The sequence below is a fragment of the Nicotiana attenuata genome, chromosome 5, assembly GCF_001879085.1.
Source record: "Nicotiana attenuata strain UT chromosome 5, NIATTr2, whole genome shotgun sequence".
Taxonomy (NCBI): Eukaryota; Viridiplantae; Streptophyta; class Magnoliopsida; order Solanales; family Solanaceae; genus Nicotiana; species Nicotiana attenuata.
The window spans coordinates 31,815,263-31,887,351 of NC_031993.1; the positions used below are offsets into that span (position 1 = coordinate 31,815,263).

A 72,089-nucleotide genomic window follows, 5' to 3' on the forward strand; every position below is an offset into this window, starting at 1 on the left:
GTGTTTTCTTCTTCTTTCTTTCCTATTTGCCGAGGAACTTCGATGCAGGATTTAAATTTTATGAGTTTAATATTTAAAAATTTTAGTATTGAACCCATTATATTTTTAAATTTACAGGTTCATATCTACTAAGTATTTCTTATAATTTTAATAAATTTAACATAAATTTATGATCCGCTGATCAAAAGGTATTGGTTCATTTGAACTCGAAGGTATAATGCTACATTCGCTTATGACTAGAAGACCTCATTGTGATGTGAACTGCTATATCTAGTCATACTAAAATAATTGTATACGAATTTCTGTGCATACACATTGTTGTCCCCACTTCTGATTATATTTTGTATGATAAAATGCACAATTAATATTGATTTTGAACTTCCATAATGATCTCCTTTTCTTGGTAATTAACGACAGAAACTTGGAAGAAAATCATTGTATGTTGACATTTTTATAGGTTAGTGGTAGCCCCTGCTGTTGAGAAAGTTCTGTGGAATTTCTTTGGAAATTTGATAAAACAGAGATAGAACTCTATTTAAAAACTCTTTTCCTGTTCACAATATAAAAATAAAAAAGATATATACTGTACATTGTGTGCGCACCCCTTTCCACTGATGTTTCATACTATATTCCATTGCATAGCACTAAGGGCTAGTTAGGTTCGTGAGCTAGTTTTGCAGGAATTATAATGTAGAGATTTTTAAATATGTTGTGAATAATAATTATGTGTTGAGAGATTATTATGCGATGAATAATAGTACTAGAATCATAATGCGCGGTTGAGGGCCTTTCTGTCTTTAGTTACTCTTAACAATATACTATTACTACTATGTATTCTTCCTCCATATTAATTTTATCTCGCATGAAACAATATGCAGATTTCTTCATAACTTTACAAGTATTAGTAATGGGGAATTTAAAAAAGAGCAATCCTCAGAAATCACGCGGCAATTATTTTTCCTTGTACAACCAACCAAAAATACATTATATTAGAACTTGTGGAAAACTTTATATATGCTGGAATTCTTTGTGTTAATGCAGTAAAACACTAAGTAAAAAGCTGTCAAAAGAGTGAAGTTTCTTACCTTCTTCGTTGCCTTTGAGAAGAAGAAGAAGAAGAACCACCTCCTCTAGTCGAATCAGATACACCCATTTGATCGCTTTCCTGTGCCGGCGGCAGCCCATGCACGGCAAATGCCGCCGTCGCCTGCCTCTGATCACCCAACATCTCTGCTGCATGGAAAAATTCTAGCGCCTGCTGCTGCTGCTGATGATGATGATGGCTCAATCTTTCCTTTACGTTATTAAAAACCGCAACGATCTCCTCTGTTTTATTTAAAGTGATCTGGGGTTGATTTGCCCAGTTTGGTAAGTTGGCTTCGAGCTCTTTAGCCAATTTACACCCATAAAGGATTGTAGCAGTTGTCTCGTCCATATAAGTATATCCCTTTATCAATAACTTGGCTGGTTTTTATTTTTCCATATGCTATTTTAGGGTGTTTGGTTCAAGATTATGTTTAAAAAAATGGGAATTAATTTGAGGAGAATTTGAGTTGCTATATATACTTATGTTGGTGCTGGTTAATTTGAGGAAACGAACAGTGTGTTTTCAAAGTATTTGTATGTGTTAAACACGGTAAGCATACTAAGATTTCAATAGAAAATGAAAAGAAGCTTAGGGAAAAATTTAATATATGACCAGGTCATGGTCTACAAAACATAAACTGAGGTTTTTTTCTAAGGTCTACGAGAAGACCGGTCCTCATTGAAAACCAACTTTTTGGACCATGGTGTCATGAAGAAATTTTCCCAGCTTTGAATATGCGACTTCCTTTTCTTACTAGTACTAGTATGTTTTATAAAATTAATCTAATTTGATCGGTAACTAATCTCTCTATATATGACATTCTTTCTAATTTTAATTAATGTCCTAAAATTAATGTTTGACGCCAATCTAATACGAAATGATGTTATACAATTTTTACAAGTTTCTACAATAACTAAATTCATTTAATAATTCAACTGTTTACGTATGGTATGGAACTTTTTCCTATCAAATTACGTAGTGTTTCATTCACCAATATTATTATAGATACATATAGTGTCCTTTAGCATTTTAAGTTCTAATCCAAACAAATGATATTAAGTAATTAAAATGAATTTCTCGTTAAAAAAATGTATAATGATGAGTTTAGTGGAGCGATTAAATTGCTTTAAGTTTTTCAAGGAGGACCTTTGACCCCTATATCACGACCATCTTCTCCATCTGGAATGTTTTTGATCCTTTGCGGCAAGCGGTTGAGTCATGGGTCCCATCATCTTTTTTTCCTTAAAAAGAAAAAAAGATAATCACTTAAGTCTTCTGTTGTTACTTTAGGTAAGATATACTATTACGTGTAGTGGTGGCAAATGAGCGGACGGGTTGGATTTGGGCGGGTTAAAATGGGTCGAATAAAAATTGGTTGGGTCTCAATCCGCCTATGTTTCATGCAGGTTCTGGGTGTCAAATGAACGGGTTGAATATGGGTTATCCCATATTAAATAAATGTAATATATTTTCAAGTGCAATTTATAATTTTTCTTTTGCTCAGATTATTTAGTGACATAATCTTAACTGGAATAATATATACTCTTCTTTATTAAATTTATTTAAATTGGACTATCATATTGTAAACTTAAGTTAATCTTCTACAAAATATGACAGTTTTCGTTTTAGGAAGAAAGTATGCTTAATGCACTTCAAGCAATAATCACTAATAATAAATGACTCTGTGCATTTTTCACCTTGTTTATATATTGTCTGCAATCCAATATAAAACTAAACAAATACCTTTTTGTTGAAATGAAAGAAAACTAGATCATGAAAAGAAAGTACGTTTTTGTTGAAATGAAAGAAAATACTATTTTCACATCATGACAAGAAAATACTCATTTTGCTGAAATAAAAAAGAAAGTAAAGGGTACGAGGTACCCAGTTAGTGAAGAATATCATTATTTACCATTCAGGAAGAGAGATATAAGCACTACCTTCAACAGTAACAGAGCTGGTATGTACAATTGGCCACACCGATCTAAGTTACGCCCTATGTGAGCTAACAAATATGGTTAAAGAGAAGGGCGGATATCAGGATCCGGCTGGGGTTAGAGTGACCAAAATGGTGGATGGATTGTTTGCGTTAGTTGACATTTCCGAAGGATATTGCAAATATGCTAATAGATCTCCTTGTGAGACACCCAGATGGTGCACTCTAAAATAGTACAACTAGATATGAGGACTATAAAGATAGGTACTAGAAGCCTGGAAGGGATAAATATTACCTTAGTGTGGCTCATGTCCCTAGTAGAGAAAGAATGTTACGCAATCCGAAGAGCTAGTGAGATTAAGCAAGGGGAGCTAAAAGTGAAGGAACATTTTTCTAAAGTCTTCAAAATAAAGTGATAGACAAAAATATTAGCTGGAGAATAAGAAGAGAGTCAATGAAGCATTATGAGTTAGATGTGATAAAAGGATGATAACGGTAAATCAAAACATGACACGGTGACAGAGTCTATAGTCAAATAAGGGAAAAGACAAGAGGTGACAAGACTTGAGGCAATAAAAGAGTATAAGCAATAAGTCATATCCCTGTTTCGAAAAATGAGTTGGTGACTCCAACATGAATACCAGAAGAAAAAGTTAGACCCCTAGAGTAATAGAAATCAGTATGGGCTGGTGAACAAGATAAACTAAACATGAATTAGGGACTGGGTGATTTGATAATATTCGGCATCATGAGAATTTCAGAGATTGCGTTCTGGCGATAATAGAATGGACGACAGAAGAATACCCTTTAAAGGTCATTCAGGAATACACTTTCCTAAAGCAAGAAATGTGGGCAAAGTTAAGCTTGAGGGACTGTGTGTGGTAGTTACACTAGGTGTCTCCCTCATGAGTAAGGAATTTTGTTATCCTTGGTACAGAAGGATTACCGCAAGGCGAGTAAGGGTCATCGCCAAAGATGAAGAGGTAAAATATCTATAGGTAGATCGTCGTAGCTCGAAATCTTAGCTCTCCCCAAAAGGAGGAATAAGGAGTTATCTGGCATTAAGTCAGAATTAAATGGTTTAGTAACTATGGAATGGTCAAGGAAGAATGCGACAAAAATGAGAAAGGGATGAGATTGCACTTATCCAAATCCTACATATATGCTACAATTCCAGAACATTATGCAAGCACGACCTCAAGGAAGAGAAGTAAGGGATGTTATGGATAAATAAGGAGTCAGTGCGAGAGGTGAATTAAGAAAAATGAAATAACCCAAGAAAAATCTCGTGGAATATTGGTATGAGAATGGGTCAGCGAGTAGTTGGTAGTTGATTCAGGAAGAGCCTAGTTACGGCTAGCCAAGAGGATACAGACAAAACAGTAGGTCGTGCAAATATAGTAAAACCTAGTATAGTGAATTCAGCCCCGCAGTTATGACATTGTAATACTTGAGAAATATTCAGATAGGAATCGGGATAATTAAAGGTACCATATGAGTGTTACAGAAATAAAAGAGAGTGCTAATGGGAAGATGGTCAAAATATCAACTTCAGAAGTAACCCTACGAGCGCATGAGTGTGGAGGTAAGTAACTAAGAATAATTATAGGTGAGTACGAACATCAAAGATTCTATTGAGAATTAGATGTAATAAGCTCGCCGCTTTACAAGAATCAGAGGGTCTTCCCTAAGTACTACAATGAAAGACGAGCTGAGGAAATAAGGAAGAATGCTTCAATCTAAGCACAGTGACCGAAAGAGGAAATAGTCTTGTAACAACAGCCTCACAACAACATCGTATGCACTCCATAAGAAAGTGGCAACTATCGTGGCTAATGAACGGGAAGGAAAAAAAATCAAAAGGTGATATTCGAGATCATATGGGTTGTATAAAATTTCAATGTGTGTGGGCACTAAGATAAACCAAGTATTCATGCAACAAGTGGCAGAACGACCAGGAAAAGTAATTACTTACATTTAGAGAAAGCTGAGAAGGAACGAAAAGAATTATTCGATTAAAGACCCAGAGTACGTTATCAATGCTATTAACAATTCGGAGTTTTATACATGCAGCATATATATTGACAATCATACAGACATAGAAGATTCCGGTATAAGTTAAAAAAAAAGAATTGAGCCCAGGGCATAGACAAAAGATTGAGTTGTTAGAAGATTGTATCATGAATATTCCATAACGCCCATGAAAGGCTAAAGTAATAACTGATACCAGGAGCCGCAGATCGGAAGATAGCTTAAGCCTACATAAAGGTTGATCAGAAGGAAGAGCAAACTAAAGAATTACATCAACCAAGTAAATCAGGAGTCTGATTATTGGACCCAGAAAAATATGGAAATCGTGATTGAGAATATTGCAGGATCAATCTGAATATCAAAGGTACAAGAGAGAAAGTAAAACAACCATATTCTATAACGGCCCTACGATAAAGTCAATTAGAAAAGTACCGGCCTCATAAGAAGTCAGTACGAAGCTCCCATTGGATTGTGTATGCACCAGAGGTGCAAGTATTATAATAGAGCTTCAAGTTATGTACGTGAATTATACCCATGTGGAAGGGAGGTTATGAAAGAGATAGAAGAATGTGAGGCGATATTTTAAGGTAAGTAAGTAAAGGTGAACAACGTACAAGATATCCAAATCCAAAAGGTTGTGAATAGTCCATACTTCAGATAGAATCCAGAAGCTGAGACTCAGTATCCAGGAATGATAACGGCGTTGCCAGTGGCATATCTTCCAGCCTATGGTTTCTAGGTATCAAGAGGCCTAGTCAAGAGAGTAAAGAAGAGTTAGAGACGATGTGATCTCTCGCTTGATGTTCCAGAATAACATAATGAAATCCATGGTGTAAGCAAGTTGAAGGGAGGTTGCGAGTACTATAAATGGATATGTATAGGTCACAAGCTAAAGTATGGTAGAGCGACAAGGTTTTAGAAAGACAGGAGTAAGGATAAGAAAAGGCAAGTAAGAAGGTGATGAAAATGGATAAGTCCTCGGGATTAAGCCCATGAAAACAAGAGAGCTGATGGTTTGTCTAAGTTATAGAAGGTTCCGTATAGCCTGAATGAACTCAAAGGAGTCTAAGACTAGTAGCATTTAGAAGAGATGGAATGCTGCCCTGGTAGTAGAATAAGGGTATAATTGTGACAGATAAAGGATGACGTTTGGACATTCGTTTGAGTAATGATTTGAAGAAGAAAAGAAAGGGGTTTCATGAATTGTACATGATTAAAATACCCATGTAAGATGAATTACATGTGAAATACAGTTATGAAAGTGGTATTGTGGCAGTAAAATCATGCGGATAGATAACCGGGTCTATGAAATAAGATATAGCAACATTCATAGGTCCGACAAAGTTCCGAGCAAAGAACTTCAATATACCTATAGACGCCCAAAGGGAAAACTTGTCATAATTCTGTATATGTTCATGAAGTGAGGCCTAGAGATTGGCTAAAAGCTAGAGGAAAGAGAAGAGAAGAGTCGCATAGGCGCACATACAAGATCAGAGTCGTACATGCTGCATGATAGAATGTAGCAATAACACGAAATTGGAAGGATTCCGACCATAAGTCGTGGTGTGAGAAAGAGGCCTAAAGGGGGGAATGTCGTGGCCTTTGGGATGGAAAGGAGAGTACTAAAGTATGCGCAAGAGCCATAGGTTATGAAAATGATAAGTGCATCAAACAACATTCGAGGACGAATGTTCCAAAGAGGGGAATGATGTTACAACCCATGTTTTCGTACGTGGAAGTATGCCATAAGCAAATTGATATAAGCTCAGAAATGAGATGTTACATCTCGCATTTTTTGTACGCTGAAGTTTCGTCATAAGTTAAAACGTAAGCTCGGGAATGAGATTATTTTTAGTATTATAAGTATTATGTTATTTCAAACAAGTTCGTAAAGGTGAGAGGGTAAGCAAATCGAAGAAAATGAGTTTCGTCGAAATTTGTCATCTTGAGATAAAATACGGTCCAAGCTATAATACCCCGCATTTATGGAATAATGCGATAGACCACATGACCATGATAGTAAGGTGTATAAGGTATACTAAAAGTGAGTAGCATTTTAAGTAATTTGAGGTAATTCTTAATTATGTGACTAATTGGTTAATTATTGGATTTGTGGGGAATTACCAAGTTAATTAAGGAATTGGTAATTAAATAAGATGTTGTGGACAAGCCTAAAAGGCTCTCCAACGTGGCAGCAAGATTTGGGCCAAATTTTGACTCTTAAGTTCATTCAATAAGGTGGCAAGATTGGAGGAGTCTTTGTGGCCAAGTCATCCACAAGAGTGGGGCCCACAACCCCAAATTTTAAGAGACTTTCTTATATAATTAGTGAGATTTTACATACCATCAAGTTTGCTTCATGTTTCTGCAAGGTGAATTCATTTATGCCTTACAAATCCAATTGAATCTCTTATATAAAGAGAGTGGGTTCAGCAAGCAAAATAATTTCAAACCAAATGGAGATAATGTTGGAGCAAAACCATTCCAAACCAAATAGAGATAAAGTTGGTGTAAAACAATTCCAAACCAAATAGAGATAACGTTGGTTGTTGATTCGGTAAAGCGTGAATTGCAAATTCTAGGAGAATTGGTTCAGATATGCTAAGGCTATCCCTTCTTTCTTTTTGGCATGATCCATAAGATACAAACGAAATAAGTAAATGCACAACTTCTATAAATGACTCTATACATTGAAGTATTAGAGGTGCCTATGTTCTTGATTCCCCATATATCTTATTATGCTATCGTCTATTCATGGGTCTCAGAAAATACGTAAGTTGAAAAAGTTTACTTTAGGATATTAATCAAAGGCATAATGATCTTATGACACTCCGAGAGATTTTATTAATGTACTTCTCATGCACTGCATTCATTTACATTTACATTGACCCATGACCAGATGGCGTTATATACGCGTATATATGTATGTGTATATATATATATATATATATATATATATATATATATATGTATGTATGTATATGTATATATATATATATATATATGGGATATGGGAAAAGGTACGGTGTTAAATACGCACCACCACCTGATCAGCTAGTATACGTTGATGATTTTGCCCACAGTGACCGAGATGATATGATGGGATGCTCTCAGAGGCTTGATGATGTTATGAACGCTACCCATGCATGGTATGACATTCATATGCATATGTATGACATTATAATATTAAATGATTCACAGAGCTATTCAGATATACATGTTGAGTCTCTTACTCCATGTTTCTCTCATGTCTATTGTTTACTGATTTTCATTCCTTACATACTCGGTACATTATCTGTACTGACGTCCCTTTTGCCTGGGGACGCTGTGTTTCATGCCCGCAAGTCCCGATAGACAGGTTGAGAGTCCTTCAAATACGCTATCAGTTCAGCGGAAGATGTTGGCGCTCCATTTGCTCCGGAGTTGTTTATTTGGTCAGTATGATTTAGACATGTATTGATTGGTATGTCGGGGCCCTGTCCCGGCCTTATGACGTTTATGTACTCTTAGAGGCTTGTAGACATATGTCATGTATATGAAAGATTGTATGGCCTTATCGGCCTATGTTCAGTATACGAGTGATTATATGGCCTATAGGCCTGTACGTCATATGTATAAGTCGGTATATCAAGTTGAGTATTTCCTCGTGTTTTGTTCAAATTATCTCACGACAGCCTTTCCATCTCATTTGCCTATAGTAGTATGATACGAAAAGATACGTTAAGTTGGTGCCCGATTGAGTAAGGTACTAGGTTCCCGTCGCGGCCCATCGGTTTGGATCGTGACAGTAAGTTTGGGAATGAGATTACTTTTGCGATTATAAGTATTATGCTATTTCAAACAAGTGATGAGTAAATTCGTAAAGGTGAGAGGGTAAGTGAATCGAAGAAAATGAGTACCGTCAAAGTTTGACAATTTGGGGATAAATACTGTTCAAGCTATAATACCTGGCATTTATGGACTAGTTCCATACAAGGTACCACATGACCATGATAGTAAGGTGTATAAAGTGTGTTAAAAGTGAGTAGTATTATAAGTAATTTGAGATAATTTTTAATTATCTGAATAATTGGGTAATTATTAATTTTAAGTGGGAGATTACCATGTAATTAAGGTATTTGGTGGATAAGATTAAGGGTAACACCATCCCAACGTGGCAGCCACATGAAAATCCATTAAGTGACTCTTGAATCACCTAGCAAGGTGGCAACATTTCAAGAGATGAGCACCTTATCTCTTTGGGTAAATAATGTCATCAAAAGACTTCTTTAATTCACAAAAATGAAGAGATTTTACATACTCAAAGTGATGGAGAGCTTCAGCAAGAAAAGTTACACAATATTGTGACCAAATTCATTAAGAAAGATGGATTAAAAATTCATCAAGGTAACGATATTAAGCAAAAATTTCATATGAAATTATACTGCATAATAGCAATGAGATTTTGCAGTTCTAAGGGAGTACGGTGCAATCTTTCTCAAGAATATCATATGAATTTTCCCCTACTTCGATCCGCCGTTACGTGTTGTCGCAAATGACGTGTGTTGGAGGGATTGTTAAGAGAATCGGTTCAGGTATGTTAAGGCTATCCCTTCTTTCATTTTGGCATGATCCATACGATACAAGCGAAACTAGCAAATGCACAACTTCCATAATATGACTCTATTCATAGAAATGCTAGAAATGCTTATGTTCTTGATTCCCCATGTGTCCTATCATTTTATCATCTGTTCATGGGCCTCAAAAATACGTAAGTTGATAAGTTTTATTTCATGATATTAATCAGAGGCATAATGGTCTTATGACGTTCCGAAAGATTTTATTAACGTACTTCTCATGCATTGCATTCATTTGTACATGTATATTGACCAAGGATAAGATAGCGTTATATATGCATATATATGTATATTGGATATGGGAAAAGGTTACGACGTTATATACGCACCACCACCTGATCAGCTGGTATACGTTGATAATTTGCCCACAGTGACCGAGATGATATGATAGGATGCCCTCAGAGGCTTGATGATGCTATGAACACATGTACCTATGCACAACATGACAAGCATATGCATGACACTATAAGTATTTCATGATTTGCAGAGCTATCCAGACTTACATATCTAGTTTTTTACTCCATGTTTCTCTCGTGTCTATTATTTACTGATTTTCATTCCTTACATAATCGGTACATTATTTGTACTGACGTCCCTTTTGCCTGGGGACACTGCGTTTCATACCCGCAGGTCTCGATAGACAGGTTGAGAGTCCTCCAAGTAGGCTATCAGCTCGGCGAAAGATGTTGGTGCGTCCCATTTGCTCCGGAGTTGCTTGTTTGGTCAGTATGATTTAAACATGTGTAGATTGGTATGTCGGGGATCCTAGCCTTATGAAGTATATGTACTCTTAGAGGCTTGAAGACATATGTCATGCATATGAAAAATTGTATGGCCTTGTCGGCCTATGTTCAGTGTTCGAGTGATTATTTTGGCCTTATAGCCCGTACGTCATATGTATAAGTCAGTATATCAGGTTGGGTTATTTTATGTCGAGTGTTCCCTCATGTTTTATTCTTGTCACTTCATACGGCCCTTCTGGTCCATTTACTCATGTTGATGTAATAAGAAAGATACGATACGTTGGTACTCTGTTGAATAAGGCACCGGGTGCCCGTTGCGGCCCATAGGTTTGAGTCGTGACAAAAACAAGGTTGCCCACTTCTGTCTGGGGTCATGCCATTTTGCATGCAGTAATGCTAGTTCATCTCAGACTGATAAATTATCATAAATATTTCCGCTGCAATTAGTTTTGGGTCATGAACCTAATATATCCCATTTAAGAATTTTTGGATGCGCAGTATATATGCCTGTAGCACAGCCACATCGCACCAAGATGGGTCCCCAAAGAAGGTTAGACACATATGTTGGGTTTGAATCGCCCTCCATTATGCGCTACCTTGAAATATTAACGGGAGATTTGTTCACTACTCCATTTGTAGATTGTCAATTCGATGAGATTTTCTTCCCAAATTTAGGGGGAGAAAATGGTGAGACCAAATGGAAAATTGTGTGAAAAAATCAATCATTGTCTCATATTGATCCCCGTGCCTCTATTTGTGAAAAAAGATGCAAAAGATTATCTATTTGCAGAAAATAGCAAATCAAGTACCCGACGCATTTACAAATCTGAAAAGAATAAAAACATTACATATCCCTGCAGAGAATGTTCCAATCCATGTTTATGTCCCTATTGGACAATATTCTAGTGTCATAGCTAATGAGTCAAACTAACGCCTAAAGCGTGGCAGACCATTGGGTTCTAAGGATCGAAATCCTAGAAAAAGAAAAATAAATGATCAAGATGACACTATGAAAGAGTCTCATAAAAAATCCATGATTTAACCAACTCTGAGATTCATGTGGAAATCGTTGAGCCTGAGATTCAAGAAAATAAGGAATTATCAATAAATCCAATCGATATTGAGACGAACTTGAATTGATTGGATATAGTGGTGGATTATGTCTTTGCATATAATATTGCATCCAACATTATGTAAGATAATGGGGATCTTGAACCTTAATCTGTTGGAGAATATCAACAAAGATGTGATTGGCCAAAATGACAAGAAACAATCCAATTCGAGTTGGATTCACTTGCAAAACGTGAAGTTTCTAGGCCTGTAGTCCAAACACCAAGTGGTGTTAAACATGTTGGATATAAATGTGTCTTTATACGTAAGAGGAATGAGAAAAATGAGGTACAAAGATATAAGGCACACCTTGTTGCACAAGGATTTTCACAAAGGCCTAGTGTCCATTATGAAGAGACATATTCTCCTGTTATGGATGCAATAACATTTTGTTATCTCATTAGTTTTGCTTTCCATGAAAAGCTTGACATGCATTCAGTGGATGTGGTTACAACCTACCTTTATGGCTCAATTGATAATGAGATATACATAAAAATTTCCAAAGGATTTAGAATGCCTGACGCACATAATTCAAATTCCCGAAAAGTATTTTCGATCAAATTGCAAAGATCTTTGTGTGGCCTAAAGCAATCAGGACAAATGTGGTATAACCGTGTTAGTGAGTATTTATTAAAAAAGGTTATATAAATGATTCCATTTGTCAATGTGTTTTTATAAAGAAACAACATCGGAATTTGTTGTACTTGCCGTATAGTTGATGACACAAACCTTATTGGAACTCCTACAGAACTCCAAAAGACAATTGATTATTCAAAAAAGGAATTCGAGGGGAAAGATCTCGGAAAGACAAAATTAAGTCTCGGTTTGAAAATTAAACATTTGGCAAATGAGATTTTTGTTCATCAATCTGCCTACACAGAAAAGGTATTAAAATAGTTTTACATGGAAGGAGCACATCCGTTAAGTACTCCGATGGTTGATGGATCACTTGATGTGAATAAGGATTCATTCTGACCTCAAGAAAAGAATGAAGAGTTTCTTGGTCTTGGAGTACCATATCGTAGTGCAATTGGTGCACTATGTATCTTGCTAATACTACAAGGCCTGACATAACTTTTTCAGATTAATGTCTTAGCAAGATATGGCTCTGCTCCTACAAGGAGACATTGGAATAGAATCAAACACATATTGCGGTATCTAAAAGGGACTACTGATATGGGATTATATTATGGCAGTAAAGGTAGTCCCGATCTTGTTGGTTATACCGATGCTGGGTATTTATCTGACCTACACAAGACTCGATCTCAAACAGGCTATGTGTTTACATGCGGAGGCACTGCCATATTGAAACGACCCGACCCGTCGTCTTATGTATTACAGCCCCGTTTCCCCTATTTACTGCTTCTTCATGTTTCATTATCAGCAATGAGTGAGTTATAGTTGAATTGAATTGGTTTGGATAGGAAATGAGACACTTAGTCTCTTTAAGGAAGGCTTAAGTTGGAAAGGTCAACCGGACGTTGACTTATGAGTTAGAAGGCTCGGATGTGATTTTCGGTGATTCGGTTAGCTTCGGGGGATGATTTGTGACTTGGGAGTGCGATCGGAATTGATTTTGGAGGCCCGGTGTAGAATTAGGCTTGAATTGGCGAGGTTAGTATTTTGGCGAATTCCGGTGGATGGGTGAGAATTTGATTCGGGGGTCGGAATGGAATTCCGAGAGTTGCTGCAGCTTCGTTAAGTGATTTTGGATATGTGTGCAAATTTTCAGGTCATTCGGACATCGTTTGGTCGGGTTTTTGATCGAAAGTGCATTTCGGAAGTTCTTGAAGAACTTAGGCTTGAATCCGATGTGAATTGATGATTTTAGTGTTGTTAGGTGTGTTTTGATGATTGGAGCAAGTTCGTATGATGTATTGGGATATGTTGGTGCCTTTGGCTGAGGTCCCGGGGGCCTCGGGGTGGTTTCGGATGGTTAACGGGATGAAATTTGGAGTTTAAAGGCCGCTGAAGGATCTGGTACCTGGTATTTCCGCTTCTGCGGAAATGGACCGCAGAAGCGGTCACGCAGAAGCGAGAAGGGGCCCGCAGAAGCGAAAATGGGCCTGGGAGATTTTTCCGCAAAAGCGGACCAGCGGACCGTAGAAGCGGACCCGCTTACGCGATTGGTTGACCGCAGAAGCGGTCTTGGGGAAACGTTGAGGAACCGCAGAAGCGGATAAGTAACCGCAAAAGCGGTGTCACAGAAGCAACAAAAGGACCGCAAAAGCGGAAAGAACTGTTCAGAAGGGGGTTTTTATTATAATATTTCATCCGCGAGGGTTATGTATTTTCCACCATTGTGTGCGAGCTTTGAGGCGATTTTGAAGAGGGATTCAAGGAGGAATGATTAGAGGTAAGTTCCTTGGCCTAAATACTCGAGATTTTGTTAAATTTAACATGGAAATTGGTTGGAATTCATTAAAAGGGGTAAAGCTAGGGCTTGAGTTTTTGATATTTCAAATTGGGATTTGATAGGTCATTTGAGCTCGGATTTGGGAGTTCTTGGTATGTTGGACTCGTAGCGAGACGAGGAATCCGGTAATGTGAATTTTGTAATTTTTCGAGAAGTGGGCTCGGGGCTCGGATTTTGCCAACTTAGTGAATTTTGGTGTTTTTCGAGTCTTTTCGATTGGGTTATGTTTCTTTAGCCTATTGTAATGTATTCCTTGTGGTTTTAATTAGATTCGGCGTGCGAAGAGGTTGATTCGATAGGCAAAGACATAGCGAGCTAGACTTGTGGCCGGCTTGAGGTGAGTAATAGATGTAGATGATGACCTGAGGGTTTGAAACCCCGGTATATCACATTGTGACGCTATATTGAGGCGAGACACGTACTCTATGACGAGTGCGGGGTCGATTGTGACTGGGGATTGTGACCTAGTCCGTTCCGATTGATGTTCGTACTGTGTTCTTGACTAGAAATTGTTTGGTAATCATCCTACTTGGATTTTATGAATGTGTTTGGGGCTTTGTGCCTATCATTTGCATCCTTCAGGGATCCTTATCACTGCTTCCATGATGNCTACCCTAAGTTTACTGAAACCTGCACTATAGTCCATCCTAGAAGGTTCTATACTTATTACAATTCCTATTCTATCCTTACCTCACTTCAAAAATTACCAAATCTAATTAAATTACCCTTTTCAATGCCCATAATATCCTTTAACTATACTGTAATTACTGACCTAGATCATCCTAAACTTGGTCCTATTATCTTAGTCAAAACCCAACTAGGGTAAACCGAATCCCTGATAAAACAGCTATATCCAAGCCATCCTACAATTGAACTAAGGGTCTAATTATTCTTCTCAAATCTCATCAACCAAAACCACCTAAATCAAGCTAAACAACGAATTTATCAGTAAATGAACAGAGTTGGAACCAAATTAACAACAGTATTTATGGAACAATTAATTGACACCCAACACTGAATCAAACCTAAAAGTTTTGAACGAAGTTATTATGCAAAGAATAAACGAAAATCAGTCAAAGAAAAGAACCTTACTGATTTTAGGACTTCTGGCCAGCCACTGACGTCCGAATCTTTCAAGATTTCTGACACGCAACATCCCTAATCATGTGTTTTCGCAAGAATACACCTGGTTAAGGATGGTGCGGTCCAAAATCACAAAGATTTTGAATTAGGGTTCTGCCGGGATCGAGATTTAAGACTCGCGACATTCTGGACAGATTCGAGGGTCGGGGCTTGGGGGTTTGAAAGAGGAGGTGAAGGCGGTTAGGTGGTGTAAATTTGGGGTGGTTTGGACGGGGTTGCATCGTGGCCGGAAAATTTGGATTCGATATTTGAGACGTTTGGCCGGGATTCGAGACAAGTGGCTATGGGGGTTGGGTAGAGGAGGTCAAGGCGGTCCCATGGTGTTAATTTGGTTGATTTTTGATGACTTCGCGTCTTGGCCGGAAAATTTCGATCCGATATTCGACGGATTCTGGGTGTGTTTGAGAGAAACGGATGGTGGATTTGGATAGAGGAGGAAAAGGGGAACTTATGGTGAAACTTTGGGCGGATTTGGAGCATCGCCGCCGGCGACGACGATTTCCGGCCGGCGGCGGACGGCGGAGAGACGTTGGGGCTAGGGCGGAGGAGGGTGGTGATGTGGAGGTGTTATACCGGCGTTACAGGGGAAAATGGGAGACGGTTGAGGGGTAGGGGGGGCCTTATCCGACATTTATATATTAAATTTACCTTAGTTCCTGGCCGTAGGATCAAAGATCCTCGACGGTCAGGATCACACGCCATTGAAACGGTGTCGTTTCAGGAAGGGGTGGGGTGGACCGGGTAACGGGAATGGGTATGGGCTGGTTCAAACGGGTTTCAGGGGTTTATTTTGGGCTTGGGTGGGTTGATTCAAGGCTTAGCCCAATTTAAATCCCTCTTCTTTTAATTGTTTCTTTTATTTTATTTATTTTGCTTTTCTCTTTTTTTTTTATTTAATTTATTTTCTGATTTTATAAAAATGCTAAAAATAAAACTAAAACAAATTGACTCTAACAATTATATTTCCTAATTAATTCCTAAAGGGAAATGCAAACTAATACCAAAATGCAAAATGGACCCCTTTTTTGTTATTTTCTTAACTTTTGTTCTAAAATCAATTAATGCTAAAATATGAAATTAAATCCTAAATGCAAAAATGCATATTTTTTGTATTTTCATATGGATTAAAATGCACAAACAAAATGCGACATTACCAAACATGCCACAAAACTCACAAAACTTTAATAAAATAACTAGTAGAAAATTGTTTTAGTTTTGAAAATTTTTGGGTAAAGTTAATTTGCTTAGGGTCAAAAATCACGAGAGGCGCCATCACGACCGGGTATGGGAATTGGGTCGTGACAAGTTGGTATGAGAGCCTAGGTTACTAGGTCTCACGAGTCATGAGCAGGTTTAGTAGAGTCTCGCGGATCGGTACAGAGACGTCTGTATTTATCCTCGAGAGGCTGCAGAACCTTTAGGAAAACTTCCCATTCTTGGAATTCTTATCGTGCGTACTTGATTCAGCTTGAGATATAACTATTGAAATTCCTTCCACACGTCTGTATGCGCACGTGAGCGCTCAGTATTATATGTGCCTTCATGGTTTGTGATTCCCCGATCGAGGGGCGAGATGTAATCTTCGTGAGTATGTTGGGCCAGTCTGGAGGACTTGAGGCCGGAATTTGCCTATGGCTTGAGCACTGAAGTGCAGATCGTGTGAGCAAGTGTTTTGAACTTATATGTTCAGTATTGCCCCTATTAGCCGGAATGGCAGTTTGGTATTCATGTGATGAGTATGTTAGTACTATGAGATGTAATTATATGACTTGGTAGTGACGAAGAAGTCTGCAGGATAATAGATGAACTGTTAAGTGATTCGACTCCTATTGTGGATTGATGTGTAGCCCGAGTTATGGGCGCGTGAAGAATATTTTCGTGTCTCCTAGTTGGAAAGTAAAGTGCAATACATGTGGCAGTATGAGTTCAAACTCAGGTAGACTAGATGACTGTGTAACGTATATGATGGTGGAAGGTATGCTGAAGTACTAAATTGAGGCGAAGCAGGTGGGGTATCTCCTGCGGAGTGTTATTAAGTGGTATGATCCTTATTCATATGCTAGAAGATCTCATGTGTAATTGAAGGGTACGTGTTGAAATTTGAAAATTCGGGTCGCTTAAGAGAGTGGACTCAACTGAGGTGGGAATAAATGCGAGGTTTGCAGAGGATTACAGTACTAGATGATCTGTGTTTTCACGAACTGATAGATGATTTGAGTTTAATCTCACTATGATATTGTGTTAGAGTAAAAGTATTATAGGTTATCGAGTGTGTCTTGATATATGGCTTCGAGCCAAGTTGGGGAGGTTGCTGTTGATTAGCTGATCGCACGGTTATGTGCTATGTTAGTTCTATTTTGAGGTATGCTGGCGGATCAGTCCTGGTTGCAGAAATTGAGCCGAGGATGGCACGAGTGAAGCAAAATTTTGACAAAGGTTATATGGAGCGTCGTAGATGTGAGAAAAGTAATAGGATGTCTTGAGCTGTTGTTGATAAAGAATGCTCAGTGTATAGGGAAGGAAGATGTTTGATTGTATTGGAATGAGATCATAACCTGCGGTGTCAGAGTGCTAATAAGGCACGAGTGGTTCTGTTCGTTAAGTCAGGTAATTTTCAGTTGAATACGAGTGAATGACTCTCGAGAATGGTTTTATTGTGTTCAAGATTCTACATGTAACCATCCGGTGTTTTAAGGTTGTGTATGTGGTCAGAGACTGTGTTTTCATCGGAAAGGTCAAGACTTGTGGTATTCTATGTTAATTATGGGATTCTATGTATCGGAATCTGGAAAGTAAAGGTAACGAGCTTAGATTCGCAGGAAGTTCTTCAGAGTAAAGTATTCTAGAATGTGGTATTTCTGGAACATTTGAGAGAGTATTCAGTGGCCTATGGGTCTTAGACAGTGTGGTCTCATGTTCAAGTCTCGTGTGGTAAGCCTGGATTGAGGCATTGTGATGCTACAGCGAGGGAGAAATATCAAGTGGATGATGAACCAAAAAGGGAAATTAGATAGATGGAATAGCTCGATAGTAGACCGAATCGGTATGGTAAGGATATGATTAATTCTTCGTATGTGTTCGAGGTAATGAACTTTTACAGGTATTGTGCAGCAAGGCTCTTGAGTTCTGACAGCTTGCTTAGCTTGGTTTGGGTAGAAGGATTCAGTCCTGGCAGTTTAGCTTGTGCAAATGGAATTGGGAGGAAGTCCTGGTTGAGTTCTACCGTGGTTTGGTGACGTAGATATTGTCTATGGGCATGCGAAGCATGGAATGTGTAATGATTTCTCTTCTTGATGGGATTGATGGAGAGTTCTTGACTAGTGGAGTACATAGATGTTTGTGGTTAGGAAGGGAGATGGAGTTCTCATGTTATACTAGTGTGGTATGGTATATGCGATATGTGGTGGAGGATTGGGATTTGTGTGTGTAAGGTTACGGTTCTGTTCATAATGGAAAGTCATTAAATTCTTAAGCAGCACGGGCAGCTGCAGGTGATTAAAGAATCGATCTTCAGATGATTAAGGAAAATGGTATTGCTATCCTAGTGATTTGACGGGGGGTATATGTTCAGTAAAAGGGCAAGGTGATGTAAACTGATAATACTTCGGTAGTATTGCGGCATTTTCTTGTTGGATCGACTGCGGATATTTGAGTTTGTTGATGGCACATGGAAATTTTAGAATGTCTCTCGTGGAATGATTGGGTATTTGAGGGTGATATGTATTCATACGACGGAACTTGGGATCAGGTATAGTGATTCGTGTGCTATATGGAGTTGGAGACTGGGAGTTCTCGTGTTCAGGCTATGTAGTGGTTGTAGATCGTGTGTATCGGCACCGTTTAGCGACCATTGGGATTTTGAGGCCCGAGTGGATCTTTCTTTGCTTGGTATATTAGATTTTGGATATGAGATTGGGGTATAGACTGGTTGTCTCAGTACTGGGTTATTCTAGACTATTGTGTTATGGGCTTGTCAGAAAATGAAACAGGTTGCGTGGCGAGGTGCATCGGATTATGTTCTAGCAGAGTGGTTTGTATTCCAAAGACCAGCGGACGGCTGGGAAGGATTGCTTTTCTTAATTGGGTCTTCATGATGGATGTCGGTGCAGAGGTTTCTACCATTGGTTCTGTTCCGGTGTTAAAGGACTTTTCGGATGCGTCTCTTGTGGCCGGGCATGTTACCGGGCGAGGTTGTGGATTTCGATATTGATTTGGTGTCGTGCACCGTATCGTACGGCTCCGGCAGGAGTTATAGTAGTGGAAGGAGCAGCTTCAGGCTTTCGTGGTAATGAGTTCGTTGGTAGGCCGATGTGGATACATGTTTAGCTTGAGTTAGCTTGGTTGGCCCTGAGTTGTATTGTTGAGGGATAGGTTGAGTCGATCGCTAGTGGACTTGCTGGTGATCTGGGGAGATCTATGAGCTGCTTTTTCGGTGTTGTGAGACGTTATGATTTGTTGGTTATGGGCACACGTGGTGCAGATCTATTGGGGATTCATAGTGGAAGTCGAGCGGGAAGAGTAATCGGATGTTGCTCGGTAAATGGAGTGTGGGTTATGACCTATCAGGTGGCGTGTCGTATGTTGTTTATTTCACCGTGGGTGCAATGAATTGCCTTGGTTTCAGACATCAAATTGTGTGTGGCTGTCGAATTTTGATCACAGTGTCTTGAGGTGCTCCATGTGTAACAGTGTTTGGATAGGATCGCGCATTGTAGCGAGGCTGCGTTGAGTTATGACCTTTCGGGGTAGATTCAGGTGTTCTATTTCTATGATGTGAGACGGGGTCTCAGCCTTGTGTTGTGATGATACTGATGAGCTTGAAGTACAGCTCTTTTGTTTGAGTTATTTTCATGATTTGAGTATATTCAGGTCGTTTCTTGTTGGTACGCGTATTATGCAAGTTGCGGCTTAGGCCTGTATTGAGGTATCATATCACCAGAGTGGTGTGTTGGATTCGAGGTGATCCTTAGAGTCATTAATGAATACGAACAGAATTGATTGCAGCTTGTTAGAGAGATAATATCAAGGTATGGCCCGAAAATCTGTTGTGATATTAGTCAAAGGGAAGTGGCTTCATGAATGGTTGATCTGAGGAATGGTTACGGTTTATCGCGTGTTTCATTTGTTTTTGGCAGTATATGGAAGTGTTGGAATAAGACTTTAGCTAATAAAAGGTTTTCTATCGGTATTTGGTTATCATGGGCAACTGCTGTAAATAGAGGCTATCGTTTCGAGTGTTTGGATTATGTGGTATTGAATATGATTTCACCTGAGGTTGCAAGTATGGGTTATTACAGCTGGTTCGGGTTTATTCTGGGTATAGATGTGAGGTTCTGATATTGTGTATGATTTCGGAAAGTGCAATGTGGTTCTATGGTTTATGGTTTAAATGGACTGTGAGATTTCGGCTATATTGTGTTGTCGGACCTATATGAGATAGGGTGACGTGAGATCACCCCGTGTATATGCTTGGTAAAGTTATTCAGCTGTTGGTTAGCTTCTAGGACAACTCTGGGTACGCTCGAGGACGAGCGTTTGTTTAAGTTGGGGAGGATGTGACGACACGACCCGTCGTCTCATGTGTTATTGCTCCGTTTCCCACATTTCATGCTTTTTCGTGTTTCGTTATCGGTATGTGGTGTGTTAGAGTTGATTTGGATTGGTTTTGATAAGAAATGAGACACTTAGTCTCTTTAAGGAAAGCTTAAGTTGGAAAAGTCAACCGAATGTTGACTATTGAGTTAGAGGGCTCGGATGTAATTTCCGGTGATTCGGTTAGCTTCGGGGGGTGATTTGTGACTTAGGAGTGCGATCGGAATTGATTTTGGAGGTCCGGTGTAGAATTTGGCTTGAATTGGCGAAGTTAGTATTTTGGCGAATTCCGGTTGATAGGCGAGATTTTGATCCGAGGGTCGGAATGGAATTCCGAGAGTTGCTGTAGCTTCGATATGTGATTTGTGATGTGTGTGCAAAATTTCAGGTCATTCGGACGTCGTTTGGTTGGGTTTTTGATCGAAAGTGCATTTCGGAAGTTTTTGAAGAACTTAGGCTTGAATCCGATGTGATTTGATGGTTTTAGCGTTGTTTGATGTGTTTTGATGATTGGAACAAGTTTGAATGATGTTATGGGATATGTCCGTGCTTTTGGTTGAGGTCCCGGGGGCCTCGGGTGAGTTTCGGGGTTGTTTCGGATCATTTTGGAGAAATTTGATATTGCTGGTTCTGGTGTAACACTGTAGCATCGCAAATGCGAAGGTTATTCTGGGAATTGCGAAAACACTGTAGCTTCGCAAATGCGAAGGTTTTGCTGGGAATTGCGAAAACACTGTAGCTTCGCAAATGCGAAGGTTTTGCTGGGAATTGCGAAAACACTGTAGCTGGGCAGAAGGGTTTTATAATATTTCATCCGCGAGGGTTATGTATTTTCCACCATTTTGAGCGAGCTTTGAGAGCTTTGAGGCGATTTTGAAGAGGGATTCAAGGAGGAATGATTAGAGGTAAGTTCCTTGGCCTAAATACTCGAGATTTTGTTAAATTTAACATGGAAATTGGTTGGAATTCATTAAAAGGGGTAAAGCTAGGGCTCGAGTTTTTGATATTTCAAATTGGGATTTGATAGGTCATTTGAGCTCGGATTTGGGAGTTCTTGGTATGTATGGACTCGTGGCGAGATGAGGAATCCGGTAATGTGAATTTTGTAATTTTTCGAGAAGTGGGCCCGGGGCTCGGGTTTTGCCAACTTAGTGAATTTTGGTGTTTTTCGAGTCTTTTCGATTGGGTTATGTTTCTTTAGCCTATTGTAATGTGTTCGTTGTGGTTTTAATCAGATTCGGCGTGCGAAGAGGTTGATTCGAAAGGCAAAGGCATAGCGAGCTAGACTTGTGGCCGGCTTGAGGTGAGTAATAGTGTAGATGATGACCTGAGGGTTTGAAACCCCGGTATATCACACTCTGACGCTATATTGAGGCAAGACACGTACTCTATGACGAGTGCGGGGTCGATTGTGACTGGGGATTGTGACCTAGTCCGTTCCAATTGATGTTCGTACTGTGTTCTTGACTAGAAATTGTTTGGTAATCATCCTACTTGGATTTTATGAATATGTTTGGGGCTTTGTGCCTATCATGTGCATCCTTCAGGGATCCTTATCACTGGTTCCATGATGCTTAGCATATTTCATGATATCAGTCATGAGTTAGACACTGCCTCGAAATGTTTAGTAAATAAATAAAGGTTTAAACACTTAGCTCTATAATTCCTAGTAATTGAAACTAACAATGAACAATTTGACTGTGCCCGAGTGGCTTGCATGCATATATATATCTGGACTGAGTGTGGATCGGGCTGCACGCCGCAGCGAATGCTACGATGATATTGCGCTTGGGCTGTAGGAGCCCCTCCGGAGTCTGAACCCCCACAGTGAGCGCGGGTACCCAAATGGATCGGGCTGCGCGCCGCAGCGGTCATGTGCATTGCATTGCATTCATGCATTTATACCTATTTGTCTTACTTGTCCTGGTATTGTTGTTGTTCCATCGTTTTATGTGCTGAATCGCTGATTATAGCTTTATATTGTAATATTTCGGAATTTCTTACTTTCAGCCATTATATATGTTTATTACTCACTGAGTTGGAAGTACTCACTTTACTCCCTGCACCTCGCGTGCAGTTGCAGGTATTGTTCACCCGGTAGCAGGTTATTAGCTAAACGAAGGTATTACCATTGTAGCTGAGCAAGGTGACCTCCAGCCAGAGGCGGATCCAGGATTTAAAGTATATGGGTTCCTGTTATATTCTCAGATTAATATACAATAATAACTGGGTTCACAGTTAGATATTCATAAATATTTGGTGGATTTTTAATAGAAATATAGGGTCTACGCAAAAGCTACTGGGTTCCCGGGAATCCGGTAGCTGCACTCTAGATCCGCCACTGCCGCCAGCGTTCGCGGCACAGGACTTCGTCTTTTGATTCCAGATTTTATTTTGTATATTATTGACCCTGTAGTCGTGTTCAGACTTCTTTAGATGCTCGTGACTTGTGACACCCCGGTCGGGTTGTGTTGGGTTGTAAATACTGGTTATTATTGTCGTTAAGCTGTATTTATCTATTCATTTATGTTTAATAATAGTTAAAGAGACGATTTGGGTTAGTTGGCTGGCCTTGTCTTCACGAGAGGCGCCATCACGACCGGGATGGAAATTGGGTCGTGACATTACTAGGCTTCAGATCACAGTGAATAATAGGTACGGGGTAACCATGATGGAGATATTCCAGAGCAGATGCAACATCAACCATGATATTCAATCTTTGCTTTATGTTTAAAGGATAATCTCGAGAATATAGTAACTTGTCTAAGCTCTCATTGGGCATGTACTCAAGTACCAATGCTTTAAAATCCAACTTACAACAGCTGCTAATGATCTTGGTGAGATTTCTATGACAGAAGATTCCGCAAAATTTCACATTCTCTATCAAAGGTTTGAAATGTACCTTCAATCTGCACATTGAAAACTTTAACAGCTACTATCGTCCCATCTGTTAATGCTCCTTTGTAAACAAAACCAAAACTTCCACTACCTAGCAAGTTATTTCCATTAAAGTCCTGAGTTGCTCTTTGAAGATCATAATAGGAAAATCTTTGTGGTGCTACATCTGGCAACCACTCATCATCAGCTTTGATTGTTTTACCGTGACGTCTCATCAACACGAAAACTATCACTAAAGCAAGGCCTACTAAAGCAATAACAGAAGAGACAACGACGATAAATATCACGATTCTTTCTTTGATTTACCATGACAGGCCTGGACATGCATTTTAGGGTTACCACATAATCCTTCGTTTGACACGAAAGACTGGTAAGGGAGATCAGCAAAAGGTCCTCCATTCGGAATTTCCCCGTGTAACCTATTGAATGAGACATTAAAGGAGTCTAGTTGCTTAAGTGCTTCTAATGACTTTGGAGTAACACCAGACATATTATTATATGAAAGATCCAACGCTTCCAAATTTATCAGTTCTCCAAATGTCTCAGGAGTAGATCCTTCAATCCTGTTATGAGCCAAGACAGTTGAGTCAATTTCTGTAGACTTCCTATTGTTTTAGGAATGTTGCCTGAGATTTGGTTCCAGGAAAGATCCAGAATTATTGCAGCCTTGAGGTTTCCAACTTCAAGTGGTAAAGAGCCATTGAAGATATTAGAAGACAAGTTCAGCTTCAAGATGTCTTTGAGGTTCCACAGACTTGAAGGTATGCCATCGGTGAAGTTGTTGGAATCAAGATAAATCTCCCTTAGGGAAGTCACATTCCCCAAGCAACTAGGAATATTTCCCTGCATTTGATTTTGTGAAAGATTTAACAAACCCAAGTTGGATAGCTCACACAAACCATTTGGGAAAGGACCACTTATTCTGTTTGCTCCAAGTGAAAACTGTTGAAGTTTTTTCAAAGAACGTAATGTCCTTGGGACAATGCCAGTCAAGTCATTGTCTTCCAGCTACAAATAAGATAAAATTCTCAAATTTCCGATTTCAATGGGAACATGGCCCCTGAGGTTACATCCATCTGCCTCAAATGTTTGAAGAGAAGAAAGATTGTCAATGGACTTAGGAAGCATTGCATTTAGGGGATTGAGAGACAATATCAATTCTCTTAAGTGTTTACAATTGGCCAAAGGAGTAATAAAGCTCAGTGGTGAAGATTCACTAATAAAGGAGTTGCCTTGCAACTTGAGAATTTCAATAAGTCTTAAGTTGCCTTGCAGCAGCTGTAATTTCCCAAGTTGTCTTGGAATTGCTCCAATCAAGTTATTTTGCAACAACAATAGGACTTGAAGTTCCGAAATAATGGTATGAACTTATTTTATGGCCAGAAATAAAATAAAAAATTCTATGGTATGAACTTATTTTATAGTTCTATTTCTTTTTTTTTTTTTTTTTTGGTGCTATGTGTTAGTAGGGGAATGAAGTCTTGGCTCCAAGCAAAGAAAAATTTATCTCTTCTATCTAAACTTATGTTATTAAAAAATAATTTTTAAATTCACTTATATACCGCTCACTTTTTGAACTAATATTGAAGAAAAATGAAAACTTTATCTCCACTAAGTTCAGAAGGTAAAGTATCACCATTCACTAGAGTGAGCACCTGTAAAAATTTGTTGTTGCAATATCTTACACAGTAACCCACCGACCAGTGTGCTATTCTTGATCAAGCTTGATTACTCCCTCCGGTTCACAATAAGTGTCCAATTTGCTTTTTCATTTTGGTTCAAAATAAGTGTCCAGTTATGTAATCAACAAAGAATTCAATTTATTTTTACAAAATAACCCCTATGTGCATATCCCTAAAAAGTTTTCTTACTCCTCACATTAAATGTTTAATTAGGGGTAGTTTAGTCATAGTAGGTATTTTTATATGGAATTTTGTATTTTCTTAATGGGCGTGCTAAAAGCAAATTGGACACTTATTGTGAACTGGAGGGAGTATTAATTTTTCATCTTGATTATTTAAGTCACTGTGTGTTTTTTCTGTTAATAAATATAATAATGGAAGTGATATTTTGTGGACGAAGATGAGTATGCTATTGGATAACATGAGGGGCCGAGCTTCAAGATTATGTCAAAGACTCTCGTAAAGATAGGCAGTGAAGTCGCATCATACAACATTCAAAAAGATCGTCTTTATTAAGTCTTCAGAAAGTTTGCCCCATCATACCCTCGTTACAAGTTAAATACTCCCTTCGGTCCAAAATAAGTGATTTTTTAGCTGTTTTCACACAGATTAACAAAATTCACTTTTTAATATTAATAAGCAATGAAATTGACCATATTAACCTTTACTATCTCTTCACATAAAAACTTCTAACACAACTCCAACATTATTTACTCCAAGGACAGTGTAGGAAAAAAATAACTAATTCATTCTTGAAATCAGGAAAAATACAATCACTAATTTTGGACCGAAGGGAATACTAGCTTGATAGAAGCAGTACTTTTCTCAATTTGCATTTAGCATGCTCTTTTAGCATTCATAAATACGTTATTTATAGTAAATTGTGACGTTAATAGGAGTAACATAATAACATTGCATTTTTATTCAACAAGTCATGTTGCTCTGCCCTCATAATAATAGCCCCAGCCGTGCTCTATTTACAATCCTAGGTAGGTGATAGGACGTACATGATGTTTGGTTGGATGAACCTTCAACCTTTAAAAATAACTTCGGCGAAAGATAAAATTATTTTCAAGATAACCACTATGGGAACACCTTTTTCAATACAACAATTAAATATCAGTCCCAAAATAGTTGGGTCGGATATATGTAGGGGGTGTCAAAAATAACCCAAACCCATTTGACCCGCCCATTCCGCCCAATTTTTTATGGGTTCGGGCTAGAACAGTTTTGAAGATAGGCTGGTTTGGGTTATTCCAAGTTAACCCATCTTAAATCATCAGCAGATGGACCCATGATGATGCCCAACCTTGACTTATGGAAATGGAGTTATACCTAGCCACATGTTATAGCTCCGATCTCTTGTTCACTATATAGATATAGAGATACGTACTTGGTTGTACTAAAAGAAAAGAAAAATCTGCAGATCTTGAATACCAGTTGTCCGGCCATATTATTACCCAAAAAAAAAAAGTTGTTTAGATATATGGTTCGTAGCCGTAGGTAAGATTCTATATAGAAACTTCATCTTAGTGCAATTATTCAGTTTCTGTGAAAATTAAAAATCACTTCTACAATAATTTTTCAATTTTGCCAAAATTTCTCTGAATGAAATTCGGTTTTTTTTTTTTTCCAACTTTTCCACCTATCTTTTGAAACAAACGTCAATCATAATCCAACAGTTAAAACAAATGCTAATAAGTAATGATACAATTGATCAACCTAGACCGATAGATTAAGTTATGAAATTCACCCTTCTCTATCAGATTTTCATCATTAATTATTTTCGATAATACCTGTTAATGATAATGTTTTGACATTGTAATTCTTTTTGCTTATTACTAATTACTCTGAGATTCTTCGACATCATTATTTACAGTGGCATTTGTAGGCTTTCATCACCCTATGGCCTATGGTGAGAATATTGTATAGATTTGTTTAAAAATTGAGAATATTGTTTGGATTTGGGTCAAGTTGGGTGGGTTGGGTTAGACCCAATATTTAGCTCATCTTGACCAAACTCATCTAGAACCAAATGAGGGGAAAGTGCACGGTTAGCCACTAATAACACATGTATTTACTTTTAAGCCACTGTTTAAAATGTCTTTAGTCTTTAGCCATTGCTTTAAGAAACTTTAACTGCCCGGACGAAAATACCCTTCTGCTCATGTCCTTAACTCTTGAACTTAACTTCAGGACTACATGTCCTTAACTTTTGAACTTGAAACTTTAAGTTCAAGACTTCAGGACTACATGTCCTTAACTTTTAAACTTAATTTCAGGACTTCAGGACTACATGTCCTTAACTTTTGAACTTGGAACTTTAAGTTCAGGACTTCAGGACTACATGTCCTTAACTTTTAAACTTAATTTCAGGACTTCAGGACTACATGTCCTTAACTTTTGAACTTAACTTCAGGACTACATGTCCTTAACTTTTGAACTTGGAACTCTAAGTTCAGGACTTCAGGACTACATGTCCTTAACTTTTGAACTAACTCCAGGACTTCAGGACTACATGTCCTTAACTTTTGAACTTAACTTTAGGATTTCAGGACTACATGTCCTTAACTTCAATTTTATTAGCTATGATATGTATATTATATACAACATGTAGATGCATCATCCATAAAATTGTTAAAATATAATGGTCATACTACATTTATGTCCTATGACGCCTATCCGTTCATCGATCCAGTTAAGAAATACATGGTTTACAAAGGACTGACATGAGATTTTTAGCAGAATGTGTACATGAATTTTGAGTATCACTGCTCTTAGATGTCTTCCAGTTCTCTTGTAAACAAACAGTAAGTACAACGACATATAAATCCACCAATTACTCTTCGACTTTGAGGTAATTAATGAAATGAATGCATCGGCGTATTTCCGTTTGGGAAGGAAAGGGTAACACTGTCTTTTCATATTAATTTTAATAGACTAATGACTACTTTTACTCAACATTAAAAATGCTGGATAAAAAGTAAATACCACTTTAAAAAGTGGCTACCCCACACAATTTATCTTTGGGCATGATTGGGCATTAGCCATTTATTTACGTAATTTTTACCTCTTATAGCAAAGGTTAACACCTTATTTATTTTAAATAAATACCATTTAAAAAAATTATATTATATAGATACCTTTTAATGTTTATAGCAATATCTAATTTTGGTTACCTCCTACCCCAAAGCCACTAAATACGCTATTCAGTTACACTATTTTCTTTCTCTCTCTACTTTGATACATGCCATTCTCTCCTCCCATTCCCTAAAAACACGATGCTCAATCTCAAAATTCCTCTCACCCACATCACCTACGATATAACATAAATGATGTCTTAAACATCAATACCACACAAGAGGGGGGGTGATTTGTGTGGTACCCAGTTTTCGCTTAACTGAACTATAGAAGAACCTGGTTTTTCTAGGTGTTCCAACTACTACTGTTTGCGGAATAATAGATACTGAAAATAAAGAACACATAGATTTTTACGTGGAAAACACCTGGCTCAAAAGGTAAAAAAACCACGACCTACTACTCAGTAGGATTTTTCCAAACTTCCACTAAAATCACTGAGCCAAAACAGCATTTACAAAACTCTTGTAAACCTAAGGATTAACTCTAATCCCGTTGTAGCACACAGCCTCAACTGTTGCGACAACTTCAAGTTAGCTATAACTTGAACACTCTAGGTACCTAATACAATTGCTTCTATGAAAGCTGAAAGGTACAATCTTAAACCACCTACTACAATTGAACTAGAATAAAAGATAAACACAATGTAACTGGTTCTTCTATCTCGTTCAAGAGGCTTCAGGAGTGCACACTTAAATCACACATAAATTGCTTGCAAAATCGCCTTGCTCTTTTGCTCTCAATTTAGTTTAACTTCTGCGTATGTGCAATGCCTGTAAAAGAGAACAATAACTGTCGTTTAATAGGTTAGTGATCAGAGTTTGATTAGGACTCAATTGCTGCTCTTCTATCGTAGAAGAGTTCATGATGTTCTCAAACTCTAACACTATCTTCATCCCGGATTGTGTTCTCTTCATCTAAGGAGACTTTCTCCCCTTATCTAATATGCAACCTTTTCGATCAGATCAGGAGATATTGCTGCTTGATCAGTAGTCCTTATCTCTTCACGTGCATCTCACATGTATAGATTGATCATGACTGTGCTTCACAAGATGGACCTGGTCCATGACTGAGTTCTTTTGTCAATCTTCAAAACTTTACCTATTCTTGGGCCAACAAATTTTCCCTTTTGATGATGACAAACTCTGTGCTTTTTACTGATGTGGAACCTGTAAGAACTCAGCTTAACCATCAATACTAATTTTTAGAAAATTCACTTATCATCAAGGACCAAGTTAATTAGGTTATAAATATCACTTATTTCAGAATGTGTAAAGCACAATGTCTCTTCCCCCTTTTGGCATCATCGAAAAGTTGCATACAAAGTGTGAATTTTAATAAGTACTCATGGCCACTGGGGCAACTGCAAGTGCAATCATGATGCAATCATCAGTAATCAAACAAACATATTTAAACTATCAAGGACAAATTAATCATTGAACAAGAGAAAAAACAGTAGTTATCATTGATAGAGATATGTTGCCACCTACAATCCACAAAAAAAAGAAAAACATTCAAACCATGAGCAAAAACAAAAAGATAGAAAAATCCTTAATCTGGGTCACCGAGGTACTAGGCAAGTTCAGGGGACAGGAGCTAGGAGTCCTAAGGCTTGGAGGAACTGGAGGGTGGGGTTGGGTTTGGAGAAGATTCAGCATGTTCTGAAGAATTCCATCATTCTTCTCCTTTTCTTTGGCAAGCTCAGATCTGAGACCATCCCTCTCAGTTTCCACTTTAACCACGCGAGCCTTGAGCCTAGCTATTTCAGCATCCTTGGCTGCACATTCCCGAACCAGAGCCCTAACTTTGCTGTTGATGGGTGTCTTCTGGGATGAACCAGGTTCATTTGGGATGGCATTGACTGGATAGTCACAAGCAAGAAGAGTGTTGATGCCAAAATGTTCCTTGCTCGAGGCCATTTCCCATTTCTTCAGAGGCACGTTGAGCATGTCCAGAACTGTGGTTAGAATAAAGCCATATGGAGTAGCATGAGCCTTGGAGCCATTAATGACCCTGTCTAGCAGCTTGATAATGAAGGCAGGCCAGTTGATTTGCTTTCCTCTTTCCAGACACTCCATAAGAACCAGATCCATGTAGTTTGCAGTGTGCCTTCTCTCCTGTCTGGTCAATAAGCACTTGTTGACAAATTCAAACACAACCTTGTGCTCAGGCCTCATTTCACTTTTCTGCACAGCCCTGGCTTCATTCACATCTTCTGAATCACAAAACCTCCTGGTGATCTCAAGAGCAGTAGGGAGGGAGTCCAGGCATGGCCACCTTTGCCTTGTATAGTCATCAAACCCTTCAGAGGGTATGTCCAGAATTTCTCCCAATTTTTGTGCATCAAACTGCACTTGAACTCCTTTCACCAGGCTGCTAACAATGCCTTCCTTGACCACAACATTTGCCATAAATTCAATCAGTTCATTCTTGGCTAGCCTACCATCCATCTGAAGGACCATGTCCTTCCATCCCTGAGCAGCTAAAACATCCACCAATCTTATCATTCATGGTTCCACCAGGTCCTTCAACAGTCTACCCTTTAAAAATTTTCTTCTGCCAAACATGGCAACCTTATCCTGTTCCTTCTCAGAATCATTTTGTTTTTCTTCTCCACTCCAATCATCATCATCAGAAATCTTTGATTGTTTTGTTTTCACTGCGATCTTGTCTTTCTGGCTAGTGTAGGTTCAACAGCCTCAGACACAGTAGAAGACTTCTTGGAGGAAGTCTTAGCTTTTTGGGCTTGGGGGTAGGAACCTCTACTGAAGTACCCCTTTCTTGATGGACCAGTTCCATCTCCTCTTCCTCAACAGCCTCTGAGGATTCTGCAATATTTCCCTTTCCTTTATCCATTTTCTTTTTCTTACTTGCATCTAAAGCTCTTTGTAACTCAGCTTCACTCTACTGCTCTACCGTTAGGCAATGAAGAGGCAGTAGGTGTTGGGGATGAAACTTTTCTTTTCTTGGAAGGCTTGGCAACATTGGGGCTTTTGTTGTGGAAGTTTTTCATTTCTTTGGGTCATAGTTTGCCTCAACCTTTTTCAGCAAGTCTGCTAGGGTTTCTTCAGTAGATGAAACAGGTTCATCTCTTTGTGTGCTCAGATGAACCAACCCCTCAGCAGCTTCCCCAGAACCACTTCCCCCTGACTTCATACCACTCTCTTCTACCCTTTCCTGTTCAACCCCACAGATAGCAGGTACTACTCCTTTCTCAATTCCCCTCTCTTCACCACATGCACCCTCTCTCTCTTTTTATTTTTCAAATTTTTTTTTACCTCCACTCCTTCGTTTCTCAGGCAATTCTACATCCCTAATGGGTCCAACCAAAACAAACCTAGTCTCTAAGTTTTCAGTCACAGATGAACCTACCTTAGAAAGGGATTCTTGGGTCTTTTCAGAGTCAGAAGACCCATGTCCTTCCCCCTCAGTAGCGGATTGATAGGATTCAGAATCAGAACTGGAATCTGAGTTATGAGCTTGGCTTGCTTTCAACCTTTCATTTAATGCCTTCCTCAGAGGCCCATATGTTACAATCTTTCGAGCCAGCATTTTCACCCTATGCAGTCTAGGTTTTGGAGATTCACTGTGTGGAGTGGTTGAGGATGAATTTGAGGGAGATGGTGGTGGAGGAGTTCCAGGATTGTTTTGCGGGTTAGACATGATGGTTGGTTTCTTGAGAGAATTTGGGAATTTTTGGAGAAGAGGGTAAGTGAAGGTGAAGAAGAGTTTTTGACGGGTTGAACTTATGATGAAGGCAGGAGAAGTGATGTGTATTTAAAGAGAATTACACATTTAATAAGTAACGACAACCTTTTGCAGTGGTCAATTAGAGGTCTAATCAACCTGAAATTCCAGATTTTGAATGATCGATTTGGCTCCCCTAGATATTAGGCAAAATTTACGGTTTAGAGTTCTAGGCGGATGCTAACGGATAGATTTTTCTAGGAATTGAACATTTATAGGACTTCTGCTCATGATTGAAATATTAATCTTTCTAATTGTGCAGAGTATAGAAAACATACCTTAGCTTTCATATGAACCCATACTGATGAACCAGGTTCTTCATTTAGAACTCTCTTGAACATGCCTCAAATGCCATAATAGAAAAATTTTGTAAGAGATCAGTGAGTCATATAAACACATGTCACAGGAGTATACTAATTAAAGTATGAAGCTGAGTAAGAATTAATCTAGATATTTACACAAGTTCAAAGTTCCTAGCCAAAAGTTTTTTTTTCATTTTTTCTTTTGTGCATTCTGAGCTGGACCTATTAGGTGATCTTAATTATCCCTAACTCCAACCTGTTCCTCTCAAAATTTTCTCTACTCAGTGCTTTAGTAAAGATGTCAGCAATTTGTTTATCAGTAGCACAAAATTCTATGGAGATCAATCCTTTCTCATAGTTATCTCTTAAGAAGTGGTGTCTAACATCTATGTGCTTAGTCCTCTTATGATGAACAGGGTTCTTTGTCATACTTATAGCACTAGTGTTATCACACAATATAGGAATGCAACCAATTTCAATACCAAAATCTACCAGCTGCTGTTTGACCCATAGCAATTGAGCACAACAAGATGCAGCAGCAACATACTCAGCCTCAGCAGTGGATAAGCCCACTGAATTTTGCTTTTTAGTGGCCCATGATACAAGACATGAACCAAGAAAGTGAGCCATACCTGAGGTGCTTTTCCTATCCACAAGGAAACCTGCATAATCAGCATCACCATATCCTACTAGATTGAAATTACTCCCTTTGGGATACCAAAGACACAGATCAGTGGTGCTTTTCAAATATCTTAGTATCCTCTTGACAGCAGTCAAGTGAGACTCTTTTGGATTAGCCTGAAAGCGAGCACAAAGCCCTACACTGAAAACAATATCAGGTCTGCTAGCAGTAAGATACAAGAGTGAACCAATCATACCCCTATACAACTTCTGATCAACTGATGAACCAGGTTCATCAATGTCTAATTTAGTGGCAGTTGCAATGGGGTGTCTATTTCCTTTGATTCATCCATTATAAACTTTTTAATCAGCATTTTTGCATACTTCTGCTAATGGATCATGGTTCCATTTGGGCTTTGTTTGATCTGTAAGCCTAAGAAAAAATTAAGCTCACCCATCATACTCATTTCAAACTCACTCCCTATTAATTTTGCAAAATCCTTGCTTAGTTTATCAGTGGTGGCCCCAAAGATTATGTCATCAACATATATTTGTACCACAAGGAGATCCTTACATTTTTCCCTTAAGAATAGGGTACTGTCAATTTTACCTCTTTTATAGCCATGTTCAAGCAGGAATTTGGACAATCGTTCATACCATGCTCTAGGAGCCTGCTTGAGTCCATAGAGAGCCTTGTCTAATTTGTACACATGCTCAGGACATTCCCTGCTCTCAAACCCTGGAGGTTGTTTCACAAACACTTCTTCTTTTAGGTAGCCATTCAGGAAGGCACTTTTGACATCCATCTGAAGGAGAGTGAATTTCATGTGTGCTGCAAAGGCTATGGGGAGTCTTATTGCCTCTAGTCTTGCAACTGGAGCAAAAGTCTCATCATAATCTATACCCTCTTCTTGGCTGTAACCTTGGACCACCAGTCTTGCCTTGTTTCTTGTAACTGTTCCATCTTCATCAAGCTTGTTTCTGAAGACCCATTTTGTGCCAATGACTGTTCTGTCCTTGGGTCTTGGAACTAGATGCCAAACTTGACTTCTTTCGAACTGATTGAGTTCATCTTGCATTGCATTCACCCAATCTGCATCCTGCAAAGCCTCAACAATATTTTAGGTTCAATAATAGATAGGAAGGCATCAAAAGCACACAGATTCTTTAATTGTGATCTAGTTTTGACTCCAGATGTTGGATCAGTGATTATGTTCTCAATAGGATGAGAACTTTGATACTTATGAGGTTTCACAACCAACTGATTTCTGCTAGATGTTTCTCCCATGTTCTGCTGCTGAGGAACAGGGTCATGAACAGGTTCTTTGAGGGAATTAGTTTCACTTCCTCTTTGATTCTTTTGGTGCCACTTTAACTTGTGCTGAGACTTCAGTCAAGTCCTTTACCAGTCCAATGGCTTCATCTTCATGTTCCTGTCTCTCAGAAAGAATGTTAGTTTCATCAAACACTACATACACACTTTCTTCTACACACAAAGTTCTTTTATTGAACACTTTATATGCTTTGCTATGTGAAGAATATCCCAAGAATACTCCCTCATCACTTCTGGGATCAAACTTACCTAGGGAGTCTTTCCATTATTGTGCACAAAGCACTTGCAACCAAATGCCCTAAGATAGGATATATTTGGTTTTCTCCCTTTAAGTAACTCATAGGGAGTCTTCTCTACAAGAGGTCTAGTCATGCATCTATTGATAATGTAACATGCAGTATTTACAGCCTCTGCCCAGAAGCTGTGGGGCAGTTTACTAGAAAGAAGCATAGTTCCTAGCCATGTCTTCAAGAGTCCTGTTCTTTCTTTCAACTACTCCATTTTGTTGGGGAGTCCTAGGGGCAGAGAAGTTATGATCTATACCATGCTCATCACAGAATTCAGCAAACTTAACATTTTCAAATTCAGTTCCATGATCAGACCTAATGGATGCAAGTTGATTACCTAGTTGTTTCTGAATTTTTCTAACAAAAACAGTAAATATTTCAAATGATTCATCTTTAGATGTTAGAAATAGTACCCAGGTAAATTTAGAATAATCATCAACAAGTACCATCACATATTTCTTTCCACCTCTGCTCAAGGTTCTCATTAGACCACAGAGATCCATATGAACCAGTTCCAACGACTTGGTTGTGCTTACCATTTTCTTGCTTTTGAAGGATGATCTTACCTGCTTCCCCCTTGCACAGGCCTCACAAACTTTGTCTTCCTTGAACTTGATGTTAGGTAGCCCTATCACCAAGTCCTTAGAGACTAATTTGTTTAGCTGATTCAGACTAGCATGACCAAGTCTTTTGTGCCACAAGAGTGGATCATTATCCAACACACTTAGGCAGGTGAGTTCATTTTCTGAAAGAGTAGACAAATCTACAATGTAAATATTGTTAACTCTTTTTCCCTGCAAAACAATCTTGTCAGTGGTAAGGTTAATCACAAAGCATTTGGTAGAGGTGAATGCTACAAGGTTACCTCTATCACACAGTTGTGACACACTGATCAGGCTGTATTTCAAGCCATCTATTAAGTAGACATTCTCAATGGAGTGTGAGTCTGTCTTACCTACCTTTCCAACCCCAATAATCTCACCTTTCTTCCCATTACCAAAGGAGACATTACCTCCCTTTAAGTCCTCAAGTGAAAGGAACTGGTTCTTGCTTCCAGTCATATGTTTTGAGCAGCCACTATCCATGTACCATATTTGGCTATTTCCCTTCACTTGGACCTGCAAAAAGAAATCAAGGGTTAATCTTAGGAACCCAAACTAGTTTGGGTCCTTTCTATAGGCAAAGGGGTAAATCAAATTTCTTTTAGCCCACCCAGGCAGCCTATTTTTCTTTTGAACAAAAGCTTTGTTCTTTTGATTGGCCTTTTCTTTTGCATTACATTCATTTTTGTAATGGCCAGTCTTCCCACAGTGTGTGCAGATTTTGTTCTCAGGAAGAGTGAGGTACTTGCTTTTAGGATCCCACTTAGGTGCTTGAGTTCCATAGCCAAGTCCTCTTTTGTTGCTACTGTGATGTTCTTGTAGCCAGGAAAGTGCATCAGAAGCCTTGTTCCATTTGCAAGTTCTGTCTAGTTCATTTTTTACCTTCCCTAGATCTTCTTTTAAGAATTTTATCTGTTCATCCTTCCTGTACAACTCATCCTTCATTTTTCCTGAGTTTTCTTCTAGGGTGAGTTGAGTGTGATCAGCTTTCTTTTTACCTGTTCCTAGTTTCAGTTTTAAGTTCTCAGACCTAAGTTCTAGGACACTGGTGTCAAGTTCAAGAACCTGGTTCTTCAACTCAACATTTTTACTATCACTCTCATTAGCCCTAGATTCTAGATTTTTGCACTTGGCTTTTAGGATCACACATTCCCTAGACAGATCTTCCTTCTCATTGTTAATTATCTCAGACTCATCAATAAACTCTAGCAATAATTCAGACAACCTTTCTTTAGACAGGAATTTAATCTTGTCTTTGAGATGAAGGACACTTATCTCTTGTTTATCATCTGATTCTCCGATAGCCATAAGTGCTTGTTCATCTCCAGCTTCATCTTCTGAGTCCTCATCTGATGTTTTTCCCCAAGCAGCAACCATAGCCTTTGTTGATCCTTTGTTCCTTTTGGGTTGGACCTGTTCCTTCGTTCAGCCCTTTCCTTCTTCCACTCAATTTCCCATTAAGGACAGTTCTTGATCATGTGATCAGTCTTACCACATTTGTAGCATCCCTCGTTGGTCTGTTTCTCAGGAACCGTTGGTTTGTTGAAGGCTGTACCTCTTGAAGAACCCTTCGTCTCATCAGGTACTTTTTGAAATCTCTTGTGATCATGGCCATTTCATCATCCTCCAGATCTGAACCTTCAACTATTCTAAGAGCCAGACTTCTTTCCTTCTTGGGTGTATCTATTTTCATGGTTTGCCTTCTCAGTTCATTCATAGGCAGTGAGGTTTCCAATCAGTTCATCCAGCTTGAGAGTAGCAATGTTCTTTGATTCCTGAATAGCAGTGATTTTGCTTTCCCAAGTCACAGATAAGACTCTTGTCAAGATTTTTTCAACCTTATCTTCTTCAAGGATAATTCTCCCAAGAGATTTAAGTTCATTTGTTAGTGTTATGAACCTTGTGCACATCTCCTTGATAGATTCTCCTTCCTTCATACTAAAATTCTCATATTGAGAATAAAGTAGTGTTCCTCTTGATCTCTTTACTTGAGGAGTTCCTTCATGAGCCACTTGTAAAGTGTCCCATATTTCCTTTGCAGTAGTACAACTTTGAATCCTATTGTACTCGTCTGGACCCAGTCCACACACAAGCCATTTCTTGGCCTTGGCATTCTTCTCCCATTTCTTCAAATCTTCAGCAGTGCAGTCAGCTCTTGTCTTTGGCACATCCATTCCTTCAGCATTCTTCTTTGTAGTTGCTAGAGGACCATCGGTGAATATGTCCCAGAGTTCATAGTCTTCTCCTATGATGTGATCTCGCATCCTGTTCTTCCACCAAGAATAGTACTGACCATTAAAGAGCGGAGGCCTAGTAGTGGATTGCCCTTCCTAGTTTCCAGGTGGTGCACTCATTTTGATCTTTCCCTAGCCTCTTCAAGGATAACCTGCTCTGATACCAATTGATGTTTTAAACATCAATACCACACAAGAGGGGGGGGGGGGTGATTGTGGTACCCAATTTTCGCTTAACTGAACTATAGAAGAACCTGGTTCTTCTAGGTGTTCCAACTACTACTATTTGCGGAATAATAGATACTGAAAATAAAGAACACAGAGATTTTTACGTGGAAAACACCTGTCTCAAAAGGTGAAAAAACCACGGCCTACTACTCAGTAGGATTTTCCCAAACTTCCACTAAAATCACTGAGCCAAAACAGCATTTACAAAACTCTTGTAAACCTAAGGATTAACTCTAATCCCGTTGTGGCACACAACCCCAACTGTTGCGACAACTTCAAGTTAGCTATAACTTGAACACTCTAGGTACCTAATACAATTGCTTCTATGAAAGCTGAAAGGTACAATTTTGAACCACCTACTACAATTGAACTAGAATAAAAGATAAACACAATGTAACTGGTTCTTCTATCTCGTTCAAGTAGCTTCAGGAGTGCTCACTTAAATCACACATAAATTGCTTGCAAAATCGCCTTGCTCTTTTGCTCTCAATTTAGCTTAACTTCTCCGTATGTGCAATACCTGTAAAACAGAACAATAACTTTCATTTAATAGGTTAGTGATCAGAGTTTGATTAGGACTCAATTGCTGCTCTTTTATCGTAGAAGAGTTCATGATGTTCTCAAACTCTAACACTATCTTCATCCTGGATTGTCTTCTCTTCATATAAGGAGACTTTCTCCCCTTATCTAATATGCAACCTTTTCGATCAGATCACGAGATATTGCTGCTTGATCAGTAGTCCTTATCTCCTTCACATGCATCTCACATGTATAAATTGATCATGACTGTGCTTCACAAGATGGACCTGGTCCATGACTGAGTTCTTTTGTCAATCTTCAAAACTTCACCTATTCTTGGGCCAACAGTCGCTTTAGCTTAGATTTCATTGACTAGATTAGTTTCTTATAGCTATATTTATGGTATGTAATTGATTTTGGCTAGATTTGGGCTATTCAGAGCCGGATACCATGGGAAAAACATTGTTACCGATTGATTTGAGCTTGGTTCGAGGTAAGTGGCTTGCCTAACCTTGTGTGGGGGGAGGGGGGAGGGGGAGGGGGGAGGGTGCTCCCGTTAGGATTTGGTACTGTTTTTGATATGTGAGCGTCGTGTACGTGAGGTGACGAGTGCGTACACAGGATAATTGAGTTATATCAGCATGTGTTTTATCTTGTTAGCTTAGAATTGCATGTCTACTTGCCTTAATTGCCTATCTTAACTCTGTGCAGCATGTTTAGTGAATTTCCTATTTTCCCTTGATTTGAACTTAGTCTAAACTGCAGGCTTTTCTTGCTGTAACTGCTATTTCCATTGTTTAAGGTGCACATTTACTTTGGGACTACTGAACGATATTCCGATAGATCCCCCTGCATATTTACTTTGGGACTGTGGAACGGTATTCCGGTAGATTCCCCCTGTCTTGCATATTTACTTTGGGACTACAGAACAGTATCCCGGGAGATCCCCCCTGCACAATTACGCTTAAGACTACGAGACGGTATCTCGGGAGATCCCCTGTTGTTATCTCTGTGTACTGAGCTGTTACCTCCTATGATTTTATTCTTGTTAAATTTCAGTCTTTATTTTACTGCGATATTTCATTATGTCTTGTTTTTATTATATATATACCAGTAGGGCCTGACCTGACCTCGTCACTATCTGACCGAAGTTAGGCTTGGCACTTGTTGCGTACCGTTGTGGTGTACTCATGCCCTTCCCTGCACATGTTTTTTCGTGTGCAGATCCAGGTACCTCCTACCAGTCGCATTCCTAGTTGTTCAGTTACTGCCATTCCGAAGACTTCAAGGTACATCTGCCGCGTCCGCAGACCTCGGAGTCTCCTTCTATCCTTTCTGATGTTTCTTCCCTTTTATTTATTCTAGTACAAATGTATAAACAGTTAGAGATTCGTAGAAGCTTGTGACTTACAGTGTTTCGGGTCTTGGGAGAGTTGTGTGCATTTCGAGAGTGATTATTGTATATGCCGAGCGGCATCTCAAATGTTTTATTTAAATTATATGTTTCTGATAGTTGTTAATTCTTAAGTTTTTCATTTCTTTTCTGCAAATGTTAGGTTTACCTAGTCGTAGAGACTAGGTGTCGTCACGACAATTCACGGAGGGAGACTTTGGGTCGTGACAATACCAAAGACTTCTCATGATTTCATTACAATTGAAGTGCTCAAACACTATGTAAATCACAGTAGCAATCAAGTCATGACACTAAAGCTTCAAAATTTGCCTCTTTATCACAATTAATTTCCCTTGTTCATTCCTCCCAATTGAAAATGGGATTAAATTCACAACTCAAATCTCAAGTGCCTTCACAATTAATAGGCTTTTCCGGATCTATCCAGTTGTCTCCCGGAGCCTCCTGAACCCCTGCTAGTGGCCCAGCTCTGTCATCAAAGATGGGAACATCAGTGATTGACCATTCTGAATCCGATATTGAGATCTGACTGCATATGATGGCTAGCCATATCTTTGCTTCAGCAGTGAATTCTTTGGACGTGATCCCTCTCTTTTCTGCTGCCCATGGAACATCCACACCCGGGCACAATTTGGAGACCAACCACTCACCTGAGGCACAATCTTTCGCATGGAATGGGGCCACGTCATGGTCATGAAGGTGATAGATTTGGTTCATAGCTTCAGCTCCGAAATTCACAATTTTGCCGTGAATCCTCATCTCGACTTTTTAACCTGATGGTTGGAATATTAGAATAGAATTCCCTCACCCATTTCTCATTGGCTCTGCAAGGTTGAGGGCCGAAACATGTCCATCCCATGTCTACAAGCCTCTGATGGAACTCGGGAAGATGTTCGGGGACTTATTCAGCAATATATCCCTTTCCGGTGGCACTTTCTTCGAAATCAACTCAGCATAGTTCCGTTCCTGGCATTCCAATGAAAAGAACCTGTCACGACCCAAATTCCATATTAGGCCGTGATGGCGCCCAACACCGTCGTTAGTCAAGCCGACACTAATCCACTAGTAAATCATCGTTTAAATAATTAGCATGTGATAACTTTTCCTTATTGATAAAGAAATTATGAGTTTAAAATTTAAGCATAATTAAATGGAAGTAATAAATACGAATTGAAATCATGAAAGTAAACCAAAAATCATAAGTCTACTAACGTGTGTGCCAAGACCTGGTGTCACAACTTTGTGGGCAATCTAGTAGAATATACAAAACCATACTATCCTACTGTCTAGAAAAGAAATAGACAGGAAAAATAAAATCATAAGAGAGACTCCAGCTGCTGCAGAACGGCTCAAAAGGGCAGCTCACCGGGAAGTCTCAAGCTGAGGAGTCAAATCTACGCGCCAGATTGATGGCCAGATGCACCTGTCTCAAAGCCTGTACAATCAAGTACAGAAGTGTAGCGTGAGTACATAAAAAATATGTACCCAGTAAGTATCTCGCCTAACCTCGAAGAAGTAGTGACGAGGGGTCGACTCCGACACTTACTAGGGCCAGCAATATAATAATATGAAGTTCAATATTTTAAATCACAATGTATGTAGATAATAACAAGCTCGAACAAGATTCTATTATTACACATAAATACCACCGAGGACGTTTGGCCCGATCCAACATAAAAGTAAACTGTGCACTGTCGAGGGTCGAACGGCCCGAACCATAGATTCATCTATTAACTTGCTAAGGCGAACGACCCTCTCCCATGAGAGTAGTGGAAATAATCACCCCACTCGCAAAATATACTTGCGATGCGATTAAATATAAATATAATGTAATGTTTCCTCAATTCTTTTAAATATAATAATTTACTTGAAACCTTTGAAATCATGAAATCCTCAACTTAGTTCCATTCAATGCCAATCAACAACCCACAAAGCATGGTGTAAGCCTAGAACTACCCGGACATAACAAGAATAGTAGCTACATACTGACTCTCGTCACTTCGTGCGTGCGTAGCCCCCACAATTTGTCATATATTAATTAAGTTCACCTATGGAGAAATTTCCCTCTTACAAGGTTAGAAAAGAGACTTACCTCATTTCGAGCCTACTTCCAACTCAAGAATGCGCTCAAACCCTCAAACCAGAGCCGAACAATTATAAACTATTCAAATAGTGTAAAAACCAATCATTATAGGTTCACAAGTTCATATTCTAGCTATTAAAGTGATTATCCAACCCCAAAGGTAAGATCCTAATATTCACCCCCCGGCCCACGTGCCCGGATTCCCGAAATTTTCGAAGAAAGTTGTTACCCATAACCTAAGGAACATAAATATATGATTATCACTAAGTTTCATGGTCAATTTCGTGGTAAAAATCTCATTCTTGCCAAACCCTAGGTTTTCCTTTAATCGCATGATTTTCACTAATCTTTACATGTTAATCTACCCAAAATCTAAGTATTTAACTCACAAATAGTAGGAATTACGTACCTCCAAAAGCTTGGTGAAAAACCCCTCTCAAGAAGCTCTAAAATCGCCCAACAATGGAGTGAAATGAGCCAAAAACGTCTTAGGCCCGTATTAAATGAAGGCCACTGCCTTCAGTGATTTTTGCACCTGCGGTCATGGGCCGCACCTGCGCCCCCGCATCTGTGGACAATGGTCCGCTTCTACGGAAATTCACTGGGCCGGCTGGGGCCGCTTCTATGGAAGACCCACCGCTTCTGCAGTTGCGCTTCTGCGGAGGAAGGGCCGCATCTGCGGTTCTGGGCTGCCCACCCTTGGCCGCATCTGCGTGTCAAGGCCCGCACCTACAAGCTCGCATCTGCGGCTGACCAACCGTAGGTGCGGTTATGACAGAAGCTGGGGCATTCAACTCTTGCTCAAATTTTCCATTTTAGTCTGAGCCTCGTCCGATTGACGCTCGGGGCTCCCGGGGCCCCGCCCGAACATACCCACAAGTTTGGAATGGTAAAACGAACTCGCTCGAACCCTCGGAACGCCAGAAACAACATTAAAACTAGGAATCACACCCTAAAACCAATTGATTCAAACTTATAAACTTCAAGTTCTTCAATTTACTTCAAATGCGCCGAAACATACTTATACTACTCAGAATGACACCAAATTTTGCGTGCAAGTCTTAAATGGCATTTAGGAACTATTCCCGGTCTTGGATTCCCATTGTACCTCGATAACATCAAAACCCGCTCGAAACCAAATTTAAAGAACTTCTAAAAACTTTCAAGAACCAACTTTCACTATTATGCGCCAACACGCTCCCGGGTCATCCAAAACCCAATCCGAACATACACCCAAGTCCTAAATCATCATACAAACCTATTGGAACCGTCAAATCCAGATTCCGAGGTTGTTTACTCAAAATGTTGACCGAAGTCAAACTTGGCCTTTTAGGCCAACCTTAAGGAACCAAGTGTTCCGATTTCAACCCGAACTCTTCCAAATCCCGATCCAACCATCCCTGCAAGTGATAAATCAGTAAAATCAAGTACGGGAAGTCTTATTTAGGGGAACGGGGTTCTAGAAAGCAAAACGACCAGCCGGGTCGTTGCATTCTCCACCTCTTAAACAAATGTTCATCCTCGAACGGGTTTAGATTCATACCTGAAGTGATAAATAAGTGTGGATATCTGCTCTACATGTCCTCCTCGGACTCCCAGGTCGCCACTTCAACTGGTTGGCCCCTCCACTGAACCTTTACCGCAGAAATCCTCTTGGATCTCAACTGGCGATCCTGTATATCAACAATAGCAACTGGCTCCTCCTCATAGCCCAAGCTCTCATCTAGCTGAATAGTACTGAAGTCTAACACATGAGACAAGTCGGCGTGGTACCTTCGGAGCATAGACACGTGAAAAACTGGATGAACTCCTGATAGGCTGGGAGGTAAAGCAAGTTCATAAGCAACCTCCCCAACTCGCCTCAACACCTCAAATGGGCCTATAAACCTTGGGCTCAACTTGCCCTTCTTCCCGAATCTCATAATACCTTTCATCGGCTACACTTTCAAGAGAACCTTCTCGCCAACCATAAATGATACATCACGCGCCTTCTGATCCGCATAACTCTTCTTTCTGGACTGTGCTGCGCGAAGTCTCTCCTAAATTAACCTTACATTTTCCAAGGCATCCTTTACCAAATCAGTACCGTATAACTTAGCCTCGCAAGGCTCAAACCACACGATGGGAGAACGACATCGCCGACCATATAAAGACTCAAATAGAGCCATCTTAATGCTGGACTGATAGCTGTTGTTGTAAGCAAACTCGGCCAAAGGCAAGAACTGACCCCACTGTCCTCCAAAGTCAATCACACATGCTCTCAGCATGTCCTCTAATATCTAAACTATCCGCTCCGACTGCCCGTCGGTCTGAGGATGAAATGTTGTGCTGAGCTCTACACGGGTTCCCAACTCACTCTGTACGGCTCTCCAGAAATGGGAAGTGAACCGAGGGCCTCTATCTGATATGATGGAAACAGGCACACTGTGCAACTGGACTATCTCCCGAATATAAATCTGGGCCAACCTCTCTGAAGTATATGTAGTCGCAACCAGAATGAAGTATGCCGACTTGGTCATCCTGTCGACAATGACCCAAACTGTGTCAAACTTCTGCAAGGTCCGCGACAATCCAACTACAAAGTCCATAGTGATGCGCTCCCATTTCCACTCAGGTGTAGTCATCTGCTGAAGTAGGCCACCTGGCCTCTGGTGCTCATACTTTGACCCGCTGGCAATTTAGGCATCTAGCTACATACTCCACTATGTCTTTCTTCATTCGCCGCCACCAATAATGCTGCCTCAGGTCACGATACATCTACGTAGCACTTGGATGAATAGAATACCTTGAATTGCGGGCCTCGACTAGAATCCTCTCCCTCAAGCCATCGACATTAGGAACACATATACGACCTTGGAGTCGTAGAACGCCATCCTCGCCAATAGAAACCTCCTTGGCACTTCCCTATAGTACCGTCTCTCTAAGAACATCCAAATGCGGATCATCAAATTGCCGAGCCTTAACCTGCCCCAATAGTGAGGACTGGGCAACAACACATGCAAGAACTCGGCTGGGCTCAGAAATATCCAACCTCACAGGTCTGTTAGCCAAGGACTGAATGTCCGAAGCTAGTGGCCTCTCCTCTGCTGAAATGAATACCAAGCTACCCATACTCTCTGCCTTCCTACTTAAGGCATCCACGCCCACATTTGCCTTTCCCGGATGATAAAGAACGGTGATGTCATAGTCCTTCAATAATTCAAGCCACCTACGCTGCCTCAAATTGAGATCCCTCTTCTTGAACAAATACTGTAAGCTGCGATGATCAGTGTAAACCTCACATGATACCCCGTACAGATAATGCCTCCATATCTTAAGAGCATGAATAATCGCTGCTAACTCTAGATCGTGCACAGGGTAATTCTTCTCATGAATCTTCAACTGACCTGAAGCATATGCAATAACTCGCCCCTCCTGCATCAATACACAACCCAAACCAATGCGTGAAGCGTCACAATACACAGATACATCCCCGAACCGCAAGGCAACACTTGAACCGGTACTGTAGTCAAAGCTGTCTTGAGCTTCTGAAAGCTCGCCTCACAATCATCGGACCAACAAAAAGGAACATCCTTCTGGGTCAATCTAGTAATGTGCTGCAATGGATGAAAAACCCTGCACAAATTGGCGATAATAACCTGCTAGCCCAGGAAACTCCTAATCTTAGTCACCGGAGTGGGACGTGGCCAACTCTGAACTGCCTCAATCTTCTTGGGATCCACCTTAATACCCTCTCCTGATACAACTTGCCCTAAGAATGCCATGGACTCTAGCCAAAACTCACACTTGGAGAACTTAGCATATAACTTCTATTCTCTCAATGCCTGAAGCACCACTCTAAAATGTTGCTCGTGCTTCCCCAAGCTGCGTGAGTAAATCAAGATGTCATCAATGAAGACGATAACAAAAGAACTAATATAAGGCCTGAACACCCGGTTCATCAAATCCATAAACGCCACTGGGGCATTAGTCAAGCCGAAGGACTTCACTAGAAACTCATAATGGCCATATCTAGTATGGAAGGCAGTCTTCGGAACATCTGAGTCCCGAATATTCAACTGATGGTACCCCGATCTCAAGTCGATCTTAGAAAACACCCTAGCACTCTGCAACTGGTCAAACAAATCATCGATACACGGCAACAGGTACTTGTTCTTGATGGTAACTTTGTTCAATTGGCGGTAATCAATGCACATCCGCATAGTCCCATCTTTTTTCTTCACAAATAGCAGTGGTGCACCCTAAGGTGATACACTTGGTCTGACAAACCCCTTTGCTAGCAACTCCTCAAGCTGCTTCTTCAACTCCTTCAATTCTTCTGAAGCCATACGGTACGGTGGGATAGATATAAGCTAGGTACCTGGAGCCAAATCAATATAGAATTCAATATCACGATCTGGCGGCATGCCTGGAAGGTCAGAAGGAAACACATCGACAACTCCCGGACTACTGGCACCGAATCAATCGTCGGAGACTCTGTGGTGGTGTCTCGAACATATGCTAGGTACGCCAACCTTTCTCGATCAGATGTAGAGCCTTCAGAAAAGAGATAACCTGACTAGATGTACTAACGGAGGAATCCTTCCACTCCAGTCTCGGCAACTCTGGCATTGCTAAAGTAACAATCTTAGCATGACAATCAAGGATGGCATGATATGGAGATAACCAATCCATGCCCAGGATGACCTCAAAGTCGATCATATCAAGTAACAAAAGGTCCGCTCTAGTCTCGTAACCACAAAATATAACCATACAGGACCGGTAAATCCAATCCACAACCACAGAATCACCCACAGGAGTGGACAAATAAACAGGAGTACCCACAGACTCACAAGGGATATCCAGGGAATGAGCAAACAGAGATGACACATATGAATAGGTAGACCTTGGATTAAATAATACCAAAGCGTCCCTACCGTAGACAGAAATAATACCTGTGATCACACTATCTAAGGCCACTGCATTTGGTCTGGCCGAAAAAGCATAGAATCTAGCTGGAGCGCTGGCTGGCTGGCCTTCGCCTGACTGACCTCCCTCTGCTTGGCTGACCTCCCCCTACCTGGCCTCCACCTTTAGGACGACCCCTATCTGCCTACCCTTCGCCTCTGGGCGGCCAGATGGCTAGTGCTGTAATCATGGGCTGATTACCCTTCTATACTGCCTTGACCTAAAGTCTGGGACAAAATCTCTTCATGTAACCCGGATCCCCATGCTCGTAACAACCCCGCAGTGCCATAGACTGCTGTCCCGAAGTCTGACCCTGATGGCCCGAATGCTCACTAGAAGAACCCTGAATGGTTGATGGGCAGTATGAACTCTCTGGCATTGCACTGAAGTAAGCATTGGAAGAACCCTGATGACCAGAATACCTGAATAGCTGGCGGGCTGTAAGAACTCTCCGGCATCGCACTGAAATAAGGCCTCACTGGAGCACCTCGAGGAGGTGGTGGTGGTGCTGAATATGGGGGCATACTGGGCTGACCCCTCCCAAACTGACCCATGCGTCTAGATGGGGCACCTCTAAACTCTCCCAAGAATCGGGCCTTCTTGTCCTGCTGCTTCTGCTCTCTACCCCTCCGGCGGTAGCCCTTAATCCTCCGAGCAATATCCACCACTAGCTGATAATCAGTACCCATCTCAACCTCTTTGGCCATGCTAGCTCGAATACTAGGGTGTAACCCCGCAACAAATCTCTGCACTCTCTCTGCGTCCGTAGGAAGTATCATAAGTGCATGGCGATACAACTTAGAGAATCTCACCTCATAGTCGTTCACAGACATCTGATCCTGCTTGAGATGCTCAAACTGATATCGCAACTCTTCCCTCTGAGAGGGTGGAATATACCTGTCAAATAGAAGCCGTGTAAACTAATCCCAAGTCATGGGAGGAGAACTTGCTGGTCTGCTAAGAAGGTAAGACTGCCACCATCTACGGGCCCTGCCCTCTAACTGGATAGCGGTGAAATCTACTCCATAGGACTCCAATATCCCCATGTTGTGCAGTCTGTCCCTGCACCGATCAATAAAGTCCTAGGGTCCTCATGACGCTCACCCCCGAAGATATGAGGGTGTAGCCTAGTCCATCTGTCCAGTAGCTTATGCGGATCGCCATTCGCAGCTGGTCTAGGATCAGGTCTGCTGCGGAAACTGGCTGGGCACCGCCCACGGGTAGTGTACCCGAAGTCTGATATACGGCAGCTGCATGCCCAGGAGCCTGAACAGTAGGGGTCTGTGCTCCCCCTCCTGCCTAAGATATGGCTGGGTCTGCTGGAAATAAACCAGCTTGACTCATAGAGTCCACGAACTGTATCATATGGCCCATGACCTCCTGAAAGCCCGGTGCTGTCATGAAATCTACCGTGGCAGGCTCTGATGTGGGCACCTCGCCCTGCTCCTCAATAATGGGATCCTCTGCTGGATCCGCCGGTGGTGCTACTGGGGTAGCTTTGGGACGCCCTCGTCCCCTACCTCGGGCCGGTGCCCTCCCCTGGCCTCTCCCTCAGCCTCTAGCAATGGGGGGAGCAGCTCCTCTCGGGTTTGGAACGTCCGCCGTACGCGTCCTCACCATTTGTGAGAGAATAGAAGAAGGAAATTTAGTATACCATCAACTGCACGATTTGAGATGAATAAAGAGTAGTTTCCTAACACCCTATAGCCTTTCCAAGATAAGTACATACGTCTCCGTACCGATCCGCAAGACTCTACCAGGTTTTCCCATAACTTTTGAGACCTACGTGAACCTAGTGCTCTGATACCATGTTGTCACGACCCAAATTCCATATTAGGCCGTGATGGCGCCCAACATCGTCGTTAGGCAAGCCAACACTAATCCACCAGTAAATCCTCGTTTAAATAATTAGCACGTGATAACTTTTCCTTATTGATAAAGAAATTAGGAGTTTAAAATTTAAGCATAATTAAATGGAAGTAACAAGATATGAATTGAAATCATGAAAGTAAACCAAAAATCATAAGTCTACTAATGTGGGTGCCAAGACCTGGTGTCACAAGTGTGTGGGCAATCTAGTAGAATATGCAAAACCATACTATCCTACCGTCTGGAAAAGAAATAAATAGAAAAATAAAATCATAAGAGAGACTCCAGCTACTACAAAACGGCTCAAAAGGGCAGCTCACCGGGAAGTCTCAAGCTGAGGAGTCAAACCTACACGCTGGACTGATGGCCAGATGCACCTGCCTCAAAGCCTGTACAATCAAGTACAGAAGTGTAGCGTGAGTACATAAAAAATATGTACCCAGTAGGTATCTCACCTAACCTCGAAGAAGTAGTGACGATGGGTCGACTCCGGCACTTACTAGGGCCAGCAATATAATAATATGAAGTTCAATATTTTAAATCACAATGTATGTAGATAACAACAAGTTTAAACAAGAATGATACTAAAGATCCATTCATCAAGTTTAAGAAATCAAGGCACTTTTTTTTATTTAAAACAAGTGACCTTTCAAGCAACAAATCATACGAATTATAAAGAGTTCCGGTTCTATTATCACACACAAATAACACCGAGGACGTTCGGCCCGATCCAACATAAAAGTAAACTGTGCGCTGCCGAGGGTCGAACGGCCCGAACCATAGATACATCTATTAACCTTCCGAGCGAACGACCCGCTCCCATGAGAGTAGTGGAAATAATCACCCCGCTCGCGGAATATACTTGTGACGCGGTTAAATATAAATATAGCGTAATGCTTCCTCAATTCTTTTCAAAATAATGATTTACTTGAAACTTTTGAAATCATGAAATCATCAACTTAGTTCCATTCAATTCCAATCAACAAATATAATCATATAGCGGTACCCACAAAGCATGGTGTAATCCTAGAACTACTCGGACATAACAAGAATAGTAGCTACGTACGGACTCTCGTCACTTCGTGCGTAAGTAGCCCCCACAATTAATCATTATATTAATTAAGTTCATCTATGGGGAAATTTCCATCTTACAAGGTTAGAAAAGAGACTTACCTCGTTTCGAGCCTACTCCAACTCAAGAATGCGCTCAAAACCCTCAAACCGGAGCCGAATAATTCGAAACTATTCAAATAGTGTAAAAACCAATCATTATAGGTTCACAAGTTCATATTCTAGCTATTAAAGTGATTATCCAACCCCAAAGGTAAGATCCTAAAATTCACCCCCGGGCCCACGTGCCCGGATTTCGGAAATTTTCGAAGGAAGTTGTTACCCATAACCTAAGGAACATAAATATATGATTATCACTAAGTTTCATAGTCAATTTCGTGGTAAAGATCTCATTCTTTCCAAACCCTAGGTTTTCCTCTAATCTCATTCTTGCCAAACCCTAGGCCCACCGCTTCTGCGGTTCCGCTTCTGCGGAGGAAGGGCATCATCTGCGGTTCTGGGCTGCCCACCCTTGGCCGCATCTGCAGGTCAAGGCCCGCACCTGCGAGCTCGCATCCGCGGCTGACCAACCGCAAATGCAGTTATGATAGAAGCTGGGGCATTCAGCTCTTGCTCAAATTTTCCCACTTAGTCCGAGCCTCGACCGATTGACGCTCGGGGCCCCGCTCGAACCCTCGGAATGCCCGAAACAACATTAAAACTAGGAACCACACCCTAAAACCAATTGATTCAAACTTATGAACTTCAAGTTCTTCAATTTACTTCCAATGCGCCGAAATGTACTTATACTACTCGGAATGACACCAAATTTGCGTGCAAGTCTTAAATGGAATTTCAGAACTATTCCCGGTCTCAAAATCTCGTTCGAACCTCGATATCATCAAAACCCGCTCTAAACCAAATTTAAAGAACTTTTAAAAACTTTCAAGAACCAACTTTCACTATTATGCACCAACATGCTCCCGGGTCATCCAAAATCCAATCCGAGCATACGCCCAAGTCCTAAATCATCATACGAACCTATTGGAACCGTCAAATCCCGATTCCGAGGTCCTTTACTCAAAATGTTGACCGAAGTCAAACTTGGCCTTTTAGGACAACCTTAAGGAACCAAGCATTCCGATTTCAATCCAAACTCTTCCAAATCCCGAACCAACCATCCCCGCAAGTCATAAATCAGTAAAAGCAAGTACGGGAAGTCTTATTTAGGGAAACGGGGTTCTAGAAAGCAAAACGAACAGTCGGGTCATTATAGAACTGGTGTTGGTCATAGTTCTCCTCCACTTCCAAAGAATTAGAGCTCATTTTCCGCTTATGGTACCTGTAAACAAAGTGTTGAAGTGAATACATGGTATGGCTATGAAAAACATTGCAAAATGATTCAAATATGATCAAGAAATGATTGGACAGTCGAAACCCAGCCTTAGAAAAAATTTCAGATTTTCAAATCTGTAAAGCACAGCTCTCTGATGTCGCAATTGCGAAGGCAACAGGAATTGTCACTATTCGCAATTGCGAGCTCATCTTCGCAAATGCGAAGGTTGCCAGGCCTGACTATTTTCGCAATTGCGACCACCTCTTCGCAAATGCGAAGATTGCAAATGCGAAGATGTCATCGCAATTGCGATCTCATCGTCTCCAGCCAAGCTTCTCTCAGAGAACAGTCTCAAGCCCAAAATTTCTGAATAAAAGCATACTTTTAGATAACCCCATTAGTTTTTAAGCACAAAAGCATGCATTAGATTTCACACACGACCATGAATTGGAATTTTTTTTTCCAATGATTCGATCAAGAATCTCAATCGGGCCTTTCATTGAACACATAGTAAGCACACAAATTCACTCTTATTTTAACAAGGCCATGGGTACTCAGACTTCCCCATTTTTACAGTAAATAAATAATCTCACACTCTCAACCAACCTCACCCAAAAATGACAACACAATTTCTGTTATTTTTATTTTTGCATAGAAAAGAAGAATTAATTTAAGTCCTAGTATTTGAGAGAACAAGGAGAGAAGAAGAAGAATATGAAGCAATAGAACATAAAGAGCCCAAATATTAAGCCTTCATACCTTGATTCTTGCACTTAGGAGTGAAAATGAGGGAGTTTCAAATTTGGAAGAGTGAGGAAGATACCAGTCGTTCATTTTTTGGGCCTCATAAGATTTTTTCATACTGGCAAGTGTTAAGCAAGACCCAGTTTAAGTCCCTCGGAGGTTGCAAATGCGGCCTATTCTTCAGTTTTGCGATGAGTCAAAGTTCGCAAATGCAGACATATGTTCGCAAATGCGAACACTGAGCTTCTGCAATTTCCATTTACTAGTTTTTGGCAACTTCCGTCACCCCGACCTGCTCAAATCAACTCCAAAAATTCTAAAACTTGGCAGATTAGTCAAAAATAATATTCTAAGCTATTCTGAAAAAGAAAACTTCAAAATCGACTAAAACTTTTGAAAACTATGGGTTGCCTTCCACCAAGCGCCGCATTTAACGTCGTAGCACGACGCGAATCAACTTTACCACTTTTCTCGCCACTTCGACGATATGAATTGGACACCTAACTTGGAATCAAGCTTGTAACCACGAGCGATGGGGGTGGTAAGTAGATGATCAATCCAAGCATTAATTTCTTCATTTTGCATTTCTTGGCTTTCATGTGAGGAATGTCATTTTGCCTCCTTGTACCTTTAAACGGTAAAATGTATGGCCTTTATCTTTCCTCCTCGCAGTCCCTCATTGACTCGTGTAGTTCAATTCTCATATCACCACACAATTACAATGTTGAGAAATTCTTGGAATGTGACATCAAGCTTCCAAATTGCAATTCTTTCCGGATTTTGACATCCTCTTGGTCCCCCGAACTAGAGTCATTTTTAACCACATTTTCAAATTTTTTTAGCTGACTCTAATTTCATATTTTTCTTGGCATCACTAACAAGTATGAAGTCGGTTGGCGGATGTTCAATTCTTGATTCCTCAAAATACAGCTCACTTTCTTCCTCGAAGTTGGACTCTTCTTGACCTCTTTCCATGCTTTCAAATTGATAGGCATAATAAGCCTCAATCATTGATTTCATTTGATCTTCTAAAGTGCAGATAGTTTCATCATTTTTATGTAGTGCTTGTTTTAAATCCTCGAGTGCGAGGTTTTTCTTCTCCTCATTTTCTCGAATGGCCTCCAACATGAGCATCATACTCTCATTGAGCATTTGAGAGTTCTTCTTGATTTTGATCAAGTGCCAAAGAAAGATTTTCAGCTTCGACCTCCATGGAAAGTTCTTGGCTATCATTCACTTCCGAGGCTTTTTGACCTCTAAAGCTTCAAGCATTTCTCCCATTTGTAAGTTTAGTCTTTCAAGCGCCAAATTATTTTGGAGACTATTTTTCAAAAGCTCCTCCAAGGCATTTTGCTCTTTGTTTCCTCCTTCAATTAGGCATTCTAACATGATCTAGAACTCTCCATTTTGACCATGCTCAATTTTTTCCACTTTCATATCCGTGTAATTTTCATCACAAAAGGTAGAATCATCATAGCGGGAGATGGGGGAAGGGAAGGACAAATAAGCACAATTATCCCGATGACCATTTAGACGATCACACTTATCACAAATACTCCACTCATGGGTTTGAGACTGTGCGCACAATCCGCCCCCGGGAGAATTAAATAATTTTGCCACGAGTGTGGTCCTCCACAATAAGGACAAGGGTCATCAAAGTATGAACAACTACCATCCGACCAATTTTCGTTACATGATACCATTTTCAAAAACTAATAAAATAAACAAGAAATAAACAAGAAAAATAAACCAAGACAAGAAAAAAGTTTACACAAATATTCACAAGTTTGGACCAAAGCACTTGCGCTTATTTCTCAAACAACCTAAATACGCCAAATTGTTCCCCGACAACGGCTCCAATATTGATGACGTCCAAATCCACTATTAAAAAGTAAATGGACAAGGTCGTATGCAATATAATTTACCCAACTATGAGTCGGGTCAAATCCCACAGGGAACAATATGTAGGTGATTAGGCGTGTAAGAGAATTATTACTTATTATGCTAAGCCAAACACTTAGAAAAGTTTTGAGAAAATATTTATCACTAAATGCGAAAATGTAAAGTAACCTAGAAAGCAAGTAAAATGATCAATGGCTACAAGTATGGATGCACGGGGAATTACACTCAAGTAACGATCCAATGTATTTCACGATTTAACAAATATGAGCGAGTTTATGTTAATTAACCTCGGGTAATAATTCTATATTAGCTTCTTCCAAAGACTAACAAGACTTCCTAATTGAATTATCCCTAAAACAATTAAGAGATTAAGCACACCCGATTATGGCTACAAGTAGTTCAATCCTATCCCTAGGTAGAATCTATAAAATGAGGGTTAGAGCCTCAAGTTCTTGTTAATTAATCTTTCCCAACCCTAAATTATCATTCCCAAAATTAATTTGAAGTTAATGGGCGAGTCCTAGGGTTAGCTAATCCCTTTGGAAACATTAAAGAACAAGAATAGTTAAAGAAACAATAACTCACTTTATAATAAATGAAAATCGTTCAATACATAAGCACAACAAGATATTCAATCCACACTTTAAATATGAATATACCCATAAACAAGATTCAAGTGTTGGAATAAATACTACACACTTAGATATACAATACAAAGCAAGAAAATGAAGAAATGAACATAAATGGGTAAGAAATTCTCAACCAAAAGCTTCAAATTTTCAAGACCCAAGTGTGTGTGCAAGAACCCTAGCTCCAAAACTTGTATTCTCTAGTCCAAGGACTGAAAAATAAGCCAAAGATATTTTTCCAATAAGCTAGGTCGTGTATTAAAGAGTTTAGGGTCAAAAAATGTGAAATTATAGAAGTACCCAGAACTGAAGCGCGATCTTCGCATTTGCGAAGCAATGTTTGCATTTTCGAAAAATGACTTTCCTGTTGACTATCGCATTTGCGATAAAGACTTCGCATTTGCGAAGGTTGACTGTCTGGTTTGACTTCGCATTTGCGAAGTCCTTTTTCGCATTTGCGAACACTGCTTGACTGGGTTGACTTCGCATTTGCGGAGTCCTTTTTCGCATTTGCAAAAACTGCTTTCTTCGCATTCCCCACATCTATGTCGCAATTGCGACATCTGAGGCCATTTTCCAGATTTTCTTCTTTTCAGCTTTTTTTTGACTCGTTTTCACTTGGTTTTTTGATGGTCACTTCTAAATCACATAGAACCTATAATATAGAAGTAAACAACATTACACACATGATTTTATCAATCGAACATAGCATAAGTCTAAGCTTAAAGACGAGATAAGTTGGTAAAATACCAACATATCATTAAGCTGTAAAGAAATTATATAGTACCAATATCGAGATCAAGTACTAACAACTTTCAACCAAAAAAAAAAGCCACAGATGTTTTCTATTCTAAAGAGTAGAATTCTGGAGAAAATAACAAAACAAAAGGTAAAATAACTGTAGCACAAATCTGCTACAAATAAATTACAGGTGACTTGTTCTTAATATACAATTTTTTTACAACTTTACTACAATCCAGCTACAACTAAACACTTTAACTATAATTTTTCTACTGAAAAGGGCAACTAATTCTTTTTTTTTGGACTTGTGTTCTCTCGTTCACAATTGGTGCACCTTTTCTTCTTGCTAATCTGCCAGTCACCTCACTTTCGCTAATTGCACCAACCTCTTATTTTTTCCTAACATAATCCCAAATTAGCGCTCCATGACATCTACGGTGTCGATCAATATCAGAAAGGTCTTCCTTTGAAAACGATTGCTCTCTGATGCTAACATATTCTGCAAATGCCACCACGTATACTCCACAATCACTGCAAAAAATAATAGGGAAAAAGATTAAACATTCAATGTGTACAATTGGTTAAATAGATAGAAGGAAAAACAATACATACAGTGATTCCTCTTTTTGCTGGGGTATCTCACCGACCAACCACTGAATGTCAAGAGGTAACACCTTGTTCAATGTATACCTTTGTGTTCTTGTAGTTGATGTCTGGACACTTGCCATAAAAGCCGGTTCATGACAAGTTGAGGGGGATCATAATAGCAAACTTGTCGACAACAGATTCAACAAGGTTCTGATTTCGTGAAGAGACCAACTTGTCACGACCAAACTTTTCCTCCGTTTGGGTATCGTGATGACACCTAGTCTTAAGAACTAGGTAAGCCTAACAATTGCGGAATAACAACAATACATAATAACATCTAAAATTCTTCTGAAATAAATCCTTTATACAGTGAACATCTTCCCAAAACCCGGTAGTACAAGTCATAAGCTCTATAGAGTTTTCGCTACAACTTCTACACACAACCGTATGGAAAAAGGTATAACAGTGTGAAAATAAAATAGGAAGGTGACTCCGAAGCCTGCGAACGCAGCAGCAGGTGTACCTTGAGTCTGCTCGGCAAGAATCCGCTCAGCTACTAACGATCAATACCTGGATCTGCACAAAAAAAAGTGCAGAAGTGTAGTATGAGCACACCACAGTGGTGCCCAATAAGTATCAAGAGTAACCTCGGTGGAGTACTGACGAGAAACAATCAAGACACCCACTGGTCTAATAAGCAGAACAAGTATAAGTATAGGGAAAAAAAATGAACATGATATCTACATAAAGACTAAGCGATATTGCTAGCAACACATAAACTACAATAAGGAAAGGAAACAACAAGTAATAGTGGAAAACCATAATAAAGCTCATAAAAGTGAACAAAAAATACAACCCAAATTCGAAATCACAAATACAGTAAGGACAAGTCATAACTCAGCAACTACAACAACCTTCACCTTGAGCTTTAACCAACAAGCATCAATCAAATAATCAAACTCTTTTCAAGTGATAAAAATGGTTTGAAATATACTTCCTTCAAATAAGTGTTCTTTTCAAAAGAGTTTCTTTCAAAATAATGCTTTCAAATATAATCTTTTCAAAAAGATAATCCTTCGAATATAAGTCACCCTGTGACACCTCATCTCATAATCATACAATACGGGTCTCAATACCTGAACCCTAACACTTGGCATCATGTGCCCTCATCACACCTCATAATCATACTGACAACTCACGTGCCCAAAGAATTCTCACATGGAAGGAAAATAACAAGGGGTGCGTCTATACTCAAAAATCTCAAAGAGCCTCCTACCCGATAAGGGTGATTACCCACGTGTATGCTTGTGCAAGTGTCCTAACATAGTTCGCACCAATAAGTAAGTATAAGGAATGGAACGGACAACACCTATAATGTTTACACAGGGATAGGATCAATGAAAACATCAGCTCAGAACACAATGATTTTAATAGGGGATCTCCCAGGATATCGCCCCGTAGTCCCAAACGTAAATATGTGTGCTAGGGATCTCTTGGTATCCCGAGGATCTCTTGGTATCCTCAATATATATACTAGGGATCTCTTGGTATCCCGAGAATCTTTTGGTATCCTCAATATATGTATTAGGGATCTCTTGGTTTCCCGAGGATCTCTTGGTATCCTCAATATATGTGCTGGGGATCTCTTGGTATCCTCAATATATGTGCTAGGGATCTCTTGGTATCCCGAGGATCTCTTGGTATCCTTAATATATGTGCAGGGGATCTCTTCGTATTCCGCACTACAGCCAAAATCAATACATGTGCATGGGAATCTCCTGGGTGCAGTAATCCCAAAAGTAAACGTGCAGGGGGATCTCCCGGAATACCGATCCGTAGTCCCAACGTAAACATGCAGGGGGATCTCCCGGGATATCGTCCCGTAGTCCCAAAGTAAATACGCAGCGCAACTAACAGAAATAACAGTCACAACACAACAGAAAGCTCGTACATCACCACAATACATATAACAACAACAAAAATGACAATAATACAAGACAAGACAAGTAATCAACTTAAGGACTGTAAATCACAAGGAAACGGTAGAACCAGCTCACAAGGAATAACCACAGAAAAGAATGCTGGCATAAAGGGAACAGTTCAACACGGGAAAACTAACGTATAGCGACTATCCCACAATATACAAGTCAATAACAAGGAAATCAACGCGAGTCAAGTAGTCCCAAATAAGGGCAAGTCAACAAAGATATCAGTTATCTAACTCCTTTTAAGGTTGGACAATTCCGAGGATATTCGACAATTCAATTAAGAAAAATGATCTTTAGCTTCACTTAAGACTAAACAAAGTTTCAGGAAGGATGCTTATGATTCTCAAATAAGACAAACAACTACGAAAAGATAGCATGACAATAGGAGAGGCGAAATTCTTCAATTAAATAGGAGTCAGTTAAGCAATAAGAGTGAATCATGAAGCAATTATTTCCAATCAAGCATGTAGATGTGAAACTAGTAAATAGGAAACTCAGTCATGTCAAGAACACATTCATACACAGTGAATATAAGGATCTAATAACTCTAAAAGACCAATTTTTCACAGATAAGTCTGAGCACGCACTCTTAACCTCGCGTACACGAACTACAGTCAACATAGAAGACTCAAATCCTAGGGGTGAAGTCCCCCACACAAGGTTAGGCAAGCTACTTACCTCAATCCGGCCAATTCAATACTCAATTTAGCTTTTCCTTTACCAATTCATCAACGCTCGGCTCAATCTAGCCAAAAATGACTTGAATACATCAAACAATGCAAGAGAAAACAATTTCAATTGACAAAACTATGATTCTTATACAATTTGCAAAAAGTCAACAAAAGTCAACTCCCCGAGCCCTCACTTCGGAACCCGACAAAATTTACAAAAACTGAATACCCATTCTGATACGAGTTCATCCATACGAAAATTATCTAATTCCGACACCATTTGGTCCCTCAAATCATCATTTTACATTTTTGAAAGATTTCACAATTTTCCCCAAATTTTCCTTTAGATTCTCATGAATTTGATGTTAAATCTAAGATATAATCACAATATATAGTTGGAAATTGATTAGAGGCACTTACCCAATGATTTGGTATGAAAATTTTCTCTCAAAATCGTTTCATGTAGATGTTGAAGCAGTATCTGAAAATGAACATGTTATTGGGGATTATGATTTTGATGTTGATGCTCCATCCGACGTTGAATATGATTCTGAAGGACTTGAGGTTGTTAGCAAACAAAGGAGGAGGGTAATGAGTGATAGGTTGGAGAACTTTAAGGAGTTGGATAAGGGTTTGACATTTAAAGATATTGTGGAAGCTAGAAGGGTAGTGAACTATTATGCAATTGCTAATGGGTATGGCTTGAAGATTCAAAAAACAGATCCTACTAGGGTTAGATATGTTTGTGATGTTGGATGCCCTTTTAGATGTTCTATCTCAAGGGATAAAAAGACTAATGAGTTTAGTATCAAAAACTTTAAAGCAGAACATATTTGTAATCCTTGTTATAAAAATCCAAGGGCTGATGCTATGACATCAGTACAGTACTTTAAGAATAAACTATAAAACAATCCCAAGTATACTATTAAGGATATGAGAGGGGAATTAGAGAATGATTTTAAGCTTAATGTGACAAAATCTAAGCCTAAAAGGGCTAAGGTGATGGTCCTTGAGAAGTTAGATGGGAGTTTCAAGGATGAATATACAAGCTTGAAGCATATGGTCAAGAACTAAGACTGTCTAATCCTGGGAGTGATGTTGCAATCAACATATCAAAGGATGCTTTGGAAGAAGAAAAAGGGAGGTCTTGAGATTGTACATATGTTTCCATGCTTTGAAGCTAGGCTTCAAAAGTGGGTTGAGACTACTTATTGATTTGGATGGTACTTTCTTGAAGGAAAAATGCAAAGGTCAGCTATTGGTGGCCATGGGACATGATTCTATGAATCAGTTCTATCCATTTGCTTGGGCAGTGGTTGACAAGGAAACAAACTGGACCTAGAGTTGGTTTGTTGAACTTTTGAAGAGGTCTTTGGACCTAAATAATGGGGCTGGAGTGACATTTATATCAGACATGCAAAACGTACCAAATTTCACTTCTGAAATTTCAACAAATTTGCTGATTTTCTTCTATTTTCACTTCTGTTTCACTTATGTTTTTTCTTCTATTTTCAAAAAAAATTCACTTCTATTTAATTTACTAATTTGCTGATTTGCTGCCATCAGAGGGATTATTAGATGTTATGAGCACTGTACTACCTGATGCTCATCACAGGTGTTCTATTAGACACATTGAAGCCAACTGGTTTAGAAAATGGAGGAGTGGGAAAATGAGGAAGTTGATGTGGTGGTGTGCTTGGAGTACTTATGAAGAAGAGTTTGAAGATCAATTGTTGAAGCTTGGGGGGATGTCAAAGGATGTTGCAAGGGACTTGATCAACTATCCACCAAAAGCATGGTGTAGAGCCTACTTTGATACACAATATAAAAATCTAATGGTGGATAACAACTTTACTGAGTCCTTTAATGCATAGATTCTAGATGCTAGACATATGCCAATTATCAAGATGTTGGAGAACATAAGGATCAAGGTAATAGAAAGGCTTGCAGATTATAAAGGCAAAGCTAAGAGCTGGAATGCCAATTTCAGTCAACCATGTATGAAACAATACAATGACTATAGGGCAATATCACATGCTTGCACTTTGAACTTTAATGGAGACAATGGCTTTGAAATCACAGAAGGTAAAGACAAACATACTGTGAATCTTGAGAAGAAGAGATGTACTTGTATGTTGTGGGATTTATCTGGAATACCTTGTCCCCATACTATTAAGGCATTGATGCATGAGAAGACTAAACTAGTGAGACAAATACACTGGTGGTATAGTAAGGAGGCTTATTTGCTAACATACAAGTACAAAATTTAGCTTGTTAGAGGGGTGCAATTCTGGAAAGTTCTGCCTAGTCAGGCCATGGAGCCACCAGAAATTGTCAAGATGGTTGGAAGACCCAAAGTAAAGAGGAATATGATTGTTGATGAAGCTTTGAAGAGGAAAGGTGAGTAGAGTAGTTCAAGGAAGGGAATTATAATGACATGCAATAAGTGTGGTGATGAAACTCATAATGCAAGAGGATTTTACAAGGTAAAGATTTATATTTCTTGTTATTTATAAAATACTTAAAGTTTTGGTAAATTATGTACTAACTATTGTCTTTGGTTGGCGAGGTAGTGGGGCTGGACTTTGTTCAAAAAAGAGGAAAGAGTTGGACAATACCCCCACATTGACATCTTCAGAAGATGAAACACAAGAGCTTGGACAGAGTTCAATGTTTAGTGAAGCATTCTTTGAAACTGAAGTGGGAACACAACAGTCACAACAGTCAGTCTTTAACACTCAAGATGGAACGCAAGAGTACAGCAGTTATGGACCTGATATTGTAGATGATGAAGACTCAACAATTAGGCTGATGGTTATATCTGAGACTGACACAAGACTAGCCATGAGGAAGGTACAGATGAATCCAACTAGTACAAGAAGGATCCAATTTACTGGAGATGAAACAGGTGGGGCAACACCAATGAACCTGCCTTATTCACCAACAAAGGCTACTTGGAATGGAAAATCAGCAATTACTTCAAGCCAGCTTCAAGCAGAAGTTAGAAAAAAGAAGTACAAATTGAAGGCAAGGAAGGGCCAAGGAGAACCAACAGATGATTGAAGCTACTGTTATTGAAGCATAAGCTACTGTTGAAAGCTACTTTTGGTTCAGTTTTTTTAACGATTCTAGATGTAGCTAGACTTTTGAAAACTACTCTTTTTGTAATGTTCAATTATGCAGATATACTATTGTAATGTTCAGTTAAGCTACTGTGGGCTAGTATTATGTATTTTGAATACAGCTGATACGACATCGGTTTGGTTTAGCTTCTATTTCTATGTGAACAGTTTGGTTTAGTTTGGTTAAGCTATGATCAATTATAGTTTGGTTTAGTTTTGTAATGTTCTATGTGAATAGTTCGGTTTAGTTTAGTTTCTATGTAAACAGTTTGGTTTATTGGTGCAAGTTAGTTCTCTGCTTTAAAGGTCAAAGGGGAATATGATTTGAATTAAAGTGAGCTCTTTTGAAAGCTATTTTATCTTGTACAGTAGTTGTATATTTTCTGGGTTTGTGGATTTGGCAAAGATTGGTTGATTATTAGGGAACTGCACCTGCACGCATCAAGAAGCCCTTGTCAAACTTTTGCAGCTCATAAAGCAACTTGGTTCAATATCATAGTGACTCTCACAAACTACCAAGGAATTCAACTGTGATGATAACACAAGGTCAGATCAAGTCAAAACATAGACTATTAAAAGACTGGAGACAAGTTCAAAACATAGACTATTACATGAAGTTAAAATTACATAGCACAAACATATACCTAGCAAAAGACCTAACTATAGAATTTTAAGCAATGATTATTACATGGATCATTTCGTAGCCCATGCCATGAACACAATAAGGCAAGCAAACAATAAAATCAACAAAATCGACTGTCGAAATACTTTTATCCTCAACTCCACAATCTTCAAGTTATCCTCAACGGCAGATGCTTCAGGTGCATCCAATCTTTCCCTCAACTCTGTTATCGTTTCAGCATCAATAACAACAGAAGCTTCAAAATCATCTATCTTCTTCATCAACCTATTTCTTTCAATTTCAAAAGCTTCCAATTTTCTCATTTGACTGCTAATGACGATTACAGCTCGCGGGGAAAATTCAACATCGTCCCATTTCCAATACCCACAGCCTTGTTTCTGCCAAATAATTACACAATAAAATCACCGATTATGCTCCAATAAAACATTACACCATAACATTGTGAAATGCATTATGTAAATTATACTTACTTCAGGCAATGACACTTGTAAAAACGTCTCCCACAATTCATAGGAGTCGTCGTCGTAAAATGATGCGCTACAAATCCACAACGACACTTTCTCTTTGAGTAGATTGAGCCGCTCGACCCAGCAGACATTTTGAACTTTTTAACAAGAAAAAGTTACTATGAAGATGAATCGTAATTGAACAATAGACCTAAACCCTATTAGGAATTTCAGAATGATAATAGAGAAATTGAATTTAATGGTGGATAGAGGGTTGCTGATTTGGGGGAGACAACTGGAGCTAGGGTTTAAGATCTGGGTTAAAAAATGGATTAGTTTTATCGGGTTGGGTATTGGTAAATAAACCTAACCAAGGTTAAAACAAATGTAGGGTAGGGTAAAGTCAGACCAATAATAAACAGACACGTGAAAATGTGGGGTTTAAAAATTAATTATAATTATTTAAAAAAGAAAAAGTTGAACTGTTTGGCAAATAATGGTATAGCTAGGCCAAATGTATAACGGTAGTGGCATGAAAATAGCGATTTTTTAACGGATGGCATCGATAGGCCATTTCTATAAGTTTAGTGGCATTTTTAGGCCTTTTCCGAATTAAAAAGTACTATTGTTATCTTTTAACTAAACACATTATTGGTTTCTATATGAAGAGTTATTATTGTCATTTAATTTGGCTGTTTTAAAACCATGTATTAGCAATTCTACATTCTTATTTCATATTTTATCATACATAAAATACTAAAATAGTATATAAATTCCCCCACAGCCTACGCGAGTACATTGGTTATGTGAACGAAAAATTAGAACCAAACATTGTATAAATATAGTAAAATTCTATGTCCAAAAGAAAAATGAAATCAAACATTGTATTAACAATGTTAAATTTTATGTTGAGATCATTTCCTCCTAATTACGAGGACTACTTAATCATTTTGAAAAAGGTGGTAATCGATTAATTGCAACTAATATATTTAGCGTCTAAAAGATAACTTTATATATATAAAAATCAGTTTTCTAACTTATTTTCTGCAAGTCATGCGCTTATAAAAAAGTGTGTAGACTTTCGTTGCCATATCATCCCTCAAAGGTGTATTAGCCCGTAACAAACAAGTCTAGAGGTAATGAATTCCTCCTAACAGTATATGTGTTATAAATAGAATTATATTTAAGGTGAATGTCTATATTTTAGAGAGATTTTAAGGCTTGTTACTTAGTGGCTAAGTCACTTTTCCCCTATAAATAGAGGGGTCCTATTCCATTGTAATTCATCCCAAATCAATAAGAATTCTCTCTCCCTACTTTTCTCTGCAATACTATTCTTCTTCTTTTATTGTTTCATAACACGTTATCAGCACGAGACTCTAACCAATTGAGTAGAAACTTTGGGATTGAGCATAATGATTGTCAATTGTTCCATGAACTTCCTTCATGATTAAATTCTGGATTTAAGGTAAGTGTTTTACCGTATTTTTCTCTTTTATTCTATAAGTTGATTTTATATACAAGCAAAGACAACTGTGACGACCCAAAGGGTCATCACCTGTTTTCTTATCCATTCTGTGCTTCCGAGGCCTTGAAAACCTCATTTAGAGTCGCTTCGATTTGCGTGCGCAGTCCGGGCGCGTAGCCGGAAAGCTTATATATGAAATTTTGTGAAAAACACTAAGTTTTGATGCTAAATGAATAAATTTGACCTTGGTCAATATTTTGGGTAAACGGACCCGTACCCAAGATTTGAAGGTCCCGGAGGGTCCGTAGAAAAAAATGGGACGTGGGCGTATGCCTGGAATCGAATTCCGAGGTCCCAAGCCCGAGAAATGAATTTTTTTAGTAAAAATTTTTCTGAAATTGTTTAAGGAAATTGGAAATGAAATCTGCTTAAAAAGCGATGGTATCGGGCCCGTATTTTGGTTCCGGCGCCCGGTACAGGTCTTATATATGTTTTAAGTCCTCCCTGTGAAGTTTGGTAAGAAACGGACGTCGTTTGACGTGATTCGGACCTAAATTGGAAAATTTGATGTTTTATGAAGCTTGAAAGAATTCTTGAATTTTGAGGTTTAATTCGATGTTTATGATGTTATTTTGGCGATTTGATCGCACGAATAAGTCCGAATGATGTTTATGAGGTTGTGTGTGTACTTGGGTTTGAGTTCCGAGAGCTCGGGTGAGTTTCGAGTGGGTTCTGGGATGCCTTAGGCTTAGAAAGTCAGATGTTGCAGGTTCAGGAGTTGCAGGTCTCTGAACCCTCTAACGCGGTCTGCGAGAAATCGCGTGCGACCGCGGAGGGGCCAGCGCGGCCGCGGTCGCCTTTGTGCGGGGCGCGGTGAAGGCTATGCGGCCGCAGTCGGCTTTGTGCGGTCCGCACAGGGTGCTGAACTGCAGGTCTTCAGGTAAGCCTGTGCGGCCGCGGTCCATTTAATGCGGTCCGCACTGGGGTCTCAGAGGGGTATAAATAAACGAGATTTTCAGTCATTTATCACTTTTCAAACCCCTAAAAGCATAAGGGCGATTTTTCAAACAACCTTTCTTCTCCAAAACGTTGGTAAGTGATTTCTAACTTGTTTTCTTCACTCCTTAACATCTTTTAACATGATTTCAACTTAAAATCAAAGATTTTCATGGGGAAAAATTGGGTGTTTCGGGTAGAACCTAGGTTTTTCAAAAATTGGGGATTTGGACCTCAATTTGAGGTCCGATTTCAAAACAAATTATATATTTGAGTTTGTGGGGGAATGGGTAATCGGATTTTGGTTCGAACCCCGGGTTTTGACCACGTGGGTCCGGGGGCGATTTTTGACTTTTTGGCTAAAACTTTGGAAAACTCAATTTTCATGCATTGGGGTTGATTCATTTAGTGTTTATTAATGTAATTAAGTACTTTCTGATTAGAAACGAGAGAATTGGCGGTGGATCGAGGGGTAAAGCTATACTTGAGGCTTAAGTTGTGTGCAAGGCATTGAGGTAAGTGTTTGGTCTAACCTTACTTGAGGGATTAGGAGTTGAGTCTTATTTGCTAAGTGGAATTTGTTGTGTACGACGTATAGGCATTGTGACGAGTATCTATACGTTGGTGACTAGCATGACCGTGAGTCCTTAAATCATGGATATGTTGATTTCGTTGTATTTTCTTGCCCCGGTGATGATTCCTAATTGTTGTGAAAAAGCTTGTGGAAGGAAATTATGACATTTGAACATCGAGGAGCATTGGCTCAAGTTATATTACAAATTATGAAAGTATATGAAATGATTGAACCCTTTGGAGCATTGGCTCAAGTGGTAAAGTGAGTTATGAAATAAAAGTGAAAGAAAGAGAAAGAGTTATTAAGTGGTTCCCTTGCCGGGATATTGTTACCTTGTTGATTATTTCCCTTGCCGGAATGTTGAGATTATTGATGTTGCACCATTGCCGGGTTTAATTGTTTAAATTGTGTTCCCTTGCCGGGGTTTCTATTATTATTATTCTGTTTATTCCCTTGCCCCTTGTTTGTGATTGTTGTTTGGGTGAGGAAGAGTGTTAAAGCACGAAGGGTGATGCCGTGCATTGTTTGCTATTGTGAGGAAAGAGTGTAAAGCACGAAGGGTGATGTCGTGCCGCACGATGTACCATTCCGTGCCAATTCTATTGATCATATGTGAGGAAAGAGAGTAAAAGCACGAAGGGTGATGCCGTGCACATTTTATTATTCTAATTGCTTTGGTGAGGAAAGAGAGTAAAAGCAAGAAGGGTGATGTTGTGCACGTTTTTATTATATTATTGCTTGGTGAGGACGAGAGTAAAAGCGCGAAGGGTGATGCCGTGCACTTGTCTTTGATTTTCCTGATTCTTGCTGATAATTAAGTTATGTTGTCCTTTACTTTTATTTACTGATTTTTCTGTTTCTACTTGATTTTATTTCGATGTTATAGATTCCCTTACCCTATTTGCCTTGTGATTGTTGTTTGGGTGAGGAAGAGCGTAAAGCACGAAGGGTGATGCCGTGCATTATTTTGGCGAGAGAGTGTTAAAGCACGAAGGGTGATGCCGTGCATTTATTGCCGTTTGTTATGATTTCTTGTTGTTAGTTGTTCAAGTGCATTAATTGTATTATTCTTCTATTACTGTGATTCTTTATGTTGGCATTTTCCTTTATTGTGTTACTTGTCATTATTGGCTCTAGGTATCCTTGCGTAACATTATGCCTTGAATTTATGCTATAATTGCTACATGTTTTTGTGACTTAATTGCTACTTGACATTTAGCATACTAAATATTAAATTGCCTATTTGCTCCTTAAAGTCCATAATTAATTGCTACTTGTCATTACTTGTCTTCCTCGGTGAGTCATAATTATTGTGTACTTGTTGTCTTATGAATTCGTATTAATTGTTGCGTTAGTGGGAGTAAATTTCATTTGGAAGAACTGTTGATTAATGAAATGGGAGCGGGTGGTACGCCTACCACGAGATTTAATAAAATGAGAGCGGGTGGTACGCCTACCATGAGATTTAATTATTGAGAAATGGGATCGGGTTGCACGCCTGCAACGAGATATGTACTGACAGTGAAATCTGCTTTTATTTCCCTTATCCGTGTTAGAGTTAAATCATTGATGTTCTTTATTATTTTCTTGGAATTCAGTATTATCTGCTATCCCCGAAGCATGTTCCCATCCCATTTAAAATGTTTGTTCTAGTTATTTTCCCGTTGTAGATATATATATATATATATATATATATATATATATATATATATATATATAAAACTGTACAGGTTTAAGTGGTAGTCCTGTCTAGCCTCGTCACTACTTCGCCGAGGTTAGGCTAGGCACTTACCAGCACATGGGGTCGGTTGTGCTGATACTACACTCTGTGCTCTTTTGCACAGACCCAGGTCCCGGACAGCAGCAGTAGCTCGGGAGCCAGCCTTCAGTCCACCGAGACTCCGAGGTAGCCTTGCACGCGTCCGCAGGCCCGGCGTCTCCTCTATCATATATTTTATTATGTTATCTCATGTTTTCGAGAGAAACAGTGTTATATTTCTTTCAAACGATTGTATTTAGTACTCTTAATAGTCTGTGAATATTGTGACACCAGTTCTGGGTAGAGGCACATGTGGATTTTTTCCTTATTATTTGGTTTATATCGTTTAAGGCTTCCGCTAAATTACAAATTCCGCTGTTGTTTAATTATTTATTTCCTATTAATTAAATTGGTAGAAATGGATTTTAAACAAAAGCATTTATGGATTCTAGATGTGTGGCTTGCCTAGCTTCTACGAGTAGGCACCATCACGACCCCCGATGGTGGGAAATCCGGATCGTGACAAGTTGGTATCAGAGCTCTAGGTTACACAGGTCTCACAATTCATGGACAAGCTCAGTAGAGTCTGAGGGATCGGTACGGAGACGTCTGTATTTATCCCCCAGAGGCTACGGAGTTAGGAAAACTTCACACTTGTTCTTTCCTGTCGTGCGGTTTTGTTTCTCAAATGCTAAATTGAAACCTCTACTCTTGTCCCTTCTCGAATGGCGAGGTCATGTACCGCTTCTTCGGCTGAGCAGCAGCACAGACCAGTGATAGATCAGCTGCGTATTCGGAGGCCTTGTGGAGGTTGGATAAGTTTCACCAAGCTCTTCACTACTACATTCAGCGGTGCATCTACTGAGGATTCCCAAGATTATCTATACAGCTGTCATGAGGTTCTCAGGAACATGGGGATCGTGGAGACTAATGGGGTCGATTTTGCTACTTTTCGCTTGTCTGGATCCGCCAAGACCTGGTGGAGAGATTATTGATTGGCTAGACCAGCCGGTTCGCCAGCTTCGACTTGGGAGCAGTTCACACATCTATTTCTGGAGAAGTTTCTCCACATTACTCAGAGAGAGATATTATAGGTGGAGGTAGAGGTAATAGAGGTGGAGGTAGATGTATTAGAGGTGGAGGTAAAAGTATTAGAGGTGGAGGTGCAGGTATTGTTCTGGTTTGTGGTAGAGAAGCTTCAGTTTTATTTTGCGCCATATATGGTCATGCCTAGTGATTCTTTGAGTGCCCCTGTTTATGTGTCTACGCCGGTGGGTGATTCTATTATGGTGGATCACGTCCATTGTTCATGTATGGTGGTTATTGGAGATTTTGAGACTCGTGTGGATTTGTTGCTTTTAGACATGGTTGACTTCGATATTATATTGGGGATGGACTGGTTATTTCCCTATCACGCTATCTCGGACTGTCATGCCAAGACTGTGACCTTAGCTTCACCGGGTTTGCCTCGTTTAGAGTGGAGAGGGACTCCTAGTTATTCTACCCGCAGCGTTATCTCTTATGTAAAGGCTCGACGTATGGGCGAGAAGGGGTGTTTGGCCTATTTGGCATATGTTCGTTATTCTAGTGCTGAGGTTCCTTCCATTGATTCTGTGCCCGTTGTTCGTGAGCTTCCTGAGGTTTTTCCCTCCAGACCTGCCGGGTATGCCACCCGACAGGGATATTGACTTTTGAATTGATTTGGCTCCGGGCACTCAGCCCATTTCTATCCCGCCGTATCGTATGGCCCCGCCTGAGTTGAAAGAGTTGAAGGAGCAGTTGCAAGACTTGTTTGAGTAGGGTTTCATTAGACCCAATGCTTCGCCTTGGGGTGCGCCGGTGTTGTTTGTTAAGAAGAAGGACGGATCGATGAGAATGTGTATTGATTACCGGCAGTTGAACAAGGTTAAAATCAAGAATAAGTATCAATTGCCGAGTATTGATGATTGGTTTGATCAGCTTCAGGGTGCCAAGGTATTTTCAAAGATTGACTTGAGATCTAGCTACCATCAGTTGAGGATTAGGGCATCCGATGTCCCTAAGACAGCTTTCCGCACTCGGTACGGGCATTATGAGTTTTTGGTTATGTCATTCGGGTTGACAAGTGCCCCATCAGCTTTTATGGATTTGATGAACCGAGTGTTCAGGCCTTATTTGGATTCGTTCGTGATAGTCTTCATTGATGATATATTGATATATTCCCGCAGCCGAGAGGAGCACGAGCAGCATCTTAGAGTGGTTCTTCAGACTTTGAGGGATAGTCAGTTGTACGCCAAGTTTTCGAAGTGTGAGTTCTGGTTAAGTTCAGTTGCATTCCTGGGTCATGTTGTGTCAGCAGAGGGTATCCAGGTTGACTTAGAAGGGTGCCCCATTCAGATGGTCGGACGAGTGTGAGGCGAGCTTTCAGAAGCTCAAGATAGCTCTGACTACGGCACCGGTGTTGGTCTTGCCCACAGGTTCCGGGCCTTATACAGTTTATTATGGTGCATCTCGTATTGGACTTGGTGCAGTGTTGATGCAGGATGGCAAGGCTATTGCCTATGCTTCGCGAAAATTGAAGATTCATGAGAAGAACTATCCGATTCATGATTTGCAGTTGGCAGCCATAGTTCACGCATTAAAGATTTGGAGGCATTATCTGTCTTGGCGTGGCATGTGAGGTGTTCACGGATCACAAGAGTCTTCAGTATTTGTTCAAGCAAAAGGAGTTGAATTTGAGGCAGAGAAGGTGGTTGGAGTTGTTGAAGGATTATGATATCACCATTTTAAATCATCCGAGAAAGGCCAATATGGTGGCCGATGCTTGAGTAGGAAGTCAGCGCATTTCATTCCTGTGGCAGTCTCCTATTCATCCGAGAGGTTAGGTGAGATCTATATTTGGGAGATTGTTCGCCTTCATGGTGTGCCCGTATCTATCATTTCGGATCGGGGTACGCAGTTTACCTCGCGTTTTTGGAGAGCAGTTCAGCGAGAGTTGAGCACACGGGTTGAGTTGAGCACAACATTTCATCCCCAGACGGACGGTCAGTCCGAGCGGACTATTCAAATTTTGGAGGATATGTTCTTAGCTTGTGTCATTGATTTGGAGGTTCGTGGGATCAATTTTTGCCTTTAGCGGAGTTGCCTACAACAACAGCTACCAGTCGAGTATCCAGATGGCTCCTTATGAGGCTTTATATAGTAGGCGGTGTCGGTCTCCGGTTGGATGGTTTAAGCCGGGAGAGGATCGGTTGTTGGGTAAGGATCTGGTTCAGGAGGCCTTGGACAAGGTCAGGATCATTTAGGATAGGCTTCATTCAGCTCAGTCCAGGCAAAAGAGTTATGCAGACCGCAAGGTTCGAGATGTGGCATTCATGGTCGGTGAGCGGGTATTGCTTCGAGTGTCGCCTATGAAGGGCGTGATGAGATTTGGGAATAAGGGCAAGCGTAGCCCTAGGTTCATTGGCCCGTTTGAGATCCTTGATCGAGTGGGAGATGTGGCTTATAGACTTGCATTGCCGCCGAGCTTATCAGCCGTACACCCAGTGTTTCATGTGTCCATGCTTCGGAGGTATCACGGCGATCCAGCCCACGTGTTAGATTTCAGCACTGTCCAGTTGGACAAGGACTTGTCTTATGAGGAGGAGCCGGTAGCTATTCTAGACCGGCAGATTCGTCAGTTGAGATCTAAGAGTTTCCCTTCTGTTCGTGTTCAGTGGAGAGGTCAGCCTCCTGAGGCATCGCCCTGGGAGTCCGAGTCCGATATGCGGAGCTGTTATCCCCATCTTTTCCCCGACTCAGGTACTTATTTCTTCTGTCCGTTCGAGGACGAACGGTTGTTTTAGAGGTGGAGAATGTGACCTGTTTTCTTATCCATTCTGTGCTTCCGAGGCCTTGAAAACCTCATTTAGAGTCGCTTCGATTTGCGTGCGCAGTCCGGGCGCGTAGCCGGAAAGCTTAAATATGAAATTTTGTGAAAAATGCTAAGTTTTGATGTTAAATGAATAAATTTGGCCTTGGTCAACGTTTTGGGTAAACGGACCCGGACCCGTGATTTGACGGTCCCGGAGGGTTCGTAGATAAATATGGGACATGGGCGTATGCCCGGAATCGAATTCCGAGGTCCCAAGCCCGAGAAATAAATTGGTTTTATTAAAAATTGTTTTCTGAAATTGTTTAAGGAAATTGGAAATGAAATCTGATTAGAAAGCGATGGTATCGCGCCCGTATTTTGGTTCCGGCGCCCGGTACAGGTCTTATATATGTTTTAAGTCCTTCCTGTGAAGTTTGGTAAGAAACGGACGTCGTTTGACGTGATTCGGACCTAAATTGGGAAATTTGATATTTTATGAAGCTTGAAAGAATTCTTGAATTTTGAGGTTTAATTCGATGTTTATGATGTTATTTTGGCGATTTGATCGCACGAATAAGTCCAAAGGATGTTTATGAGGTTGTGTGTGTACTTGGGTTTGAGTTCCGAGGGCTCGGGTGAGTTTCGAATGGGTTCCGGGATGCCTTAGGCTTAGAAAGTCAGATGTTGCAAGTTCAGGAGTTGCAGGTCTCTGAACCCTCTAACGCGGTCCGCGAGAATACGCGCGCGACCGCGGAGGGGCCAACGCGGCCGCGGTCACCTTTGTGCGCCGCAGTCGGCTTTGTGCGGTCCGCACAGGGTGCTGAACTGCAGGTCTTCAGGTAAGCCTGTGCGGCCGCGGTCCATTTAATGCGGTCCGCACTGGGGGTCTCATAGGGGTATAAATAAACGGGATTTTCAGTCATTTTTCACTTTTCAAAACCCTAAAAGCATAAAAGGCGATTTTTCAAACAACCTTTCTTCTCCAAAATGTTGGTAAGTGATTTCTAACTTATTTTCTTCACTCC

General features: G+C 39.9%; 3 protein-coding genes across 3 annotated transcripts in view; all 3 read right to left on the minus strand.

Annotated features, from left to right (window-relative positions):
* LOC109226100 (WRKY transcription factor 55) overlaps nt 1-1,504 on the minus strand; it is a 5,160-nt gene extending 3,656 nt beyond the window's left edge. Inside the window, exon 1 of the mRNA XM_019390904.1 lies at nt 1,086-1,504. Coding sequence (XP_019246449.1) covers nt 1,086-1,435 — 350 coding nt within the window. The 5' untranslated portion in view covers nt 1,436-1,504. The remainder of the gene's footprint in view (nt 1-1,085) is intronic.
* Nucleotides 23,521-24,062, minus strand: LOC109226101 (receptor kinase-like protein Xa21). The gene is made up of 2 exons (XM_019390905.1): nt 23,879-24,062; nt 23,521-23,816 (listed from the first exon to the last, which is right to left on the minus strand). Exons 1-2 carry the CDS (start codon nt 24,060-24,062, stop codon nt 23,521-23,523), a joined length of 480 nt encoding a protein of 159 aa, XP_019246450.1.
* On the minus strand, nt 24,098-31,944 carry LOC109226102 (probable leucine-rich repeat receptor-like protein kinase At2g33170). The gene is made up of 4 exons (XM_019390906.1): nt 31,671-31,944; nt 30,107-30,169; nt 28,506-28,570; nt 24,098-24,580 (listed from the first exon to the last, which is right to left on the minus strand). The coding sequence occupies exons 1-4, from the start codon at nt 31,942-31,944 to the stop codon at nt 24,098-24,100; spliced, it is 885 nt and encodes a 294-aa protein (XP_019246451.1).

Bases quoted from the DNA above. Each gene is read 5' to 3' on its own strand.
- LOC109226101 (XM_019390905.1), bottom strand. From the start codon at position 24,062: ATGTCTGGTGTTACTCCAAAGTCATTAGAAGCACTTAAGCAACTAGAC. The intron at 23,817-23,878 runs GTAAATCAAAGA...TTGCTTTAGTAG, and splicing joins GCATGTCCAGGCCTGTCATG to GCCTTGCTTTAGTGATAGTT.
- LOC109226102 (XM_019390906.1), bottom strand. From the start codon at position 31,944: ATGCTGGCTCGAAAGATTGTAACATATGGGCCTCTGAGGAAGGCATTA. The intron at 30,170-31,670 runs GTAAAAAAAAAT...GGGAATGTGCAG, and splicing joins TGAGAAACGAAGGAGTGGAG to CCAAGGATGCTGAAATAGCT. The intron at 24,581-28,505 runs GCATGTATCAAA...TCTTATTTGTAG, and splicing joins GGGAATGGGAGGAGAGAATG to CTGGAAGACAATGACTTGAC.